This window comes from Homo sapiens, chromosome 18 (assembly GCF_000001405.40).
Source record: "Homo sapiens chromosome 18, GRCh38.p14 Primary Assembly".
Lineage (NCBI taxonomy): Eukaryota > Metazoa > Chordata > Mammalia > Primates > Hominidae > Homo > Homo sapiens.
The window spans coordinates 70,747,070-70,819,158 of NC_000018.10; the positions used below are offsets into that span (position 1 = coordinate 70,747,070).

The window sequence follows — 72,089 nt, forward strand, 5'->3', positions numbered from 1 at the left end:
ATGGGATGGCTGGGTCAAATGGTATTTCTAGTTCTAGATCCCTGAGGAATCGCCACACTGACTTCCACAATGGTTGAACTAGTTTACAGTCCCACCAACAGTGTAAAAGTGTTCCTATTTCTCCACATCCTCTCCAGCACCTGTTGTTTCCTGACTTTTTAATGATTGCCATTCTAACTGGTGTGAGATGATATCTCATAGTGGTTTTGATTTGCATTTCTCTGATGGCCAGTGATGATGAGCATTTCTTCATGTGTTTTTTGGCTGCATAAATGTCTTCTTTTGAGAAGTGTCTGTTCATGTCCTTCGCCCACTTTTTGATGGGGTTGTTTGTTTTTTTCTTGTAAATTTGTTTGAGTTCATTGTAGATTCTGGATATTAGCCCTTTGTCAGATGAGTAGGTTGCGAAAATTTTCTCCCATGTTGTAGGTTGCCTGTTCACTCTGATGGTAGTTTCTTTTGCTGTGCAGAAGCTCTTTAGTTTAATTAGATCCCATTTGTCAATTTTGGCTTTGGTTGCCATTGCTTTTGGTGTTTTGGACATGAAGTCCTTGCCCATGCCTATGTCCTGAATGGTAATGCCTAGGTTTTCTTCTAGGGTTTTTATGGTTTTAGGTCTAACGTTTAAATCTTTAATCCATCTTGAATTGATTTTTGTATAAGGTGTAAGGAAGGGATCCAGTTTCAGCTTTCTACATATGGCTAGCCAGTTTTCCCAGCACCATTTATTAAATAGGGAATCCTTTCCCCATTGCTTGTTTTTCTCAGGTTTGTCAAAGATCAGATAGTTGTAGATATGCGGCATTATTTCTGAGGGCTCTGTTCTGTTCCATTGATCTATATCTCTGTTTTGGTACCAGTACCATGCTGTTTTGGTTACTGTAGCCTTGTAGTATAGTTTGAAGTCAGGTAGTGTGATGCCTCCAGCTTTGTTCTTTTGGCTTAGGATTGACTTGGCGATGCGGGCTCTTTTTTGGTTCCATATGAACTTTAAAGTAGTTTTTTCCAATTCTGTGAAGAAAGTCATTGGTAGCTTGATGGGGATGGCATTGAATCTGTAAATTACCTTGGGCAGTATGGCCATTTTCACGATATTGATTCTTCCTACCCATGAGCATGGAATGTTCTTCCATTTGTTTGTGTCCTCTTTTATTTCCTTGAGCAGTGGTTTGTAGTTCTCCTTGAAGAGGTCCTTCACATCCCTTGTAAGTTGGATTCCTAGGTATTTTATTCTCTTTGAAGCAATTGTGAATGGGAGTTCACCCATGATTTGGCTCTCTGTTTGTCTGTTGTTGGTGTATAAGAATGCTTGTGATTTTTGTACATTGATTTTGTATCCTGAGACTTTGCTGAAGTTGCTTATCTGCTTAAGGAGATTTTGGGCTGAGACGATGGGGTTTTCTAGATAAACAATCATGTCGTCTGCAAACAGGGACAATTTGACTTCCTCTTTTCCTAATTGAATACCCTTTATTTCCTTCTCCTGCCTGATTGCCCTGGCCAGAACTTCCAACACTATGTTGAATAGGAGCGGTGAGAGAGGGCATCCCTGTCTTGTGCCAGTTTTCAAAGGGAATGCTTCCAGTTTTTGCCCATTCAGTATGATATTGGCTGTGGGTTTGTCATAGATAGCTCTTATTATTTTGAGATAAGTCCCATCAATACCTAATTTATTGAGAGTTTTTAGCATGAAGGGTTGTTGAATTTTGTCAAAGGCTTTTTCTGCATCTATTGAGATAATCATGTGGTTTTTGTCTTTGGCTCTGTTTATATGCTGGATTACATTTATTGATTTGCGTATATTGAACCAGCCTTGCATCCCAGGGATGAAGCCCACTTGATCATGGTGGATAAGCTTTTTGATGTGCTGCTGGATTCGGTTTGCCAGTATTTTATTGAGGATTTTTGCATCAATGTTCATCAAGGATATTGGTCTAAAATTCTCTTTTTTGGTTGTGTCTCTGCCCGGCTTTGGTATCAGAATGATGCTGGCCTCATAAAATGAGTTAGGGAGGATTCCCTCTTTTTCTATTGATTGGAATAGTTTCAGAAGGAATGGTACCAGTTCCTCCTTGTACCTCTGGTAGAATTCGGCTGTGAATCCATCTGGTCCTGGACTCTTTTTGGTTGGTAAACTATTGATTATTGCCACAATTTCAGAGCCTGTTATTGGTCTATTCAGAGATTCAACTTCTTCCTGGTTTAGTCTTGGGAGAGTGTATGTGTCGAGGAATGTATCCATTTCTTCTAGATTTTCTAGTTTATTTGCGTAGAGGTGTTTGTAGTATTCTCTGATGGTAGTTTGTATTTCTGTGGGATCGGTGGTGATATCCCCTTTATCATTTTTTATTGTGTCTATTTGATTCTTCTCTCTTTTTTTCTTTATTAGTCTTGCTAGCGGTCTATCAATTTTGTTGATCCTTTCAAAAAACCAGCTCCTGGATTCATTGATTTTTTGAAGGGTTTTTTGTGTCTCTATTTCCTTCAGTTCTGCTCTGATTTTAGTTATTTCTTGCCTTCTGCTAGCTTTTGAATGTGTTTGCTCTTGCTTTTCTAGTTCTTTTAATTGTGATGTTAGGGTGTCAATTTTGGATCTTTCCTGCTTTCTCTTGTAGGCATTTAGTGCTATAAATTTCCCTCTACACACTGCTTTGAATGCGTCCCAGAGATTCTGGTATGTGGTGTCTTTGTTCTCGTTGGTTTCAAAGAACATCTTTATTTCTGCCTTCATTTCGTTATGTACCCAGTAGTCATTCAGGAGCAGGTTGTTCAGTTTCCATGTAGTTGAGCGGCTTTGAGTGAGATTCTTAATCCTGAGTTCTAGTTTGATTGCACTGTGGTCTGAGAGATAGTTTGTTATAATTTCTGTTCTTTTACATTTGCTGAGGAGAGCTTTACTTCCAACTATGTGGTCAATTTTGGAATAGGTGTGGTGTGGTGCTGAAAAAAATGTATATTCTGTTGATTTGGGGTGGAGAGTTCTGTAGATGTCTATTAGGTCTGCTTGGGGCAGAGCTGAGTTCAATTCCTGGGTATCCTTGTTGACTTTCTGTCTCGTTGATCTGTCTAATGTTGACAGTGGGGTGTTAAAGTCTCCCATTATTAATGTGTGGGAGTCTAAGTCTCTTTGTAGGTCACTGAGGACTTGCTTTATGAATCTGGGTGCTCCTGTATTGGGTGCATAAATATTTAGGATAGTTAGCTCCTCTTGTTGAATTGATCCCTTTACCATTATGTAATGGCCTTCTTTGTCTCTTTTGATCTTTGTTGGTTTAAAGTCTGTTTTATCAGAGACTAGGATTGCAACCCCTGCCTTTTTTTGTTTTCCATTGGCTTGGTAGATCTTCCTCCATCCTTTTATTTTGAGCCTATGTGTATCTCTGCACGTGAGATGGGTTTCCTGAATACAGCACACTGATGGGTCTTGACTCTTTATCCAACTTGCCAGTCTGTGTCTTTTAATTGCAGAATTTAGTCCATTTATATTTAAAGTTAATATTGTTATGTGTGAATTTGATCCTGTCATTATGATGTTAGCTGGTGATTTTGCTCATTAGTTGATGCAGTTTCTTCCTAGTCTCGATGGTCTTTACATTTTGGCATGATTTTGCAGCAGCTGGTACCGGTTGTTCCTTTCCATGTTTAGCGCTTCCTTCAGGAGCTCTTTTAGGGCAGGCCTGGTGGTGACAAAATCTCTCAGCATTTGCTTGTCTATAAAGTATTTTATTTCTCCTTCACTTATGAAGCTTAGTTTGGCTGGATATGAAATTCTGGGTTGAAAATTCTTTTCTTTAAGAATGTTGAATATTGGCCCCCACTCTCTTCTGGCTTGTAGGGTTTCTGCCGAGAGATCCGCTGTTAGTCTGATGGGCTTTCCTTTGAGGGTAACCCGACCTTTCTCTCTGGCTTCCCTTAACATTTTTTCCTTCATTTCAACTTTGGTGAATCTGACAATTATGTGTCTTGGAGTTGCTCTTCTCGAGGAGTATCTTTGTGGCGTTCTCTGTATTTCCTGAATCTGAACGTTGGCCTGCCTTGCTAGATTGGGGAAGTTCTCCTGAATAATATCCTGCAGAGTGTTTTCCAACTTGGTTCCATTCTCCACATCACTTTCAGGTACACCAATCAGACGTAGATTTGGTCTTTTCACATAGTCCCATATTTCTTGGAGGCTTTGCTCATTTCTTTTTATTCTTTTTTCTCTAAACTTCCCTTCTCGCTTCATTTCATTCATTTCATCTTCCATTGCTGATACCCTTTCTTCCAGTTGATCGCATCGGCTCCTGAGGGTTCTGCATTCTTCACGTAGTTCTCGAGCCTTGGTTTTCAGCTCCATCAGCTCCTTTAAGCACTTCTCTGTATTGGTTATTCTAGTTATACATTCTTCTAAATTTTTTTCAAAGTTTTCAACTTCTTTGCCTTTGGTTTGAATGTCCTCCCGTAGCTCAGAGTAATTTGATCGTCTGAAGCCTTCTTCTCTCAGCTCGTCAAAATCATTCTCCATCCAGCTTTGTTCTGTTGCTGGTGAGGAACTGCGTTCCTTTGGAGGAGGAGAGGCGCTCTGCGTTTTAGAGTTTCCAGTTTTTCTGTTCTGTTTTTTCCCCATCTTTGTGGTTTTATCTACTTTTGGTCTTTGATGATGGTGATGTACAGATGGGTTTTCGGTGTAGATGTCCTTTCTGGTTGTTAGTTTTCCTTCTAACAGACAGGACCCTCAGCCGCAGGTCTGTTGGAATACCCTGCCGTGTGAGGTGTCAGTGTGCCCCTGCTGGGGGGTGCCTCCCAGTTAGGCTGCTCGGGGGTCAGGGGTCAGGGACCCACTTGAGGAGGCAGTCTGCCCGTTCTCAGATCTCCAGCTGCGTGCTGGGAGAACCACTGCTCTCTTCAAAGCTGTCAGACAGGGACACTTAAGTCTGCAGAGGTTACTGCTGTCTTTTTGTTTGTCTGTGCCCTGCCCCCAGAGGTGGAGCCTACAGAGGCAGGCAGGCCTCCTTGAGCTGTGGTGGGCTCCACCCAGTTCGAGCTTCCCGGCTGCTTTGTTTACCTAAGCAAGCCTGGGCAATGGCGGGCGCCCCTCCCCCAGCCTGGTTGCCGCCTTGCAGTTTGATCTCAGACTGCTGTGCTAGCAATCAGCGAGATTCCGTGGGCGTAGGACCCTCTGAGCCAGGTGTGGGATATAGTCTCGTGGTGCGCCGTTTCTTAAGCTGGTCTGAAAAGCACAATATTCGGGTGGGAGTGACCCGATTTTCCAGGTGCGTCCGTCACCCCTTTCTTTGACTCGGAAAGGGAACTCCCTGACCCCTTGCGCTTCCCAGGTGAGGCAATGCCTCGCCCTGCTTCGGCTCACGCACGGTGCGCACACACACTGGCCTGCGCCCACTGTCTGGCACTCCCTAGTGAGATGAACCCGGTACCTCAGATGGAAATGCAGAAATCACCCGTCTTCTGCGTCGCTCACGCTGGGAGCTGTAGACCGGAGCTGTTCCTATTCGGCCATCTTGGCTCCTCCCCCGGTGCTATTATTAAATGTGGTCCAGATAGAGTATTGCTGAAATTCTCAGAAAGGAAGTATGTTTGGCTTACAACCTAATAACGCCACAGCTTGATTACAACTCCCTGATGCCTTCTTTATGGACATCCCAGGCTTTGGGTATGTCCATAATAGCCTCTTGACCAAAGATGGTTCAAATATCGGGCATATACAAGAGGCTAAACCCTTAAATGTTTGAATAAATCTAGCTATGTTCTTCCTGAAACTGCCCAATCCCCACTGAAAAATGGAGTCCGTTGAAAGACTGTGGTCCATTATCTCTACATACCTCCAGAAAAGAGTTATTATCCCTATACTAGCCCTTGTGATCCTTTTGTTCTGTCTGTTACAAACACAAATTAGTATGACTGCCACTTTGTACAAGATTTAAGGGCCATTAACACAATTTTACTTTCCTGCTTTCCTATTATCTCAAACTCAAATACTGTCCTATCTACAATCTCTAGAACTGCTGCTTACTTTACAGTGGTAGATCCATGCTTAGCATTCTTTAGTAATTCTTTTCTTCCAGACTCACTGTATCTATTTACACTCACTTGGAAACAATACTCATGAACAATTGTGACCAAGAATTTACAGAAACACCCTCTTACTTCTTGGAAATACTCAATGACACCTGAATGACTGGAGACATTCTATTTCCCAAGGACTCCACTCTTATATAATATATAGATGATCTTGTTTGCTCTCTAGATTGAGAGTCCTGCAGAATTGATTTATTCCACTTGCTAATAGTGTAAGTGTACAGGCACACAAAGTCTCTAGGGGTAAACTCCAATTTTGTCAGCCCCACGTGTATTTTCTTGGCCATGATATCAAACAAAAATTAAGGGTCTTTTCCCTCAAAGACTGCAGGTTATTCCCGACTTTCCTGGCCAATTACTGAAAGACATCTTAGAAAATGTCTTATTCCCATACAATATTGTAGACATGGATTTCTAACTTTTCTCGACTAACTGCCCCCTCCTGTAAGCTAATGAAAACTGACAATCCTGCATTATAGACTCACTAGAGAATGTATTTTACCACTTAAATAACTCTCCAATGATCATACATCTTTCTTTCTGTTAGTACATTGAGACAAGTTTGGAGGATTCTAACTTAACAAGAAAATGGGCATCAGAGACTCACTGCTTATTATATCTTCACATTGATTTCATGACAAAAAGCCTGCCCTCCTTGTTTGCACACAGTGGCAGCAGTGCAAGCTCAGCTGAGGCAACTGATGACTTAGTCTTAAGATTTTTGCTTAACCCTGTGGTTCCTCATATCATTGAGACCTTCCTTTGGACTGAAAACTCCTTCAATTCTTCTGTTACTAGACTGGCTTCCTTTGAAATCCTTTATTCTTGGTGGATATGTTTATTGCTTTGATTGTAGTGTTGATATCACAGATGTATACATACGTCTGAACTTATCAAATTGTGTACACTAAATGAGCAGGGTTTTTTTGTATATCAATTATACTTCAATAAAGCTGTAAAAAATCCCTTTACCTATAGACATTTCTATCCATTGTTGCAAAATCCTAAAATCTGCTATTCCTCTTCCTCTCCCACATGACTGCTATATACTTATTTGGGAGTTTTTCTTGCTACGACCTGGACACTTTGAAACTCTTTTAGACTACCTAAATTGTGAAGTATTGTGGATAAAACCTGTTTGAGAACTGAGCAAGGACACTATTAAGCTGGGTATGCAATCAGAACACACTAACATTTATTCAAATTCAACTCTCTTCGAGATACTAAATCTGCACAAGTTGCCAAAGTTATAGCTCTTACTAAGTCCTGCCAGTTAGCTACAGATAAGAGAGAAATGCCTATATAGAAACATTTTTGTAGTGGTGCAAGATTTTGGTATGCTTTGGAAGAAACATCACTTCTTAATTACAGATGGTATATTCCAATTAAAGCAAAAACATAAAAGCAATTTTAGGAAGCAAAGGTTCATGTTGCAACAGATTAATATACTAAACAATCTGTGTTAACACATCCAAGCTGCCAAGCAAGTCCAAAATTCAAAGCTAAAATGAATTCCTGACTATTGGCATTAGGCCTTGAGTCAATTTCAGAATCAAACACCTGATTCTGAAATAACACACTGGAAAAATAAGATTGTTTGCTTCACCCAGAAGGCAGCTGGTGGTGCCAAGACAGCTATTTAGTCTTCATTGAGATGCTGAAATAGAATCTCTCAAAAAAAAAAAAAAGCTGGTTGTAACCGTACATGGAAAGGATAATTTAAAATATATCCTGAAGAAGTATCGATGGGGAAACCCCAACAAGATTGAAGAGCACGTCTTTGGTGTATCTTCCATCAAACCCCCAAATCCTGTGCAAACCTTGTCCCAAATGTGGGACAAGGACATGAGCGAAAACTTTTAGGCTATTGAGTATATCTGCAAATAGATTTCATTCAGTTGTTCCCTTGTGTGGTCATGAATATGTTCTTAATCATAGAATAGTGTGTGTTTTCTGGTTGGCTGGGATTGTTTCCTTTTCATAAAGTAACTCTTCTGACAGTAGCAAAGCAACTTTCCGACTCTGTGTTTCTCACTTGAGTAATATTCGTCTATTTATCTTGTTTTGGGGTACCCATGTCACAAGACCATTAATTAAGGCATTCTATGAAGCTTTGCCTGTCAACCAAAGCCTCACTGTTCCTACCACCCCCAGTCCTTAGAGAAATCAAGACCCATTAAAACGGAAACTTGTGAAACTCTCTGAGCAACTTCAGATGCTACAGCGAAAGGTTTACTCTCAGCATTCTGGCTGTTAGGCCCCTTTTAACAGGAACTCACAGATTATCCCCAAATGAGCTAGTCGCTGGATGCTCATCCATATGGGGATATCACCCTCAATTTTTGACTCTGCTCATTCACAGGCCAATATAGCCAAATGCTGTAGAACTTTAAGGCCAACTCATTTTCAATGAGACCTTGTGGCTTTTCCCACAGATAAGTCACAGAAAGCACTGCATGACTTTCAGCCAGGAGACCTACTGTACTGAAAATGAGAGCAATGTAAGACTATTCTTGAACTTTATTAGACGGGATTTGGAACCACAAATTGTGCAATGAAACTCCTGGGAACTACCTCTTGGATTCACATCTCTTAGTTAAAAAGACAGCATATACCCATCTCCCAGATATCCATGCCCGTGTAAAATCTAGCACTGGGAATCTCTTGGGATTCTCCAGAAGCTGATGCCATCATAAAGTAGATCTCTTTCTCAAGAACATCAGATCAAAGCCTATTAATACCAGAAACAATTAATTGCCACCTCTGTCTTTACCTGTTTCATTTTTCTTTTCATGACTATCATTTTCTCTCTGTGTTGGTTTAGGAATTTTGATTGTAAAAATGAGATTCTTTAAGGTTTTTCCTCTAATCATGCCATTTTGGGTAAATCAGTATTACACAAGCCTATTAATATCAAACCTCCCCTTCCATAGACTTGGATGGGGAGGAGATCTGTTCTGTGCACCGCAGGTCAGCCTGGGTGTTCGTTAACAGACATTACTGGTTATTCTCATGTTTATGCTTGTCTCCCTAGTCATTTGCTCTGTTTTCTCCAGGGGTTTAAATGCTGCTATGCAGCCACTCACTCGACAAATGATTGAAATATATATAACTACAAAGAAAACCATCACAAGACGCTTTGATGGCAGTCATCAACAGCCAGGCTGAGGCTGTTCTTGGAGTGGTGTAGATCAGGAGTTCTGAAAACAACAACAACAACAACAACAACAATAACAACAACAACAACAACGTATGGTCAACTGATGAGACTCAGAATCTCTGTGGGCCAAGAAGTGAGACTGTGAGTGTCCTTGAATACCTAAATGTTTTCTGCTTTGACACTGGTGTGACTTTAGCCCCACGACCATTCCTTCTCTCTTTTCTTGGCAATCCTCCCGTGAACTTAGTGCTCACCCATGTTGATAAATCTAAATTGCTCAACCAAAGGCTTCCAAATCACAAGAATAATTCCCCCCTATTCTGAGACCCATCTTTGATGAACCGTTCCTGAAACTAATGGAGATTTAGTGGTTCACTCTTTCTCAAGCATTATAATGTCATTTTATTTCTTCACCCTCTCACACACGTGTCCTTCCTGCCTCAGTGTCAACCTAGAGTGCTCTCTCGCCTGCCTCCACTCTCCATTGTCTTTAACTCCTCCTCATTCTTCAGTCTGAAGATCTAAAAGTTCTCATCCTTAGAACAGCCACCCTGAACCCCTTTGTATGCTCTTTTCCTTATAACACATATACTAATTTGCAATGATCTTTCAGTGTGATTATTTGATGACTGTCTTTCCTCCGTAATAAACTCTACACTTCACAAGGGTGAGGACTGAATCTGGTTTGCTCCTATTTTATCCCCACAATGCTTGCATGTAGCAGCTTCTTGTAAAGTGATTGTTGAAAGGTTAAAGAATGAAATGAACAAAATGATGTGAATTAATTCATTCATAACAGTAGTCAGGAATGATTTCATCAATGGAACCGGAAGATTTCAATGACATAAACTACAAATGTCTGCTTGTCTCTGCAGCAGGGGTGCTTTGACTCTGGGTTTCATTTACAGCTAGTGAAACTTAGTGGACATTTAATTCCTCTCTGAAACATTCTTTTTTAAAAGATATGTTAATATATATAATTAGATATCCATCAGATCTCATTGATCTGAGATTACACTATCTTGTTCATGACGAAGAAGGAAGAGAAAGGAGAGGGAAGCAAGGAAGAAGTGACTTTCATAATGAGAAATATAGATAGTAGAACAAAATATACTGACTTACTTGTATTATTTTGGAAGTAATTTGACTTAGTTCACTTATGCATCCAGAGTTACCATACCACAGAATGGCCAAGAGGATCTGAATTTTGCCTGATTATGCATGGCCTCGATTAGTGTGTGATGTGTTTTTAATACCCTTTTAGAAAGAAAATTGTAAGCTGTCATAACATGACTCTAACTGGAAAGATAATGTCAAACCTTCTTAGAAAACACTGTAGGATATTTCAATTCTCTTAGCAAGAAAGAGCACAAATTTAATTATGGATCAAAATGCCTTCTGCATCAAGTGGAGAGAGGTGGTTATTGGAAGTCCTGTGGTGCTTCTTATTTTTCAATATGACAGGAAACTAGAAACCCAAATATCCAAGTGATCCAATTTATATTTGTTCCCATGGTTTCTAATATGTAGTAGTACCTCATGCAGTTCTATTTGAAAACAAAAAAGGTTAATGAATTTCTTGACAATATGCAAATATATTTACGCCTAAGTTTATGGTCTCAGACAACACCCACAAACACACATATACATGACCCATGGGGTACTAGTAGTTTATTGCCAATACCACTCTTACTAACAGTGTGGTAACACATTGTAACATATTATTTGATTGTATTGTTCCTGGAGTTTCAAAGGCCTAGAAATAGAACCTTCCATGATATCATCACATGCTAAACCTGGAGAGGAAAGCAAATATCAGGACAGTGAATCTTCTTTCCCTCCTCTTTCTGAACTCTAGCCCTGTAGACTGAAGCCTATTCTCAGCATTGCCACCATCCACTGTTTTCCTGTGTATAACCTTTAATTAATGGAAGCGATTTTCACCACATTGAAGGTTTTCTATCCTGGATTACCAAGAAAAATAATGCAAGCCCACTTTCCCGTTAATCACATAGCCAAAACATGGAGGCCATTGATAAGTGATAGCTCTTCAGTCACTCAACCACTATCTGCTTCAGAAATAAGGCTAATGATATAGTCTACATTCTTCATTAGACTGAAATAACTGATATAAAATAGTTATTGGGTAATTTTTTGAGTTCAGTGAGTAAAAATTCAATCCAAAAGTAACATTGTTAGCTTTACTTAGGGTTTTTTTTCTCATGACTCGGAATACTTAAGAATATATATCTGAACAATATTGCATTATGAAAATATTTTTATACCTAAGTTTTTAAGTTTGAAAGGAAGTTACTTATCAACTTGCTCTGATGACTATCTTTAGAGTAGGCAGAATAGCCTCCCAAAGATGTCCACTTAATGTCCAGAACCTGTGAATGTTACCTTGCATGGAAAAAAGACTTGCAGATGCAATTAAGTTTTTAGACTTTACAATAGGGACACTATCTCGGATTATTTGAGTGGGCCTAGTGTAATCACATGAACCTGTAAAAACAGAGAAGTTGGCCTGAAGGCAGAAGGCAACTGAGGCACAAGGGAAAGAGAAGAGTTATGAGAGAGATACCTAAAGTAGAGCAGGATGTGGTCCCTCCTGCTGGTTTGAAAATGGAGCGGGCAATCTGATGGAGAACGCAGGACGCCCTGAGGCGCCAGCAGCTAAACATGCCTTGTAGTTCCTAGAAGCTGAATTCGGCCAACAACCTCAATGCGCCTCCAGAGAGAAACACAGCCCTGCCAACACCTTGATTTTGGCCTTGGGAGACTCCAGACAGAGGACTGAGCTGAGCTCCACTGTACCTGATGTTTTCTGCTTAACAGAAACTGAGAGGGAAAACCAAATATTGTGTTAAGTCACTGCATTTGTGGTTATTAGTTAGGGCAGCAGGAGAGAAGCCACACAATATTTCTGCCATGTTAAGATTTAATGGATTCAGTGTCTGATGAAATGTATTGATGTATAAAATATTTTATGGAAAACATCTATCCATCTATCTTCCCACTTTCTGGGGTTCATTTTCTATAAAAATGTTCCAATTTCTCAATATAAAAAATCCTTGGAACAGAAAGCTTTGAACTCTGTTGAAAATCTTGAAGAAATATATTCTGAGACAGCTTTAAACTCAGCAAAACATGTCGTTCCATCCCTTGCCTTTTCTTTCATGCCTAACCAGCTAGAAAAACCCACCCTGGAAAATCAGAAGCCATAGGTAACGCTGTCATGCTTCCATTCATTTAACACCTGCTGCAGAGTCCTTCATTCTTATTATCTCAGCTACAGATTTTGCCCTTGGACAGTTTGTTCGGTGGAAACATAAAAAGAGGCAGGCTGTTGACACAGAAGGATGATTGTTTTTCTGAGTCGGTCCTTTTAATTTAAAATGGAGCTTCAGAGAACAGGGGGATTTCTTTGCCAGATTCCCTTTCAATCCTGTAGGGCTGAGCAATACCATGGCTAGGATCGGGGTGCCTCACCCATTCATTCCATCATCTCGTGTTGTGGTACTTGTCATCTTCAGTGCTCAATAAAGGCTTGTCAAATGAATGAATGACCCAAATAGCCATTTTATTGTAAGTTTTTGGGGCTATGTAACTGAGTGCTGAGGCTCAGTCTTCATTCAGTTTTTTTAAAAAACTTGTGGTAGCCTTGCCTCGTGCAAGGCTCACTGTATAGTATATCTCATATAAGTTGGGCTACCATGTCTGTGCATCACAGGAGGGAAGGTGGTCCCTATTTCTTATCTCTAGAAGCCCGCTTCTGCATTTGCTTTGCAAAAAATACAAAGGCTTCTCAAGTGTAGGATTTACCCTAAAGCTGAAGGAGCTGTGACTCTCTGGGCAGTTATCAGGCTGATTCAGTTATTCACTAACTCCGAGGGACTTGCAGTCGAGTTGTGCTTGGGACACCTACCTCCGAGGATGCGTCCCGAGATAAACGGTCTGATATCCATGAAACCCAGGACTTCTACCAGCCCCAAAGCCAAGCAAGGACATGCAATGCATTTCTTTGTGTAGGAATAATTTAATTTTGAAATATACATATCATGTTAAAGTGTCTATTAAGGAAATTGATTTTTTTTTTTTTGAAAAATTTGAGGCCAGAGTTCTAATAATCAAGGAATCATTAACTGTGAAATTTGACTTTTCAATTTCACCAGAGCAACTGTTCTCAGGGAGTGAAATGGTAGCTCCCTTAAATGGTTTCATGAAACTGATCAGATATATATATATATATATATATATATATATATGTATAATATATATGGATATATCCATCACATATATGGATATATCCATCACCACATACATATTCCTCTATTCTTTATTGATGGTTCTTTCTCATGGCCCAGAATTCTCGAGAGTATGTGTCAGAAAAGAATAACATTATCAAACTATTTTATGCCTAATGTTTTAAATTTGAAAGAAATATCACTTATCAGTTTGTTATAGATTGATAATGTCCCCCTCAAAATTCATACATTGAATTTTTAACCCTCCCCACCCCATACCTCATAGTATGACCTTATTTTGGAAATAGGGTAATTTCAAATATAATTAGTTAGTTACATTAGTTAGTTAAGATGAAGTCATATTGGAGTGGGGTGGGCCCTTAATCCACCCTTAATCCTTATAAGGGTACCCTTCTAAAAGGGGACTATTTGGCCCCAGGCACACATGCAGGGAGAATGGGATGTGAGCATGAAGATGATAATCTACAAGCCAAGGAGAGAGGCTTGGAGTAGATTCTTCTCACATAGCTCTCAGAAGGAACCAACCCTGCCAACACCATTTCAGACTTCTGGCCTCCAGAACTATGCAATAATACATTTCTGTTGTTCAAGCTGCCCTGTTTGTTGCACTTTATTGTGGCAACCCTAGAAAATTAATACACTTAAAAAATCACTTATCATCTTGCCCCAATAACTATATTTGTGGTAGGCAGAATGACCTCCTAATAACCTCCATACCCTAACACCCAGACCTGTGAATATACTGTCACATGGCAAAAGGGACTTCGCAGGGACAATTATAGTTATGCACCAAGTAAAGATCTTATTTGGATGATTTGGGATATTTGTGTTTATGCCATGAAAACAAAACCACAAAGTAAGCTTCCAGTTGTCACGTAGGAGAACTGTATTCCTTATGGTCATGTGAGGTGGTGATTCCGAAAAGGTCTGGGGAACTGATTAGTAGCACGTGCTTTGAAGGAAAAACTCAGTGTCTCCAAAGGCCCAAATGAGAATTTTTTATCTTATGTTACTATCATTATAAATGGATTAAATAGCAACATTATTTTTATTTGAAATTTCAAAGCATACTGAAGACAGTGAAAGATTTTTACGCTGATCAACTATGGGTCAAAACAAATGAGGACCTCCTCGTAGGGTTAGTTTTTTATGTTTTCAAAAGAGCCACATATGAATAGGAAAATGAGTCCACTGTTGTACCCAGCATTTGCTTCTTTATAGGAAATCAAATTACACTTAAGTGGATACCTTCATTTTTTACAAAAATAAATACTACTTTTGTTGTTTTTGTTTTTATGTATTTACAGGCTTGTCAAAGTGGTTGCCTTTTCTTAATTCCTGCATGTTGTTTATTATTCTGCATTGATTTTTAAATGCTTTTAACATTTTATATTTTTTTGCCTTGTATTCTAAGAAGCCTAGTCATTGCCTGTTGTTTTTCTTCACTCTCTTTGTTGAAATGACTGTTATTTTCAATTCACTCACCCCCACACTTACATATGACCTTTTTACATTTTCCCAGTGTCTTGATGTACTTCTCCTCAACCTTAAATCTGAGACACATTTTTCAAAGCATATAGAACATCTTTATGTTTCCTAAGGAAAACTCTCTTATAGTATTGGGCTGCATGCACACACACACACACACACACACATGCTTACACGCACATCTAGAGATCTGTTGGCATTCTATCAGTGCCAACGATATGGACATCAAGTGAAGTTTCTGACATAAAGATGTTCTATATGCTTTGAAAAATGTGTCTTAGATTTAGGGTTGAGGAGAAGTACATCAAGACATTGGGAAAATATAAAAAGGTCATCTGTAAGTGTGGGGGTGAGTGATTTGAAAACAGTCAATTCGACAAATACACAATCTTTTTTAACTTACTGATTTCTGACTGATTTTTTTGAAAATCTCAAGTTGTATCTACATAAGTTCAGAGAAACTGCATTATTTTTCTAAAAACAGTTAATTCCTGTATAATTGCGTTTAACTAACTCAACTGAAAGCACACGTAGTTGATGGTAGGTAAACATTGGGTTGCCATTACTTTCAATGGCAAAAACTGCAATTACTTTTGCACCAACTTAATACACAATATTCTTAGTTTGCAAGTTATGAATTTATCTTTTTCTTCAAGCTAAAGATTGGTCTTTGAAAGCTGTGGCGACATGCCCTAAGGCCCCAGCCTCCGGGTTTAGAGGCTCCTGTAAAATGAGCCACCCACGCTGAGCGCAATCTCCTCCCTGCAGCTCCCTGCCATGTTTCATGGAGGGCCCCAAAGGTCAAGTGAGGAGGCCGCTTGCACAGGAGAGGAGGGAGCTCCCTTTGCCTCGCCCTGTGGCGGGAAATTAATATTTTTGGAGTTATATAAAGGAGGTTTTGTGGATATCCCACTGACATGAGAATTAATTCATTACTTGTGGATTATTAACGCATGCTCAGCAAATATGTTTTTTAGATTGTTAAGAAGAGGAAAAGACATTGGCTAATTAAACTTCTCATTTACCTTTTAGATTTCAGTGTGTAACTTTCAAAAATGTGTGCTTTGGCTGAAAAGGCCTTTCTTTTAAACAAAGATTTAAAATGTAGTTTTGTGGTTAAAAAAAAATCACTCTAAAAGCCTCATCATTTAGTACTAAAGAAGAGAATAAAGAGTAGATTTTAGTATTCCTGGGACTCTCACAAACCAAGGAGGTCTAGGAAAAGAACTGCTACAATTCCTCAGGTTTTGCTAAAAGTCTCATTTTAAATTCTAAGGTCTCATTTTACATGGGAAAGAAAAGAATATTATTCATAAGCAAAATAAAGAGAAATACTTGATATAAATTTTTAAAATCTTATTGGGGAACCACTTTATCTTTTAGCCACATCTGGGATTTGTGGCTTGAACCATCATCTCTGTCATGTATTCCACCGACACTAGCAAGCCTCAGGCCCACAGCTAGTCTATCGATGGGAGGTCTTTGAATAAGTTAGAAAAGGCTCTCCCGCTGGGTGGATGCAACTCACAGGTACACAGCCTGCTGCTTTTGTGAGAAGAAAGCACTCCCAGAACAGCATCCCCCAGAGGGAGCAGCTTTGCTGGCAGAAGGTCCCAGGGTACAGCCCTGCTTACCCCTTGGTGTGGTCCTTTTGTACATTGGTGCCTTTTGGGCCGTGCTTGGCTGGCCAATCATACCGTGAATTTGCATGTTGATTGTACTATTTGTAGGACTGTTTTCCTATGTTGCCGTTAATCTCCTTATTTTTAAGAACAAGTATGTCATATCTGCCGCCTGAGAGCCAGCAGTCTATGCTCTTACACAGCACTCCCAGCAGAATCCTCTCTCAGGAGAAAAAGCTCAAGTGGAAACAGACCTATTTACTGATCAGCAGAGGAAATCCATGCCAGCTCTCAAGGGTCACTGGGGATATGAGGGGGACCAAGAGCATGGAAGAGAGAAATGAAGACAAATGAGCGATGGAGCTGATGGCGAGAAGACAGAAATACTACAGAGAACGAAATGGAGCTCAGATACATCAGACCCACGTGAAAATCCCACTGTTCACATATTCTCAGATTTAAGAAGATACTGCAATCAATGTAAAAAGAACAGAATGGCACAGGAAAATGAATAATTCAAGAAAAAGAAAGAATTCATAGAAATCAAGAAATAAATTTGAACAACTCCCCAGAACATGGAGCAACAAATTAAAAAATGAAAACATGAGACTGTTCTGAGTGCTGATGTAGAATGGATTGCTGTGTGGGGTGGGGGGAGTTTCACCACGAGAGAAGTAGTAGAGAGTGTGCATTCCTCACCCTCTCAGTGCCCCTCACCCAGGCCAGTATGAGGATGGTCAGTGCTGCAGGTGAGAGAGGCTGCCCCCTAACATTCATGGGCAGCATTTATGTGTGTCTCAAAGGAACATCTGTGTGACTTTGTAACAGTGGAACCTCCCTGGTCCCATAAGTGGTCTTGCTGAGAAGCGGGGTGTCGAGGATGGGGAGTCCTCAGTACCCACTGGCTGGTGTTGGTCTGTTTGTTTTCCTGTTGAGCTAACTTTCACATCCTGACCCTGCTCTCTGCTAAGCTATCAAGGCAGAGAGCAAGTCAGCCTCCAGGGTCCTCTAGATAGAATTGCCCCAGAAACATTGATGATTTGGTGATGCAGCATCTGACTCACAAAAAGGTCAGAGTGAAAGCAAAAAGATCATGGACAAAAAGGACATTCTCAAAGAAATTCTAAAAATAATAATAATTTTTTAGTGCTGGAGAAAGACCCAAATCTTCATACTGAAAGACCCTAAATAATAAAAATAAGAGTAAAAATAAACCCTTCTAACATATTGCAAAGGAAAAAGCCAATCAGATTATCTACAAAGAAATGAGAATCAGGCTGATATCAGATATTTTTAATCATCAAAATTCAATGCTAGAAGATAACAGAGGAATGCCTTCAAAATTCTGAAATCATTTGGAACCCAGAATTCCAACAGAGCTAAGCTGTCAATGAAGTGTGAAGTCAGAGAAAACATAATTTTGGACATTGAGTACTCAAAATATTTATTCTCCCCATGGCTTTTCTTAGAAAGTTACTTAAATATTATAGCAAATGAGAAGTCTTGCCTGACTTCCAGGACCTAGGAAACAATGGCTCTAACCCACATGAGCTAGTGAGGGAGTTTCCAGAATGGTAGCTCATAGCAGTACCAGAGTTCAGATGAGAGCATGAAGATAGAGACCTCCAGGGAGGAAGGAGAGAATTCTCCACTTAATAGGTGATATAACTGAGAGGACAGAGAAATTAAAGCAAAATCCAGGAAAAACAGTGGTAAAACCAAAGCTATAGCCCAAATACAAAGCAAACTAAGATGTGTCACAGTAAGTAATCACTGATGGAGAATACTACAGCGATAGTTCATTTTACATTTGTACTAGGAGCTACATGGGTCCCAGGGTCATGTCATTGAAATGTAGAAAGGGAAGTTCAAACCTCATACACTAAGTGACTTAGGAAGTGAATATTTAGGGAAGGAGTCTTTCCTTTTCAATTGTTTGGAATAGTTTCAGAAGAAATAGTACCAGCTCCTTTTTGTACTTCTGGTAGAATTCAGCCATAAATACATCTGGTCCTGGGCTTTTTTTGGTTGGTAGGCTATTTGTTACTGCCTCAGTTTCAGAACTTGTTATTGGTCTATTCAGGGATTCAGCTTCTTCCTGGTTCAGTCTTGAGAGGGTGTATGTGTCCAGGAATTGATCCATTTCTTCTAGATTTTCCAGTTTATTCACGCAGAGGTGTTTATAGTATTCTCTGATGGTCGTTTGTATTTCTGTGGGGTCAGTGGTGGTATCCTCATCATTTCTCATTGTATTTATTTGAATCTTCTCTCTTTTCTTCTTTATTAGTCTAGCTAGCGCTCTATTTATTTTATTGTTTTTTTTTTTTTCCAAAAAGCCAGCTCCTGGATTCGTTGATTTTTTGCAGGGTTTTTCGTGTCTCTGCCTCCTTCAGTTCTGCTCTGAGCTAGATTATTTCTTGTCTCCTGCTAGCTCTGGGGCTTGTTGGCTCTTGGTTCTCTGATTCTTTTAGTTCTGATATTAGGGTGTCAATTTGGGATCTTTCTAGCTTTTTGATGTGGGCATTTAGTGCGATAAATTTTCCTCTTAACACTGCTTTAGCTGTGTCCCGGAGATTCTGGTGCATTGTTCCTGGTACATTGTCCCTAACTCATTTTATGAGGCCAGCATCATCCTGATACCAAAACCTGGCAGAGACACAACAACAACAACAAAAAAAGAAAATTTCATGCCAGTATCTCTGAAGAACATCGATGCAAAAATCCTCAATAAAATACCGGCAAACAAAATCCAGTGGCACATCAAAAAGCTTATTCAGCACAATCTAGTCAGTTTCACCCCTGGGATGCAAGGCTGTTTCAACATACACAAATCAATAAACATAATTCATCACATACACAGAACTAAAGACAAAAACCACACGATTATCTCAATAGATGCAGAAATGGCCTTCTATAAAATTCAACATCCTTTATGTTAAAAACTCTCAATAAACAAGGTATTGAAGGAACAGATCTCAAAATAATAAGAGCCATATATGACAAACCCAAAGCCAATATCATACTGAATGGAGACAAATGAATTCATACTGAATGGGCAAAAGCTAGAAGCATTCGTCTTGAAAACTGGCACAAGACATGTATGCCCTCTCTCACCACTCTTATTCAACATAGTATTGGAAGTTCTGGCCAGGGCAATCAGGCAAGAGAAGGAAATGAAGGGTATTCAAATAGGAAGAGAGGAAGTCAAATTGTCTTTGTTTGCAGATGACATGATCCTGTATCTAGAAAACCCCAAAGTCTCAGTCCAAAAGCTTCTTAAACTGATAAGCAACTTCAGCAAAATCTCAGGATACAAAATCAACGTGCAGAAATCACAAACATTCCTTTATACCAACAACAGAGAAGCAAAGAGCCAAATCATGAACTCCCATTCACAACTGCCACAAAGAGAATAAAATACCTAGGAATACAGCTAACAGGGGAAGTGAAGGACCTCTTCAAGGAGAACTACAAACCACTGTTCAAGGAAATCAGAGAGGGCACAAGCAGATGAAAAAACATTCCATCCTCATGGATAGGAAAAATTAATATCGTGAAAATGGCCGTACTGCCCAAATCAATTTATAGATTCAATACTATCTCCATTAAACCACCACTGTCTTATATATATATGTAATTATTTTATTATTATTATTTTTTGAGATGGAATCTCACTCTCTTGCCCAGGCTGGGGTGCAGTGGCACAATCTCAGCTCACTGCAACCTCTGCCTCCTGGGTTCGAGTACTTTTCATGCCTTAGTCTCCTGAGTGCCTGGGATTACAGGCGTGCACCACCACACGTGGCCAATTTTTGTATTTTTAGTAGAGACAGGGCTTTACCATGTTGTCCAGGCTGGTCTCAAATGCCTGACCTCAAGTGATCCACCCACCCCTGCCTCCCAAAGTGCTGGGACTACAGGCATGTGCTACTATGCCCCATTCACATTCTTCACAGAATGAGAAAAAAGAAAACTATTTTAAATTTCATATTAAACTAACAAAGAGCTCGTATAGCCAGGACAATCCTAAGCAAAAAAGAATAAATCTGGAGGGATCAGGCTACCTGACTTCAAAGTATACCACAAGGCTATAGTAACCAAAACAGCATGGTACTGGTTGGTATAAAAACAGGCACATAGACCAATGGAACAGAATGGAGAACTCAGAGATAAAACCACACATCTACAACCATCTGATCTTTGACAAACCTGACAAAAACAACCAATGGGGAAAGGAATCCCTACTTAACAAATGGTGCTGAGAGAACTGACTAGCCATATGCAGAAAATAGAAACTGGACCCCTTTTGTTCACCTTATACAAAAATTAACTCAAGGTGGATTAAAGACTTAAATGTAAAATCTAAAACTATAAAAACTCTAGAAAAAAATCTATGCAATACCATTCAGGACATAGGTATGGGCAAAGATTTTATGATGAAATCACCTAAAGCAACGGCAACAAAAGCTACAATTGACAAATGGGATCTAATTAAACTAAAGAGCTTATGCACAGCAAAAGAAACTCATCAAAATAAACGGACAACCTACAGAATGGGAGAAAATTTTTGCAATGTATCCATCTGACAAAGTTCTTATATCCAGAATCTACAAGGAACTTAAGCAAATTTACAAGAAAAAAAACAAGCCCTTTAAAAAGTGGGCAGAGGCCGGACGTGGTGGCTCACGCCTGTAATCCCAGCACTTTGGGAGGGCGAGGTGAGCGATCACAAGGTCAGGAGATCGAGACCATTCTGGCTAACATGGTGAAACCCGTCTCTACTAAAAGTACAAAAAATTAGCTGGGCGTGGTTGCGGGTGCCTGTAGTCCCAGCTACTCGGGAGGCTGAGGCAGGAGAATGGTGTGAACCCGGGAGGCGGAGCTTGCAGTGAGCCGAGATTGTGCCACTGCACTCCAGCCTGGGTGACAGAGCGAGACTCTGTCTCAAAAAAAAAAAAAAAAAAAAAAAAAAGTGGGCAAAGGACACGAACAGACAATTTTTAAAAGAAGACATACATGCAGCCAACAAACATGAAAAAAACTCATCATCACTGATCATTAGAGAAATCCAAGTCAAAACCACAATGAGATACCATCTCACACCAGTCAGAATGATGATAATTAAAAAGTCAAGAAACAACAGATACTGGTGAGGTTGCAGAGAAATAGGAACACTTTTACACTGTTGGTGGTAATGTAAATTAGTTCAACCATTGTGGAAGACAGTGTGGTGACTCCTCAAAGATTTAGAGCCGGAAATACCATTTGACCCAGCAATCCCATTACTGGGTATATACCCAAAGGAATATAAATAATACTGCTATAAACATACATGCACATGCATGTTTATTGCAGCACTATTCACAATAGCAAAGACGTGGAATCAACGCAAATGCCCATCAACGATAGATTGGAAAAAGAAAATGTGGTACATATATACCATGGAATACTATGCAGCCATAAAAACGAATGAGATTATGTCCTTTGCGGGGGCATGGATGAAGCTGGAAGCCATTATTCTCAGCAAACTAATTCAGGAACAGAAAACAAAACACTGCATGTTCTCACTTATAAGTGGGAGCTGAACAATGAACACATGGACACGGGGAGGGGAACAACACACACTGGGGGCTTTTGGGGGAGGGTGGATGGTAGGGGGAGAGGATTAGGAAAAAGAGCTAATTAATGCTGTGCTTTATATGCAGGCAATGGGTTGATAGGTACAGCAAACCACCATGGCACACGTTTACCTATGTAACAAACCTGCACATCCTGTACATGTATCCTGGAACTTTTAAATTAAATAAAAAAAAAAACAGTAAAAGAAAAAAATAAAGAAAAGTGAATATTTGTGAAGTCCTGATAATGAAATCCTGGCTATTGGTCTTTCAACTTTTAGGATCAACCTATAAAATGCATAGAAGATTTGGTTGTTATTACAGAACAAACTATGCATGTTTTCAACTTTGAAAGTATTGAAGTTCAGTTGGGCAGACAGCATGTGTTGGGGGAGAAGCATGGAGGGTGGATAGGGTGGTAAATGTGCTGATTTTCTCACCTTATAAAGTGAGTGTTACTGATATTGTTGATAATTGATGGTATGGGAAATATTTAGATATATTATTTGAAGCTACTCAGGCAATTAATAGAAAATGTTTATGTAATTATACAACTTTACAAAAATAGATGGTATGAATCAATATTATGAATCTTTTATAGTAGGATGTAAAAAATACTGTTAAAGTTGAGAAATGAAGATACAAATATATTTCTTAGTGTTTTGTAGCTCACCGTGAGAAGATTTGAAATGAAGAGTTCAAAGAACTGGTCTCTGATGAATGGCATTGGGATGGTGAGGTCTGGAAAAAGATGGGAAAAAGGACTTCAGCTTTCATCAAGAGCCCTTCTCTAACAAACACTAGATGTATTATTTCGTGTATTCATTATTCTGATAAAACGTGAAAAATCATATGAAAATAGAGTATAAATAATTCTATTAATCTGAAACAATTTAGTTCTTTAGAATGTGTCTTAATATATTATTCTTCAGTATAGTATTGTTTTACATATACAAAAACTACTGAATTATCATAGTAAAACATACAAACAATTTTGATACAGTAAATGTTTCTCTTAACTTTGATCAAACTTTATTTGCCACTCTGGTAATATTCTCTAGTTGGTCCTATGAGACCATTATCTATACTCTTAAATTATACATATAGGTACCTAGAGCAGCTTGTTTGATTTTATTTGTGTATATAACTTTAACATAAATAGACCCCTCTAAATATCAATATGGAATTCTTTTTTAACTTGTTGATATATTTCAGTGAGAGTTTAATTTCAGTATGCATAGATTTGCCTTATGGTACATTTCTTTTTGTGCTCTTTATTTTTTTCATATTTAGGAGAAGAATTTCTAGACAATAGGATATAGGCACTTTGAACTTTATACTCTTTCACAGACTATATGAAAATGCATGTTTTCCCAAATCTTCACCTATAAAGGGTGAAATACAATGTATCACAATACTATGTCAATATATTATTGCTCTATTGTGGTTTGATTTTAAATTCCTTGATTCATATTCTGTTACATTATTTGATTTACTTTTCATTTTGCTGGAGTACTTAAGTTACTTTTAAGCAAATGCATGGTGATGGAATAAATGTTTTGACTACTTAAATGTCTGAAGTCTATGATAACAAATTTTTAATTTTAGATGAAATGAAGAAATTTCAAGAAAACTGCAACTTACTAAAACTGACACAAGAAGAAAGTCTAAAATTTTTCATATTTATGTAATTGAATCTGTTACAAATGAAAGGAAGGATTTCTTTATATATTCTGGATAGTAATCACTTTTTATAATACATGTTTGAAATACCTTTCACCCACTTGTCACTTGACTTTTAATACCCTCTATGGTGCTCTCTGACACATAGAAGTTTTAAAAATGTAAGTAGAATGTCCAAGATATTACTAGTGTTTCCTGATGTGCCTTGTTCATCTTACCTTTTGGGAAAACAGAAGGTTGCTTGGTCTGTTTCCTGTTAATTTAGGCATGGCCATGTGACTGTCTTTGCCCAGTGACATGTCACTTCCAGGGGAAATCATTTGAGTCAGTTTACAATTCTCCATGTCGTTCTTTCCCTAGAGCATTGACCAAGGTGGTGTATATTCTAAATGGTACAGCTATTCAATAGCGGAGGAATAGAAAAAAATAGCAAACAAATGATAAGAATGTAGATTTAAACCCTGTTATTGATGAAATACTTAAACACATTAAAAAACAGTGCCACTGGATAAAAAAGAAAGTCTTACTATTATAATATATGCTGCTTCCTAGAGATATGTCTTAAATATAAGAAACCAGAAGGTTAAAAATAAAAGTATGGAAAAGCATGTTCAGAAAAACCTAATAAAACAAATCTACCTTGAATATGCCAATATTAGATTAAGTCTATTTTAAGGAAAGAAGCATTACTAGAGATAAAAAATTCATCATAATTAAAGGGTCAAACAACTAGGGAGACTTAACAATTCTTAATTAAAATGAAAACCTAATTGCATAGCTCAAATAATATACATATATAAAGAAAAGCACATAAAGCCAAAATTGATACAAATAAAAATATACAGATCTACACTTGTCTCAGAAAGTGATACAACAAACAGATGCAATATTGGTAAGGACATAGAAGAGCTCAACGCTTTGTTCCACAGCATGATTGATATGTATAAAATACTGCACCCATCAATTCAGTGATGTACTCCTTTTAAGTACTCACAGATTATTTAACTAAATTGCTCATGTTTAGGGCTACAAAGCAAGTCAACAGATTGCAAGCAATTAAAAGCTTGCAGAGTATGTCTATTGACCATAGCTCAAATAAACTAGACATAAAAACAAAATGCTAGATAGACAGTACCCAAATGTTTTAAAATTAAACAACTTACCCTTAAATAACCCAAGAAATGGAATCTGTTATAAATGAAAAGAGAAGGAGTGTCTAGAAGTCAGTAGATTTTAATAGTTAAGGAAGCTTGAGACCTAAAAGAACAAGTGTTTCTTTCACAAATGGATGTGAATTGCACTACGGAGTAGGAGAGACTCCAGTACCACCTCTGGAACTTGAGGGCTCCGAGGTGTAAAAATGAATATTCTTTACTACAGAGAGCAGCAGAGAACCTGTACTATCAGAGGAGAGTTCTATTTCAATTGGGAGAGAAAATTAGAGGCACATATTGGTGAAGAAGCTTAGGATTTTTTGAAATACCTGAAATTCAGAAACATAATTATGAATACACATATTACTAGAAAATTTCAATGCAGGTTAAAGGTAGTGACAGGCAAATGCTGTGTTTAAATAAAAAATTGATCTTACTCTTTTGGTATTTATTTTGATGACTTTAAAATTGCCAGAGGGTTCAACAGACATCCCTAATCATTTCCATCCAACTTCTAGCTATTCCCAAAGCCTTATCCACCCAGAAATACAATCATTAAGGTTTACTGGGCTGAAGTGTGGGAGGGAATGTAAGTGTCTGCTGTATACATTTATGAGGTAATGAATTTTTTTAAAAGATTAAAAGTTTAAGGTTTTTTTGTTTAGATTGTTTGAAAACATCCACTCTCCTAATGTAAGTACCTCTGTGGATATAGCCATATCAAAATAGTTATGACAAAATTTCAGGTATTTCTATTGGAATATAGGACAGTGGACAGGGAAGAGTTAAATCAGCTGGCCTACTCTATTTATTCACACTATTCATGTCCTATCGTGGGGATGGTGTTGGGGTATAGACCTGGGGGAACTAAAAGCAGACAGGCAACCCGGGTAACTTTGTCAGTATGCTAACCAGACTTTCTAGTAAATAGATTAATAATATTTGCTAGAACATCCTTATCTATGGGATCTTCTTAACAAGATATCTCTGTTTAAGGATTGCCAGTATGTCACATAAACTGGGATATAAAATGGACGTGTTTCATAAATGGAACATCCTCACCGTGAGGAATAATCTTTAAATAACTTTATTACTGTGGGCCGCAGAGCACTTGTCTGATGTCAAAAAGGAAGATGTGGGAACCATTCTCAAAACTCCAGGCCTCTATTTATTTCCATTTGAGCCTCTTGATTGCCTATATCTTTAACTTGATTAGTAAAATCTGTTAATGGGCAAGATCCTTGATTCATTTGAGTTTGAAATGATAATGTGTTCCTTTATGTTTTCTCAGGCATCTCTGTGAGTCTGTGGTTTCAGAAAAGACTTTTTGTAAGAGCTAAGTCTGAAAGCCTTAGCTCAGTTTGCTTAGTCAAGAAGGGTGCAGCTGGATAAAAAGAACATGAACAAAATTTTTAAAAAAGCCCAAATAATGGAACAACAAAAAAACTGTGAAGGATAGTGTCATTGGGAGTGACAAGAGGTAAGTTTACAAAACAGGACAGGGCCAGATCATGCTTAGGCCAACTTGTGAGAGGTGGCCTTCCTTGGCATTCACAGCAGACACACCCAGAACTGCAGAGAGAGCAGGTGGAACCTCTGCAGATGCTATTTTGAAGGTAAGCAGAGAGACTGGCGAGGCAGCCGTTCCAGCAGCTCAGTTGAGAAATGACCTGGGCTGAACCAGGATAGGGATGCAGCAGAAGGAATGCTTTTGTAAACCATTTGGGAGGGAAAACTTTTAGGTCTTGCCTGTTGATTGGGCATGAGGCTTGAGGCAGAGAACAGAGTCGAACTGAGAACAAACTTTCTAGCTGGAATGGCGGATGAGATGGTGAGGCTGTGGCCTGAAAGAGTTCATGCAGGAGGAGAAAGGAATTCAGGAGGTGTATGATAAAAGTTCTGTTTCAAACACCTAAAGCTTGAGGTGCCTGTGGGGTATGGAGGTGGATATTTCCAAGATGTGTCTGAGCCATGAGAACCCAGAGAAGCTCACATGTAAGGTCTAGAGCAAATGTGGGCATCATATGTATATAGTTTGCAGTTCAAACTCTGGGAGAGGACGAGATTGCCGGTGAACAAAGAATACAATAAAAAGGCCAGAGCACTCACGGGCTAGTTTGTAATTTTTATTGAGCACGAATGTGTTTATCACTGGATTCTTCAGGACTCTGTAGTTAAATAAGGTAACTGTATTGTGAGCCTTGTATTTAGAGAATATATAGGATTGATCTTCCTGGTTTACTCTGAGGATCTGTATATTGATAAAATGTGATTATATTATATAGTTTCCAGAAGAGATAATTTATATCATGTACAATGATGATATAGCTTGTTTGATGTCATTATTCTAATAAATAGGAAATCCAGCTTATCTGCAAATCATACTTATGCTTCTCTCTTTATCAGCATGTACTCAATAAGCACTTGGTAATTGTATGTTATATAAATGAAGCTATGCATATGTAATGTCCGTCATGTTATTTGGAAGGGGGCATCTGTGCTAAACAAGCTAAACACTTTTATTACCAAAAACATCAAGGAATGCAAATACCATAACTTCCTGCAAGTTGTTTATTGCCTATGAAAAGTAGCTAAAAAGTATTATATATTGCCATTTCATCATTCCATGAGATTACTTTATTGTTAAGTTGAAGTGACTGCTGGCTTTATTAAACTCAGTGCAATATTGGATTTCATTACAAATTTTCATTTTCATAGTGATAATGTCTTCCGCAATACAACACTCTTCATTTATTACTTCATTTTCACTTCTTTTTAGCTTTTGTTTTCATACAAACTCTAAAATGAATAAGCTCAGGGAAAGCCTCTTGTGACTAAAGATTTCTTATACTTCAACCTTTGGAAAATTTACATAAACATTACTTGTCATCCCATTGTGATATGGGCATATGAGATTTGATTCTCATTTTGGGAAATATTTTGTCACAACAAGAAAGGGCTTTGCTTTCTCTTCAATTTTTGTTAGAGATGGTGAAAATTTGACCTCCAAACTATTATTCATAGTATGGAGAGAAATGAATATCAGAATTAACAAGCTCAGAATGCTGGAATCAAGCTGTTAAACACGACAGATCATTTTAGTTTTAATAGCCTTTTATTGTAAATTATTTTACAATACAAATTGCTTTCTTAACTTTTGTATTTCTGATAATCTTGATATTTCCTTGGCTGATATTTAATGTTTTATGTTGTATCCTTCCTTTTTCTAGAGCTATTTGTGGTAGGTCTCAATTGCTCTCCATTATTGAGACCTTTCTCCTTGGGAATAAAATTTCTCTTCATTTAAAAATCCAGTCATTTTAATGTAGTGTTACAATGACTTCTCACTCAACAACAGCGTTTTGGATAAAATGTTAATTACACCATGAAACTTCAATCATCATCATGATGGCAACACTTGCATTTTCATTTTTAATTCCTTCAGTGAGTTAACTCTTTCTATTATGACAGGGTGATGTAATGTGATGGGAATTTCAAAACAGCCCTGCCTTTGGCATAAAATAGCCCAGTGACTTTAGATCGGTCTTGCAAACAGTCTGGACCTCAGTGTACTCAACGGTATAATTAAGGAGTTTAACTTCCTTCCAGGTGTAAGTTTCTTATACTAATTTTTGTGTTTGCCTTTTTTTTTTTTCTTGGTCTATTCTGCCCTCATTTCCTCCTTCTTCCCTTCATCGTTTTCCATGGTCAAGTCTTAGAACTCACCCTAAGGCCCGCATGTTTACTGCAGACATTAAGAATTAACAGCCATGGTGCAGTTTGACATAAGCGTCTCAGTGGCCCCTGTGGGAATTTACAGACAGCACCGTGTGGCATGAGCTGTAAAAAGAAGCGTTAAACTAGTACCTATAAAAATGTGTGCTTAAAGCCTAGAATGAAAATATTGTTTGGAACTTTCAATATTAAAATGGCTCTGGATTTATTGTGCCTTTGAGGCTGACTGAGTTTTGCGCAGCCCGGTTTTATATGTGATAGTGCTATTTTTGTTGGTCGACACAACATGATAACATCTTTTGATGAAGGTCCATGAAACTGTGGGTTGGAAGCCTTTAGGGGGGTCACCAAAAGAAATGCAGTCCTTTAAATGTCAGCAAAATGAAAGGACACAGTCACTTTCTGTTGGTTTTTATATATCTATGTGCACTTGGGGGAGATTTTCTTTTCTAAGCCCTCTCATTCTTCCTCAAGATATTTCTGTAACAATAGGCAAATAATCTTGGGGTATGAGGAGTATGTTTGTAAATCTATTTGTATAATGTTGATGTAAATACCAGAAATAGAAGCAAATATCAGAAAAACAAAAGCATTTAAAATATGTGCAGAGAAAAGCTAGCTGTTAATATCAGGAAAGAAATACAAAGAAGAAAATCTATACTGATAGGTCAATGTTGGCAGGAGATAGCTGCCTGCTTATTACTTCATATTAGAAAGAAAAATTGAAATATGAAATGATTTTGGAAAACTACATTCAACTTGTAGTTTAAGAGCAGACATTTTAACCTCTTCAGCTTGTGAGGATTAAACAACACCAGATGCAGGGTGAAGAACTTGGTATGAATATCTTAGTGAGAAATTTAGCACACACTAGCTACAGTGATGGATAAGAAGGTAATTCAAGTCTGAACTCAGGTTTAACTTAGGTGATCTTAATTGTTTTGTGTAACTCAAGGATTAAGAGGAGCATCAGAATGTGATCATAAGTTAAAAGTATATAAATGGGTCAAGAACTATGCAGTATAATAATTTATCAGAATTTTGTAAGCAAATCACATTTGTAATTCCAACCTTTTAAATTTCTGTACCTATTTATCTTTATACATCACTTTACATAATAGATTCACGATAGTTTAGAAAAAGTGGTAAAATATAAATCTGAATAAAATTAGGATTCAGAAAAATGTGAATTAAAATAGGAAGTAGAGTTGGAGGGAAATTGGAACTGAACTGTGCAAACAATGTGCTTCTCATATTTGTTATAGTTGAGGCACAGATTTGGCTTTGAGTTAAATTATAGATGTAACAAAAAAAGAGAGTCATTCATTTACACAGCTCTCATTATTTGAGAAGGCATACTGTGCTTGTTTGAATATGAGGTATGAGTCAATTTTCTAGCATCTCCAAAACAAAAAAAAAATTCACTTGAGACGTCATAGAAGAGGTACTAAGCCATTTAAAGACAATGACCTCAAAAAAAAAAAAAAAAGAAGAAAAAGAAAAAACTCCATAAAATAAAAACAAACACAAAACCTCTGATTAGAAAGGGGACAGGCATCATAAGACTCTTTCTTTTATTGCTCCTCCATAAAACCAAGGAATATAATAGTAAATTGCCATTCAAGGACAGCAAGAAAATACTGTCTAAGAACCTTTCTGATGACTTTGGTGGATACAGTGATTTAACCTAGATGATAAAAAAAAAATTAGATTACATTCGAGCAACATTTCATGAAAAAAAATTCATTTCCTAGCCTAATAAATATTTATTGGGCAACTACAATGGACAGAATGTCACAGCAGCACTGGCAGGAAATGTCCGTTTACCAAGAATGTTTACTTGCTTTCTCTCTTGAGGGCCTCTTTTATAACTCCCCTCTGCTCAAACCTGCATCTGCACCGCACTCATCCTTACTCTAAGGTGATGACCTTGTTTCTTTCTTTCCAGAGAAAATAGAAGCAGTCAAAAGGCATTTTCCCATTTCTTTACCCCAGCATCCACGCATGCACACCATATACATTGCCACGCTTCCTCCTATGTTGTGCTATTGCTGAGCCAGCCTCGGCCACATACACCACTCAAGAACAGTGTTTCAACGACTCTCTCCTTAGTCTTCTGCATTATTATTATTTTTCTCTTTTCTGGATCATTCTTGTAAGAATACAGGCTTGTGGTCATTTACCCCTTAAAAATATCTTTCCCTTGATATGAAATCTGCCTTTTATTGCCATCCTATTCTCTGCTCTATTTATAACAAGAATCCTTGAAAGACTTTTTAATATTCATTTCCTCCCATTTTTGCTTATACAGGCTACAATCAAATTTTGTCTCCATCAGTCTAGCAAAACTGCTTTTGTCGAGGTTACCTTCATCCTCTATTTTGCTAAATTTAATGGTCAATTTTCAATCCCTGGATTTCCTGACCTATCTTTTGTCATGCGTAATAAGGAGAAAAACTCTATTTCTGTTCTCTCTACTCTCTACATTCTCACATTTCTGACACCAAATGGGTGAGTCTCTTGCACACCAAGCGATTCTCTGATTTTTCGAACATCAACTGGATGTCCTAAAATTTAACTCAGTTCTGACACTAACTACTCAGAGCTAACAAAAACTCCAGAGGTTAGAATCTCAGTCCTCTTGCACATCAAACCAACCTGCTATCAATTGGGAAGTTCCTACCACCTCCTTCTTGTGTTCAAGAATTTTCTAGAATGACCCACAGAACTCATGGAAGCACATTACTTACATTTAACAGTTTATTATAAGGATGCTACTCAGGAAGAGCCAAATGGATCAGGTGCCTAGAGTAAGGTATGTGGAAGGGTGGGGAGCTTCTATGCCCTCTTTGGGTGCACCATCTTTTCAGCACCTCAATGTGTTCACCAACGTGGAAGCTCCCTGAACTTCATTGTTTAGACTTTATATGGAGGTTCCATTACATGGGCATAGTTGGTTAAGTTATTGTTCACTGGTTAAGCCAGTTTCCAACCCCTTTCTCCTCCCCAGAGATCTGAGTTGGGGTGGTCTGAAGATTCCAACCCTATAATCCGTATGGTTGGTTTTCTATGACAAGCAGCTCCCCACTCTTAGGGGCTTTCCAAAAGTCACCTCATTAACATAAACGTGAGGTTGAAAGGGGCTTGGTATGAGTCACAAAACACACTCCTTTCTCCTTTATTGCTCTGGAGATATTTCAGAAGCTGGGGACAAAACCAAACATTATGCTGAAGATGCCATAGGAGCATCATAGGTTCCAGAGCTCTGGCCAGGAGCTAGGGATGAAGACCAAAATATGTATTTCTTTCTTTTTTTTTTGAGACGCAGTCTCGCTCTATCACCCAGGCTGGAGTGCAGTGGCCCAATCTCGGCTCACTGCAAGCTCCGCCTCCCGGGTTCAGGCCATTCTCCTGCCTCAGCCTCCCGAGTAGCTGGGACCACAGGCGCCTGCCACCACGCCCGGCTAATTTTTTGTATTTTTAGTAGAGACGGGGTTTCACCATGTTAGCCAGGATGGTCTCGACCTCCTGACCTCGTGATCCGCCCGCCTCGGCCTCCCAAAGTGCTGGGACTACAGGCGTGAGCCACTGCGAATATGTATTTCTTACATCACAACATCACAAGCAGTCATTCCTTCCTCCTGGTAATACGTTTGTATGACTCCTAGGACCCCATCCTCTCTCAGTTTTCCTAAAACCCCCTTGTGGCTCCTTCTCAATATCCTTTAATATCCTTTATTGTTTCCTTATCTCTCTAACCTTCCTAAAAGGTGAAATAATCCTGAGATCATCCTTTATTTCTGTTCTGTTCTCCATCTCAATCGCTTGATGTTCTCATTTAGTCTCATGGTTTAAACACCATTTAGACCAGTGGTTATCAATTCTCACTATGTGTTCATTACTGCATGTTAACCCTCATTACATCTTAACTTGGGAGCTTCCATAAAGACTATCAAGGACCCCAAATATTCTGATTTTATTGGTTTGTCATGGGTCCCAAGAAAAAATACATTTTAGAAGCTTTCCAGTTGATTCTGATGTACAGACAGACTTGAGAAAGAAGCTGACATTTTAGGGGGGAGGCTAGAACTCAGTTCTGTACAAAACAAAGTCCTGTCTCTAACCTGCACATGCAACTGGTCACTTACAGGTCCTAAATATCTTTCAAATAAGTTTTAAATAAATTTATTCACTTCTATTTATGCCAATTATACCTTATTGTGCTAACTAAATAAGATTTATAAATGTAACTAAGAGATTGAATAAAATGATGAATAAGGCAATCAGCATTTTCTAGTTTTTTTAATCATCCCTTGCTTTAAATTTGTTGGCCTTAAGATTATTATTATTTTCTAATTACTGCTCATATTTTAGGGTAATCATACATTAAAAAATAGATTTTTAGAAGAACAAAGTAGGTTATAACCATGTATGTGCAATATGACTCAATGATGAGCTCTCTCTGTGTGGGGATTACCTCTAGGTACAAGGTCTGTGGGTGGTTTATTATCTTTGTACTAGTTCTGTATTTTTTTAATTAAATAGGCCTTATAATAATACAATATAATAAATGACAATTTAGGGATATATCGTTCTTTAAAAATAAAACCTCACATTTTGGGAGGCTGAGGCGGGCGGATCACGAGGTCAGGACCATCCTGGCTAACACGGTGAAACCGCGTCTCTACTAAAAATACAAAAAAAATTAGCTGGGTGTGGTGGCGGGCGCCTGTAGTCCGAGCTACTTGGGAGGCTGAGGCAGGAGAATGGCGTGAACCCAGGAGGCAGAGCTTGCAGTTAGCCGAGATCGCGCCACTGCACTCCAGCCTGGGCGACAGAGCGAGAGTCCGTCTCAAAAATAAATAAATAAATAAATTAATTAAAAAATGAAACCTCACAACATATTGCTATGTATGTGTTTACACATTTGTTCAAATACGTTGCTTGTTGTTTGGTGCTTAGTGATAATAGTATTTGCTTAAGTGCTCTATGTGTTGCAAAATGAGACAAAATATACGAAAATCCCATGGATTAAAACTCCAATTGAGTAACACAAATTAGAAGATACCAAGTTGTCTATGTAAAGTAGTAACATCATTTGCCTTTTTACATAGTCAGACTTTCTCTGGTATAAGCATCAAGCAACTCTATGTTAGTTTTCACTGGCTATCATTACATATATAATAAAAGACATCTTTTCTATATAGATTAAAATCAAATCACTGATGTAATTAAACCTGAAGATTCTTTCAAAAATGCAGATGGGCTGCACTTTTCGATAGCAATCTTGACCTTATGTTAGTAACATATTCCACCTGCTAGGCTAAACATTTTACCCAATAGTAGGGCAATTTAAGAATTAATTGATTCAGGAATCAAGATTAGGCAAGTTGTTTATTGTAATGAATCAAAGAGCATCCTTTTACGCCTGTAATCCCAGCACTTTGGGAGGCCGAAGCGGGTGGATCACGTGAGGTCAGGAGTTCGAGACCAGCCTGACCAACATACATGGCGAAACCCCGTCTCTACTAAAAAAAAAAAAAAAAAAAAAGGCCAGGTATAGTGGTGGACACCTGTAATCCCAACTACTCGGGAGGCTGAGACATAAGAATCGCTTGAGCCCGGGAGGTGGAGGTTGCAGTGAGCCGAGATCGCATCATTGCACTCCAGCCTAGCGACAGAGTGAGATTCCGTCTCAAAAAAAAAAAAAAAAAAAAAAAAGCATCCTTTTAGTGGCTCTGTCAGCACATCAATCACTATTGCTTAGAATTATGGAGTTTGTAGCACTTCGTTTGAACAAAAGAAGAAAGAATGAATAAGTCTTGTCCTTTTAATTCCAATAATACCTCTCTCCTCATAAAAATAATCTTATTTGTGTCTCTAGAATGTCCTAGTAACTAGTGTATTGCTATGACACAAAGTGCTTGAGTTAGAGGCTATTATTGTATGGGCTATAGTTCAAAACCATCGTTGTCAAGTGATTCACACAGAGCTTGTCACAGTACTTAAGACAGCTTCCATAAGTAGGCTGTTACCTTAGTTGGGCGATAAAAATGCAAAACAAAAAAACGAAAAACAAAACGTGGACAATGCAGGAGATACTGTGCACCTCTTACTAATTTAGGCTAATTTCCATATCCTCTGGGTGGCTTTGCCTGTTGTTTGGGATTTTCGACTCTAGATGGCGGTAAAGGGTGCACAATCACGAGCTGAGGTCAGGTTGGTTTTGAGCCAGGGCTCTCTAAGGCTGATTAGTGACAGCCTCAATTTCAGGGCTGTTTTCAATTTCATGTGTTACATAAAACAAAGGTTAATTAGTCATACTGCTCATTTTGAGAAGTAGAAATTTGCCTATAAATAGTATGCTATTCCGTGCACTAAGTCGTGTGATGCCTGTTGCTTTTAGTGTTTGACAAATTAAGGAAATATCTTGAAATGCCTGGATAAGGTGGACTTGGACATAGAACCCAGGCAAGACTGCTTTTATTGTTCCCATGGCAACATCTTCAAGCCTTTTATGCTTAATATTTTCACTAATGTCTGCTTTTTGGTAGACTCTGAAGATAGTGAAGGTGTTGCTCATAAAATAGGAAGATAGCTAGTATTTTTCCTGATTATATCTTTTGATACACCCTCCATCCATATGCACTGTCAAGACCTCTTTTCCTAGGCAATATCATTTGAAAGCAGGATGATGCGAACTTAGCTTGATTATCTCTAACATTTTCTATCTTTTATATTTTTATTTCCCAGTATTAAAGTGGGAATGGGAGCTTCTTTTTTCCCTTCAGATTTATGCACCATCTGTATTTTAAAATAATTATGGCTGTCCCTAAAGTAGCAAGTGTTTCCTAGCTGCCCTGCTACATCCTGTCTTCTAGCAGTTTATGACTGCTAACGTTAATCTTTTTCCTTGCCACCTCTCTCTCCTTTCCCTTTCTCCCTCCTTCCTTCGCTTCCTTTTCCCTTCTCTCCCTTCTTAGGTCTTTCTTTCCCTCTCTGCCTTCCTTCCTTCCCTTCTCTTTTTCTTTTTTCCTTCCTCTTTTTCTTCCTCTCTTCCTTTTTTCTTTTGGCCTTCCTAACCTCTCTGTGTCTCTTTCTTTTTCTTCTCTTTCTTTCATCTCCTGCCCTCTCTCCCCTCCTTTCTTGCCTCCTTCCTTCTTTCCTTCTTTCTCACTTTCTTCCTTCACTCCTTTGTTCCAGTGTCTTGAAAAGAGTGTAGACTTGGAGATTGGTCTTGAGCTGAATTCTACTGAAGCCTCATATATGTTGAGTATCCTTGGAAAAGTAACCTAACTTCTTTAAATATTATTTTTCTCTTCTAAAAATGGGCTAATAACACTTTCTCCATATTATAGTTGATGGGAGACAAAAGAGTTAATGTGTGCTAATCACCTGGCAGATAGTATCATTAACACCTGAGGGAAGTTAATTTATCTTTACAGTAGGAGCTGAATAAATGGTATAAAACAGTATAAACTATTTTAGTATAGTTTTCTTTTCATAGAACCTATGTATGCAATTTAAATGAAATTTTACTTACAGTTCCTCAGTGAAATGAAGTTATTTCACTCTCAAATTAATTCCTGAATAATAGCACCTTGGGTCAGAAGTTTATTGTACTCCGTTGCCACAGTGGTGGGGACAGGGCTGAATTAGGCATTAGGAGACCCACTTCTAGTTCTGCCATGAACCAGCTCTCCCTTTATTGAATCTTTTCTTAAGGGGAGGACCTTCACTTTCCGATGAGATTTTAAAAGTTAATTATATTATCTATCTTTCTTTACAGGACAACTTCTAGAATTATTGCTGCAAAGATCCGGTTATCCTCACAGGGAGTGAGTGAAAAAAAGTGGGAAGAAACTAACTTAATTCTAAGAAATGAGAGGATTACAGATCCCAGAAGATAATCAAGTGCTTCAAGACAGTTGATTAAGCCAAATTATATGTGGTAGAGAAAGATTTGTGGAGCAGTTTCAGAATATATACACATGTCTGTCTGTTGAATGTATTCCTTCCTCTTACAGGAAGGAATTCCTTCCAGGGTCATTGTATGTGATAAAGATCACTTGTAAATGAAAACTTTGGAGGTTACAGAAGAAGTAAATGTCAGAAATGAAGGAAAATAATAGCAGGTAAAGGAAAGAAAGGGAGGAATCGCAGAAATGAGAAAAACTGAAAAGGGAAGAAAGCAGAGACCACTAATTAGAAGTCGAGCATCTTGGAGGATGAAATTATGCCATAATTTTCTTCCCTTGTAAGTGATATATATATATATATGTTGGATTGAATTTTGTCTATTTTATCTTCCTTAAGGTTTGTATGACAAGTGAGGGATCAAAAGAAGGGAGAAAGGAAGGACAGGCAGTTTGAAAGATGAATAAGATTTGAAAACTCAAGAGGAAATTGAGGGGAGTTTTTTTGTGATGACAGGATACTATTCTAGTAAGGTTTATATGGCAAAGGAAGTTGATTAGTAGTTCCATGGTGATGAATATTGCAGTGAACATTTGCAACTGGACTGCTTGACACTCAGTCTAGAAGGGAGAAGTGGAGACCATCTTTCTTTCCAGCCCCTGGCGGCACATGGCCCATGGACAGTGAATGAGATGCTCTGAAAGTGCAGAGGTCCCTTTAGGGTTATTAGAAACAAGTATGTTGGAGAAGCAAGTCCAGTGGCTTGGAGGTGAGTGTTCAGGCAGAGCAGCTGCAGTCGGATGCTGAACAGACCATTCCTCTGTCAGGAAAAGTAGCTAAGCATCTTCTCCCTCAATTATTATTGAGCCTATTCTGCTAGGTTTTCAATTAGTTTTGGGAGGTGACCCTTTACAATAAACTCCTTTACTGCTTAAGTTAATCTGAGTCAGTATATAACCAACAAATACTCCTGGTGACTATAAATCAAATAAAATTAATTTTTCCAAAATACTTAATTTTATAACCTCAAATTTTAACATCCCTTTCTTAATTTGTCAAGTCTGGGAAACATTTGACATGAGAGCAAGTGAAAATATCTCAGGTTTTATAGTCAGGACACTTAGCTCTTTAGCCACTATCTTTGTCATCTTGGGCAAATTACTTAGCCTCCGCCCTTAATGAGTTTCCGCTTCTCTCATGTGTCATATAGCATCTTGGCTGCAGCTGAGATGTTTCTGGAGCATACGTTTTCCTTGGGGGGTCCTTTTCCGTTCATTCATATGCCGGAGGGCATTTGAAGAGAACATTTCCTTGGTGTGTTAGGAATGCAGGCAAGGAAAATAAGAGGGAGAGACAGCAGAGTGTCTGTCTTCTTTGGGATCTCTTCAACTGGGCTAAGCTTCTGTTTTCACAGGAACAACTAAAAAAGAGTTCAGGGACTAATTCTCATGGAAAGTCTTGAGACTGAACCAGTATAGTGTTTCTAAAAGACCCCAGAAATAAAGTGGAGTGAGAGCTAAAGAAAGAGTCTTATCTTCTATTTCTACATGTTGTCCAGGGTCGTTTTTGATGTCTTGAGGGGATCCTATCAGCAGGAGATACAGAGAGACTCCTACTGACATCAGCCTTCATGCACACATATGAAAGGAGAAACCATGTAGCTGATCCAGCCTGGAGACCATCGATGACAGCCTGGATGATGGACACAGGTGAGGGGACTCCATCAAAGAACAGACAAGACTTTGTTGTAGAAAAACAACAACAACAAAAAAAGAGGCTGACATCCTATAATAAATTTGTGTTTGGCAGAATCCTAAGGTGGCCCCAAGATTCCCACCTCTAGGTGTACATATTTTGTATACTCGCTCACCCTCTGTCTTGAGTGTAGGCAGAACTTGTGAATATGAAGGAATGTCACTCCGTGACATCTTAGGTTAGATGACAAAGGTTATCCCCTCAGGGGATCTTGATTATAGCTGCAAAATCCCCTTTGTCATCCCCTTTAAATTAATCAAAAGGGAATATGAGAGTGGTCTGCAGATAACAAGTAGCAAGAAAATGAAGACTTCGGTCCTGCAGCTGCAAGGAAACAAATTCTGCCGACAAACGCGAGAAACTTTGCAGTGAATCTTTTCCTGGTCAAGCATCCAGGTTGAGAACTCAGCTCAGCCAAGACCTTGATTTCAGACTTGTGAGAGCTTGCATGGAGAACTCAGTGACTGTCTGTAGTTTAGGAGTTAATTTTCTCACTCTGTGTATTAACTGAGTCTGCTTGTAATTTATTGTTTCTGACTTTTTTAAAAAACTGTAAATATTCATTGACTTTCTAACGGATTGCCTTTGATTGATCGATTGGTGATGGATGCTAATGGAATCTGTGACCCATTCTTTACAAATTACAGATTTCAGAAAAGGAGAGAAGCCAAAAACGTTCACTTGAGAGTGTCATTTGAAGAGGTAAGCCTCCTCAATTGACATATGTGCCCAAACATTTAGCTGCATTATTTTCTGAAGAGCCAGCAGACCATTCTGGTGACACACTCTTTGCCTTATTGTTTGCTACATAAAAACCTGAATGGAACTAAATTATAAACTAGGGCTATAGAATAAATGCAGCAATGATGGCTTGAATGGCTAAAACCTGAGATGTCACTCTCAATGAAAGGCAGTGTTTATTCCACAGCTCAGAGTCACCAATAGCATGAGATACTAAGAAAATGAAATAAACCCTAAGTTAGTAAATTACAAGAAGTCATTCTCAAAGTCCATGTCTTGTCTGTCCTTTTGATCATAAGGTCATTATGAGATACAAATACTAACATATTTAAAATTTAATAAAAAAGATTTTAAAATGTAGTTCTCAAGAGTGGTCAGCAACCTTAAAATTGGGGGCTGCAAACACATTCCACTGGCAAAGGATTATGCAAGATAAATTGTTGAACTTTAAAAGACTAATAAATTATATTGCAGTTAATTTTATTATCTTTTAATCAACAATGAAGTGGATGCACTATGTTTAAGTTTTTCAAGGATTTTGAATAGAAAATTGTGTTTTCTGGTCAACTCCCATCACCAATATTCTGGACACGAAATTTGTTCCATATAAGAAAGTAGAAGAGATGGTTCTGCTGTGCAGACACCTTAAAAAATCCAGAAATGTGGCAGAGGTGGTGGCCACCACTTGCTCCTCTTTTCTCGATTTTCTGAGCTGGACTTTTATTGAAGGATATAGGGAAATTTGAAAAGAAAATACTGCTTCTAATCCTGCAGTCATCTTCTGCTTTGGCTCTTGAGGGTTCGTTATTCTGGAAGCTGGAATGACATTCAGTAGTGTACTCTGAAAAATGGGAGGAGTTAATGCGGTTTTTTAAGGTATGATTATGGTCTCCACTTTCCTGTCTAATTTTCTGTAGGGTAATTCAACCTGTATTTCCCCATCTCTTAATGAGAATGAATAGCTACACAGTCTGTTTCAGGGGCTTTAATTGTTTCCTAGACATTGCGGATCTTTTCTAATAGTGCTTGTGATGCTTGAGACAAAGTCCCCATTCTTGAATGGTTTCTGCCAATCCGACTTTGTGAATAAACTCTAATGACAATATTTTTGAGAAAACCATCGTAAGAATGCCATCAATGTCTTGGAAGTGAATTATAGGCTATAGGAGAGCCCTGCGGGGAGGGAGGGAGCAGGGAGCCTGCAGCAGTACTGACCAAATCTTTCATGTTCCTAACTATGATGAAACAAAGTTGTTGCTTTTTTTTCAAATTGCCCTAGTTAAAAGCAGTGAACAAACTACTCAATCTTCACCCCATGACAATTTTCTTGTCTCTGTATGGAACCAGCGTTCATTTCCATCATCTGGCCTAATAGTTTGAGGCATTTTCCTTAGTAACATGTCTATTCTCTCCTTTATCATTTGCCTTATGGTGACCAGAGCCTTCTACTCCAGGTAAGTGTATCTCAAGTCTTTCTGTTTTTCTTTGTATTTTCTATCTCTCTCATTCCATCCTGCAAGTTTCTATGAGCTAACAGGAATATGATTAGTGCTAATTATGAGGCATGCTGAGGGAAAAGTGGGAATAATTTAAGAGGGAGGAGTAGTTAATTAATGTAGAGAGATGTGGATAAGAGCGGAGAGAGAGAGAGAGCCATGTCAAACAGGAATATAAAAAAATCTGAGATCAGAGATTAAGACCAAACAAGAGAAAAAAAGTCTCAACTGCATATTTCCCTGGTGCCCATGACTTTAATCAGGGGGAGAAGCTTTGGAAAACTGATGATGAAGATGTCAGGTTGCTACTTCTTGGGTTCCAGGAGCCACGCAAGTCTTAAAAATAGCTGAACGATGATCAGGAAAGGGCAGAACTTCATTCAACCCAATTTAATAATAAGGCTGAATTTTCTCTGTATATTCTCTATGGAATTAAAAAATAAGGCAACAAGAAAAGCTCATTTTGACTTTTTGGCAGCAGGGAAAGTTAAGTTCCCTGCCTTTCTTCCTGAAGAATGAGTAAAATCAAGAACAAGATTAGTTATGGGGCCACCGTTAGGTGAAAGGGTTTTTGGTGTGCTGATTAAAGGTGTTTGTGCTGTCATTGTACTGTCTTTCTTCTTGGTTTGACTTTTGGGATTACCTTCTGTACTAGTTTTCTAGGATTGCCATAACAAAATTTCAGGTGGTTTAAACAACAGAAAGTCAATTTCTTACAGACTGGGGTCTTATGAGGCTTCTCTCCTTGGCTTCTAGATGACCAGGTTCTCATGGTGTCCTCACATGGTAATCCCTAGATCTGCCTGTGGCCTCTATGTTCGAATCTCCTCTTCTCAGAAGGACACCAGGCATATTGGATTAGGGCTCACCTAGATGATCTCATTAATTACCTGTTGAAAGTCCCTCTCTGTAAATATGTTCACATTCTGATATACAAGGCACTGAGACTTCAATGCACTGATGTTTGCAGGGCACTATTCACCTCATAATACCCTGTAACCACTGATATCCAGTTCTAACCCCTAATATCCAACTATGGACCTCTACCCCTTCCATTGGTGTAGTAACACATCTGGGTTTACCTACAAGCTAGCAAGGTCTCTAAGTGTCGATCCCAGGAAAACCTGTAATGGGGTGCTGTGACCATTTTAGTTCAAAGTATTGCAGCAAAATTCTATTCCTTTTGTTTGTTTGTTTGTTTGTCATTTGACTGGTGTATTCATTAAGGTTCAACTAAATTAACAGAACTAGTAATAGTGTGTGTGTGTCTGTGTGCACGTCCACATGCACACACACCTGCGCCTGTATCTATAGAATTGGTTCACAGAGTGTTAGGAATTGGTTAATTAGTTCTTCAGAATCTATCTCCACATCTGATGCTAAAGCCTTGAGTCCACAGGGAAGGAAGTCAGGAAGAGATGAGAATGAGGAGGGTGGAATCCGTGAGCACAAACTTAAATGCCCCAACAATGGACTAAAACCCATGTCCATTCCTGCTGCTTCTGACCTTGGTGAGAACAGTACTGTATAAGTGTATCTTCATGCTGGTAATAAAGATAAACCCGAGACTGAGTAATTTATAAAGAGGAAGAGGTTTAATGGACTCACAGTTCCATGTGGTTGGGAAGGTCCCACAATCATGGTGGAAGGCGAAGGAGGAGCAAATCCACATCTTACCTGGTGGCAGGCAAGAGAGTGTGTGCAGGCGAACTGCCCTTTATAAAACCATCAGATCTTGTGAGACTTATTCACTATCACAAGAACAGCAGGGGAAAAACCTGCTCCCATGATTCACTTACCTCCCATTGGGTCCCTCCCACAACATGTGGGGATTATTACAATTCAAGGTGAGATTTGGGTGGGGACACAGAGCCAAACCATATCATTCTGCCCCTAGCCCCTCCCAAATCTCATATCCTCACATTTCAAAACCAATCAACTCAAAAGTCCACAGTCCAAAGTTTCATCTGAGAGAAGGCAAGTCCCTTCTGTCTCATATCCAGGTCGTGCTGATGCAAGAAGTGGGTTTCCATGGTCTTGGGCAGCTCCACCCCTGTGGCTTTGCAGTGTACAGCGTCCCTCCCAGCTGCTCTCATGGGCTGGCATTGAGTGTCTGCGGCTTTTCCAGGTGCACAGTGCAAGCTCTTGGTGGGTCTGCCATTCTGGGGTATGAAAGATGGTGGCCCTCTTTTCACAGCTCCACTAGGCACTAGTCCCCAGTGGTGACTCTGTGTGGGGGCTCCAATAAGTCTCATAAGATCACTATCATGAGAACAGCATGGGAAAAACGCACCCCCATGATTCAATTACCTTCCACCAGCTCCCTCTCATGACATGTGGGGATTATTACAATTCGAGGTGAGATTTGGGTGGGGACACAGAGCCAAACCATATCAGGTACCCTGTGGAAGCTGGAGCCCTTTGTCATGGAGCCGAGACACACATGGCCCAGCTATTGTTTTTGGACAGGTGGGATGAGTCAGCAGTTGAGCAGCAGTGCACACGTGCTACACGGTGGCTGCTGCCTCCTGGCCAAACTCACAAGCTCTCAGAATCTCTCCAGTAGCCCACACTCACCAGAAATACACAAGAAAAAAAGTCTGCAGAATGTAGTTCCACCTAGGTAAGTGGGCACTCACAGGGCAGCCACAGCTTGTCAAACTTGGTAAGGTGCTGGTGGTGGTAGCAGTGATATTGGTAGTCATGGTGATATAGGTGGTAGCTAACATTTATTGAATGAATGCTTACAATGTGTTAGGCACTGGGCTAAGGTTTTTATGTGATTACTGTACTGTAGTTGATCAGATCCTGCCTACAATCCCGTGACAGAGGTTTTATTATCTCCCTCACAAATAAAGACTCGGGGGCACAAAGATGTTATAGAACTTGCCAAAATACAATGCAGCCAATAAGTGGCAAAGCCATGATTGGAAACCAGGTGGTTTCCAAACAACTCTTTTCAAAATGTCAACCCTATGGCATAAGTTTCTTTAGACAAATGGTCAACTTTCTTCCTCGTTAAAATATCACATTTGCGTTGAAGGGAAGAGTGTGTATGTATATTTGTGTGTGTGTTTAAACATCAGCTAGGGTCAGACACAGAGCCCAGGAGTTTGAGACCAGCCTGGGCAACATAGCAAGATCCCCATCTCTATAAAAGTAAGTAAATAAATAAATTTAAAAAATAAAGTAAATATCAGCTGGGAAGAATATCCATATAGCCATTTGTCTTCACAAAAAAAAGATCAGTAAATTTGGAATATTAGAATTAGACAACCAAATTAATATATCCCAAGATAACTAGTGAGCCTCTGGTGGTATAAAAGAGTTTTGTGGTCATTTGCCATTTCATTACAAACATTGTAATGATTTTAATACACTTCAAATGTGCCATTTGGAGAAAATAAACCACATCCGTGATGTCCTGCAACACATTTTGCATTTGTGCATTTCCCTGCTTTTGTCTGCTTATGAATAATGCAGTGAAGAAAATTCACTTGTGTTGTTAGCTCATAGACTCGGTCTGGAATTCTCTATTTCAGCCAGAGCAGCTCTTCTATCAATGATTGTTTGCCTAATTTTCCCACAAAACATTATTTTCTATATAAGCAATAATTTAGCATTGAGACTGTATCTTCTCTGGTATTTCTTTCTTCTGTTGGCTCATAAGAATGTAGCTTTTCAATGTGCTTCATTATTAAAGGGGCATCTATAATATACCAAAATACCATAAACCTGATGCATTAACCACATCTGTATTTTCATCTGACTGTATAACAGTTTTCCCACATCGCATATTTCTTCTAACGTTGTTTTTTCAATTTTTAGGAATGCTTTCCATGTATTCTAGCAGCATTTGCTGACAAAGGAATGCATTTTATTTTGCCATTATACTGTCTTTTATGTATCATTTCAGTCATTTTTACTGCACACAAAAGAACAAGTGTTTTCCAAAATTGTGAGGTTTTCTCTTTATTTTTAAGGGAGAAACCTCTGAAGAGGCTTCTAAGCATTTACCACTAGGCTCAGTGAAATTTTGTAAAGTATTACATTATTATTTGCTAAAAATTGAGAAGAGAGGTTTTATGTTTTTGGTACTGAATTTTAAAATTAATTACTGATTATCATCTAATATCTAAAAATAAACAGTAGCATATTGCAAATGATAAATGGATTTTTGATAAATATTTTTGATCCAATTTTTATCAGAGCACATTATTTCACTATTACATTTAGGCTTATAAAAAGAAAGAGCTTTTGCTAGGACAGTGCAACTATCACATCTAATATTTTTTGCTGTTAAGTTATCCTTGCATATTAATATTATTTTCAACTTTGATTTCTTTACAGACATTTTTTAAGGATCGACTATCCATTTTGTGGTTTAATTAAAAACTAGGAAATATTATAGTATATAACTGCGAAGTTAGGCTCATGCAAACTGTCATAGATTGTAGCTTACTGAAAGTGATCACATGGGAGAGGGTTCCACTGTAAACCACCTTGCTGGGGAATGAACACACTATTCTCACGATTCTGCATTCTCTGCATGGCATGCAAACTGAAGGAGGGTCCTCCATTTTCAATCCATATACTAAACATTGGTAACATTTATTTTTTTCCTATAAATTTTGGATAAAAGAACTCCAACCAGAAGGTCTAGCATGCCCTTTTGGAGGATATTTTCAATATTAAAGCAAGACTGGAGATTAGAGTATTGGCCTAGGAGAAGGGGACAGAGGAAGATGCTGAGCTCACCTTAGTCCTTGCCCTTTAGCCTTGCAGATGTTATTCAGTGATGCTCAGAGGATCATACAAAAGCTCTATAATAATAAACTGGAATGTGCTTTTCCCCAGCCTCCCTGTACATATATATCTCTATGAATTCATATGGAAGGAGATGGAGCTAAGTAGCTCAGGTGGGACAAGACATGATTCAGAAATCCAAGCACAGGCACATTTGCTACTATAACTTTAATCATTTTGATTTTTGAATAAGGCGATCACTGCAAACTGCACATTTTCCTGGCAGTAAAGTAAGTTTCAATGAACTCCTTATGTAGAAACACATGGCTCTGGTATATTTTCATCAACATATATAGCTCCTGCAGTTTGACGTTATTCAGTAGTATTCCTTCATTTGTTCTATATTTCTGTAAAGAGGATAATAAAATACCAGCTTCAAATCATTTTAGTCACAGCTGATAGGATTATAATATCAAAATTCCATTTCTTTTATATATTGTATTGATTATTGACACTGAATTGGAGTGACTTACTATTACATGCTAAATAGAGTTTCTGGAAGAAAATTAGAGATTTAATATCTGTTTTGGAACATATTTACAGTAAAAAAAAAAAACACAAGAGTCACTCTTCAGTGTTCCTGCTGGTTTTGGTTGTAGTCTTACTTCATTTTGATATCCTATATAAAATATATTTTATTACACAATTACAACATGTAAAATGTAAGTTGAAAAAAGACCTTAACATTTTGACCCAGGATAGCAGATATTTAACTAACATCCAAGATTCTGTGGAATGGGATTCGGAGTTAAATATGGTGATTCAGTCATTCAACTTATTGAACAACTATTTCCCAGGGTTTATCCTAAATCTCTGAGATTCATCCACAATGAAACTGTACATACTGTACAAAGAACTGTTAAGGAGAAGGCAGAGTGATCTTATATGTCAAAAATGTCTACACAGAACAGGAAATTGCAGATATCAGTGAACACATGAGGAGTAAAAATAAAGCCATTAGTAAACGTTATAGAAGAATAACTGAGCTACGTGGTCAGATGGAAAAGAGATAACATTAATAACAGCTGCAGAAGAGACTCAAGGCAAGCTTTCAGAGTGTCCACTCTCCAGCCATTAGTCACATCACTTATTTGGCTAAGTGTAGAGAATGTGGGAGAATCATGATGCACCTTGCTGAAAATGTTGCTTCCTAAAAGGTAGAACATTGTTTTTCAAAATACAAATATGCAATACCCAGACCAAATTCTTACAGCATATACTTTATAGTTCAGATTCTTGGGTATTGCACAGATTCAATAATTTCTATAAATGACACCAAAGTTTCTGATTTTCTTAAATCAGACACCTTGGTGGTACTTCAGTGATAGTTATATACACTAAAGTTTGAAAACTGAAAGGACATGGGAGACCACTGACTACACCGTCTCCCTGAATGCAATCTAACAGAAGTGGTGAAGGAACTTTAGGAAATGTGACCATATTACCCAAGGGTGCGCTATGGGTAAGGAAGGAAAAAATTGAGAATCACCAGTCAGCTTTGCTCTTCTATATGATGTCGTATTTCAAAAGCTGAAGTGAAATTTCATCGCCTTTTCAAAGAACAAGTCTTTGGAAAGGAAATAGCTTGAGAGGGTTGAGTTTCTCTTGAAAGGCAATTCAACGTGCAATTATTTAACTTCCATGTGATGAGAGGTATCTAAAGATGCCAATGTGCTTGCTTGTGCAGAGAGTTCTCTGAGGTGAGATTTCTGAAATAATGTGCACCAGATTGAGAAGAGGTTATGGACTCTCTATTCAAGGATGAATAGAAGATGCTGACACAGAAAAAGGACCACTTTTTCCTGAACAGAAATGGGTTGAAACCTGGCACTAGTCACACTAGTTCTGTGACTGTAGGTCATTCCTTACTTCTGTGAGCATCCTTCTTCTTATCTTGAAAATGGAGGTGAAATACCTGACCCATAGTTTGTTGTAGGTAATAAAGAAATAATAAGTGTACAACTCTTGTGCAGATGCACAGAATTTTTTTTTTTTACATCAAGTTTCTGTCTCAAATTTCTTCCCATCAAAAACTTTGGCAAAGGGAACTGGAAATTGCTGAATGAGCTGGGTCATTTTTGAAACGTGGAAAATGGAAGACATGGCAAGAAAATACCATTCTGATTTTTAACGTTGGGGCAATATTCAATTCAGAAAAGCACACATTAGTTTGCTTAACAGTGATCTTTGGCAGGATTTTTATGTGTATTATTTAAAGCATGGAATGTTTGCATGTGTGCAAGACATACATTGATAATAACTAGGTCCAATGTCACAACAGGTGACTTGCATGTCTTTTCTTGACAAGGTTATTAGATGTTTAGATCAGGAAATCTTATAGGGCAGAGGTATATGACTTATAGCAAGACATCTGATGAACTCTACATGTCATAGTTTCTTTGTGCTAAAAAATTTAAAATGTCCTCTGAGACGAAGCTTCCAGAGGAACGATCAGGCAGCGACATTTGCTGTTCAGCAATATTCGCTGTTCTGCAGCCTCTGCTGCTGATACCCAGGCAAACAGGGTCTGGAGTGGACCTCCAGCAAACTCCAACAGACTTGTAGCTGAGGGTCCTGACTGTTAGAAGGAAAACTAACAAACAGAAACAACATCCACACCAAAACCCCATCTGTACGTCACCATCATCAAAGACCAAAGATAGATAAAACCACAAAGATGGGGAAAAAACAGAGCAGACAAGCTGAAAATTCTAAAACTCAGAGCACCTCTCCCCCTCCAAAGGAACACAGTTCCTCGCCAGCAATGGAACAAAGGTGGATGGAGAATGACTTTGACAAGTTGAAAGAAGGCTTCAGACGATCAAACTTCTCTGAGCTAAAGGAGGAAGTTCGAAGCCAACACAAAGAAACTAAAAACCTTGAAAAAAAGATTAGACGAATGGCTAACTAGAATAACCAGTGTAGAGAAGTCCTTAAATGACCTGATGGAGCTGAAAACCATGGCACAAGAACTATGTGATGAATGCACAAGCTTCAGAGCTGATTCGATCAAGTGGAAGAAAGGGTATCAGGGATTGAAAATCAAATGAATGAAATGAAGCGAGAAGAGAAGTTTAGAGAAAAAAGAGTAAAAAGAAATGAACAAAGCCTCCAAGATATATGGGACTATGTGAAAAGACCAAATCTACGTCTGATTGGTGTACCTGAAAGTGACAGGGAGAGTGGAACCAAGTTGGAAAATACTCTGCAGGATATTGTCCAGGAGAATGTCCCCAACCTAGCAAGGCAGGCCAACATTCAAATTCAGGAAATACAGAGAATGCCACAAAGATACTCCTCGAGAAGAGCAACTCCAAGACACATAATTGTCAGATTCACCAAAGTTGAAATGAAGGAAAAAATGTTAAGGGCAGCCAGAGAGAAAGGTCGGGTTACCCACAAAGGGAAGCCCATCAGATTAACAGCAGATCTCTCTGCAGAAACTCTACAAGCCAGAAGAGAGTGGGGGCCAATATTCCACATTCTTAAAGAAAAGAATTTTCAACCCAGAATTTCATATCCAGCCAAACTAAGCTTCAAAAGCAAAGGAGAAATAAAATCCTTTACAGACAAACAAATGCTGAGAGATTTTGTAAACACCCAGCCTGCCCTACGAGAAAGAGCTCCTGAAGGAAGCACTAAACATGGAAAGGAACAACTGGTACCAGCCACCGCAAAAACATGCCAAATTGTAAAGACCATCGATGCTAGGAAGAAACTGCATCAACTAACAAGCAAAATAACCAGCTAACATCATAATGACAGAATCAAATTCACACATAACAATATTAACCTTAAATGTAAATGGGCTAAATGCTCCAATTAAAAGACACAAACTGGCAAATTGGATAAAGAGTCAAGACCCATCAGTGTGCTGTATTCAGGAGACCTATCTCGTGTGCAGAGAGACACATAGGCTCAAAACAAAGGGATGGAGGAAGATCTACCAAGCAAATGGAAAACAAAAAAAGGCAGGGTTTGCAATCCTAGTCTCTGATAAAACAGACTTTAAACCAACAAAGATCAAAAGAGACAAAGAAGACCATTACATAATGGTAAAGGGATCAATTCAACAAGAAGAGCTAACTATCTTAAATATATATGCACCCAATACAGGAGCACCCAGATTCATAAAGCAAGTCCTTAGAGATCTACAAAGAGACTTAGACTCCCACACAATAATAATGGGAGACTTTAACATCCCACTGTCAAGATCAGACAGATCAATGAGACAGAAAGTTAACAAGGATATCCAGGAATTGAACTCAGCTCTGCACCAAGTGGACCTAATAGACATCTACAGAACTCTCCACCCTAAATCAACAGAATATACATTCTTCTCAGCACCACATTGCACTTAATCCAAAATTGACCACATAGTTGGAAGTAAAGCACTCCTCAGCAAATGAAAAAGAACAGAAATTATAACAAACTGTCTCTCAGACCACCATGCAATCAAACTAGAACTCAGGATTAAGAAACTCACTCAAAACCGTTCAACTACATGGAAACTGAACAACCTGCTCCTGAATGACTACTGGGTACATAACAAAAGGAAGGCAGAAATAAAGATGTTCTTTGAAACCAATGAGAAAAAAGACACAACATACCAGAATCTCTGGGACACATTTGAGCAGTTTGTAGAGGGAAATGTATAGCACTAAATGCCCACAAGAGAAAGCAGGAAAGATCTAAAATTGACACCCTAACATCACAATTCAAAGAACTAGAGAAGCAAGAGCAAACACATTCAAAAGCTAGCAGAAGGCAAGAAGTAACTAAGATCAGAGCAGAACTGAAGGAGATAGAGACACAAAAAACCCTTCAAAAAAATCAATGAACCCAGGAGATGGTTTTTTGAAACGATCAACAAAATTGATAGACTGCTAGCAAGACTAATAAAGAAGAAAAGAGAGAAGAATCAAATAGATGCAATAAAAAATGATAAAGGGGATATCACCATCGATCCTACAGAAATACAAACTACCATCAGAGAATACTATAAACACCTCTATGCAAATAAACTAGAAAATCTAGAAGAAATGGATAAATTCCTGGACACATACACCCTCCCAAGACTAAACCAGGAAGAAGTTGAATCCCTGAATAGACCAATAACAGGCTCTGAAACTGAGGCAATAATTAATAGCCTACCAACAAAAAAAGTCCAGGACCAGATGGATTCACAGCCAAATTCTACCAGAGGTACAAGGAGGAGCTGGTACCATTCCTTCTGAAACTATTCCAGTCAATAGAAAAAGAGGGAATCCTCCCTAACTCATTTTATGAGGCCAGCATCATCCTGATACCAAAACCTGACAGAGACACAACAAAAAAAGAGAATTTTAGACCAATATCCCTGATGAACATTGATGCAAAAATCCTCAATAAAATACTGGCAAACTGAATCCAGCAGCACATCAAAAAGCTTATCCACCATGATCAACTGGGCTTCATCCCTGGGATGCAAGACTGGTTCAACATACGCAAATCAGTAAATGTAATCCAGCATATAAACAGAACCAAAGACAAAAAACACATGACTATCTCAATAGATGCAGAAAAGGCCTTTGACAAAATTCAACAGCCCTTCATGCTACCTTTGTAGGGACATGGATGAACCTGGAAACCATCATTCTCAGCAAACTATCACAAGGACAAAAAACCAAACACTGCATGTTCTCACTCATAGGTAGGAATTGAACAATGAGAACACATGGACACAGGAAGGGGAACATCACACACCAGGGCCTGTCGTGGGGTGGGGGACGGATAGCATTAGGAGATACACCTAATGTAAATGACGAGTTAATGGGTGCAGCACACCAACATGGCACATGTATACATATGTAATAAACCTGAACGCTGTGCACATGTACCCTAAAACTTAAAGCATAAAAAAAACTCTCAATAAATTAGGTATTGATGGGACTTATCTCAAAATTATAACAGCTATTTATGACAAACCCACAGCCAATATCATACTGAATGGGCAAAAACTGGAAGCATTCCATTTGAAAACTGGCACAAGACAGGGATGCCCTCTCTCACCACTCCTATTCAACATAGTGTTGGAAGTTCTGGCCAGGGCAATCAGGCAGGAGAAAGAAATAAAGGGTATTCAATTAGGAAAAGAGGAAGTCAAATTGTCCCTGTTTGCAGGTGACATGATTGTATATTTAGAAAACCCCATTGTCTCAGCCCAAAATCTCCTTAAACTGTTAAGCAACTTCAGCAAAGTCTCATGATACAAAATCAACATGCAAAAATCACAAGCTTCTTATACACCAATAACGGACAGCCAAATCATGAGTGAACTCCCATTCACAATTGCTTCAAAGAGAATAAAATACCTAGGTATCCAACTTACAAGGGATGTGAAGGACCTCTTCAAGGAGAACTACAAACCACTGCTCAACGAAATAAAAGAGGATACAAACAAATGGAAGAACACTCCATGATCATGGATAGGAAGAATCAATATCGTGAAAATGGCCATACTGCCCAAGGTAATTTATAGATTCAATGCCATCCCCATCAAGCTACCAATGACTTTCTTCACAGAATTGGAAAAACCTACTTTAAAGTTCATATGGAACCAAAAAAGAGCCTGCATTGCCAAGACAATCCTCAGCCAAAAGAACAAAGCTGGCGGCATCACGCTACCTGACTTCAAACTATACTACAAGGCTACAGTAACCAAAACAGCATGGTACTGGTACCAAAACAGAGATATAGACCAATGGAACAGAACAGAGCCCTCAGAAATAATACCACACATCTACAACCACCTGATCTTTGACAAACCTGACAAAAACAAGAAATGGGGAAATGATTCCATAATAAATGGTGCTGGGAAAACTGGCTGGCCATATGTAGAAAGCTGAAACTGGATCCCTTCCTTACACCTTATACAAAAGTTAATTCAAGATGGATTAAAGACTTAAAGTTAGACCTAAAACCATAAAAACCCTAGAAGAAAACCTAGGCAATACCATTGAGGACATAGGCATGGGCAAGGACTTCATGTCTAAAACACCAAAAGCAATGGCAACAAAAGCCAAAATTGAAAAATGGGATCTAATTAAACTAAAGGGCTTCTGCACAGCAAAAGAAACTACCATCAGAGTGAACAGGCAACCTACAGAATAGGAGAAAATTTTTGCAATCTACTCATCTGACAAAGGGCTAATATCCAGAATCTACAAAGAACTCAAAGTTACAAGAAAAAAACAACCCCATCAAAAAGTGGGTGAAGGATATGAACAGACACTTCTCAAAAGAAGACATTTATGCAGCCAAAAAACACATGAAAAAATGCTCACCATCACTGGCCATCAGAGAAATGCAAATCAAAACCACAATGAGATACCATCTCACACCAGTTAGAATGGCAATCATTAAAGAGTCAGGAAACAATAGGTGCTGGAGAGGATGTGGAGAAATAGGAACACTTTTACACTGTTGGTGGGACTGTAAACTAATTCAACCATTGTGGAAGTCAGTGCGGTGATTCCTCAGGGATCTAGAGCTAGAAATACCATTTGACCCAGCCATCCCATTACTGGGTATCTACCCAAAGGATTATAAATCATGCTGCTATAAAGGCACATGCACACATATGTTTATTGCAGCACTATTCACAATAGCAAAGACTTGGAACCAACCCAAATGTCCATCAATGATAGACTGGATTAAGCAAATGTGGCACATCTACACCATGGAATACTATGCAGCCATAAAAAATCATGAGTTCATGTCCTTTGTAGGGACATGGATGAAGCTGGAAACCATCATTCTCAGCAAACTATTGCAAGGACACGAAACCAAACAGCGCATATTCTCACTCATAGGTGGGAATTGAACAATGAGAACACGTGGACACAGGAAGGGGAACGTCACAGACCAGGGCCCGTTGTGGGGTGGGGGGAGGGGGGAGGGAAAGCATTAGGAGATATACCTAATGTGAATGATGAGTTACTGGATGCAGCACACCAACATGGCACATGTATACATATGTAACAAACCTGCACGTTGTGCACATGTACCCTAGAACTGAAAGTATAATAAAAAAAAATTTTAAATGCTATAGCTATGACTGTTGTATTAGGAACTGATTGAATAATTTTTTTTCATGCTATTACTTTTCCTCAGAAACCTGGTTATCACCCCTTGAAAGTTGTTGATATGAAATATTAGGTTCATGAGTTCAGGTGGCTTTGATGACTTTCATTTGCAGCTGTATAGATCTGTTTTCCTGACAGTCTATTTCTTTCAATAGAAGGATCAAATGGATGTTTTTAAAAAGCGTTCATGCGTCTGGGCTTGGAGCACAGTGAGAGTCAGTCAGGCTGTGGATCCCCAGATAAGGGAGTTTTTTTTTTTTTTTTTTGAGACAGGATCTCACTCTGTCCCTGAGGTTGGAGTGCAGTGGCGGGATCAGGGCTCACTGCAACCTCCTCCTTCCAGGCTCAAGCCATCTTCCCACCTCGGCATAACCTTTGGGGAGAAGATTTGTTTACATTTTACTCTATCTGATACTTTGGTGTCTGTGTACTTAATATATTTAGTATACTGTACTTTAGCACAGTGTTTCCTCAAACTTTGTTTTTTGTTCTTGAGCTTCAAGAACTCAAGAAACAACTGGCAGTAAGTTACTACCTGTACAAACCAGTTTTGGAAAGAGGTCATCAGGTTTTATTCAAGAAGTTAAAGCCATGATATGGGAATGGGGAGAGGCCACTGTGGCCGGGGCAGCTGCGCTCGATAAAGGTCTTTGGTAATTACCCTTTGTTGTTCCCGTGGTCCACAGCTGTTACTCCTGTTTGTTGATCCTGTGCCTGAAGATTGCTCAGAGCTCTTTCCGGAAGAACATTCGTTCCTCTGCTGTCTTAGGTGAGTGTTGAGTGTTTCTCCTGTTCTGTTTTTGTTTGTTTGTTTATTTTCCCATCAGCTTGTTTTTTATTGTCCTGGTCTGCTGTTTTTCCACTTTGTGTTTTTTAGCCTTGTTATGATTCTTCTGCTTTCCTTTACATTTTCTTTTTGCTCTTTGAATGGGAACTTTAGAGGGATGGAAAGTAAATAGACACAGCAGTTGTCTTATTTGGATGGCATATTTATATAGTAATATCTTTAGGAAAAAACAAAACCAAAATAAGACAAAAAGTCTCATTAGTCATGCTGATACAGGTTTGGGAAATGCTGATATAGTGTTTTAGAATTTAGAGAAAGAAACAAACACATTTAGCTACTGTAACATTGTCAAATAATTTGTCATTATCTCAACTTTAGAGACAAGGAAACTAAGCTTAAAATAGTTTAGTTACTTGGCTCAACTAGTAAATAGAAGAGCTGGGATTTGACCCAATTCTAATGATTTCCAAAGGCAACAATTTATAATAATACATGTAATAAAAATATTATAAGATATTGAATGAATTGAATATTATTTTTAAAAATGAACTAAAAATCTAAAATAACCAGAATAGCCATTTGTTGTCATTGTTTTCCCATCCAGAATTTAACATCTGCTACACAGTTGTAATTATAGTAGATGCCCATTTAAAAAAAATGTAGATTTTTTTTTTTGAGACTGAGTTTTGCTCCTGTCCCCCAGGCTGGAGTGCAATGGCGCAATCTTGGCTCACTGCTACCTCTGCCTCCCAGGTTCAAGGGATTGTCCTGCCACAGCCCCCTGAGTAGCTGTGATTACAGGTACACACCACCACGCCCAGCTAATTATTTTATTTTTAGTAGAGATGGAGTTTCACCATGTTGGCCAGGCTGGTATTGAACTCCTGACTTCAGATGATGCACCTGCTTTGGCCTCCCAAAGTGCCGGGATTACAGGTGTGAGCCATCGGGCCTAGCAAACAAAAAATGTAGATTTTAAACAAAAATCTAATATTAAAAATTTACTGTTCCATCTTTATGCATTTACTTTCAGTATTACCTCAGGACGGATTCCCCACAATGAAAGTTTCAGTTCAAGAGATATTAAACACTTTTATGTTTCCCATACATACATATTGACAAATTGACTTTCAAATATTTGTTCCAATTTACCTCAACCTCATTGCAAACGCTATTTCTTTGTTGCTGTCCCATCATTATTTACCTTCACAAATTTTTTTAATGAGCTGCCTTTTTCTACTATTAGTTCATCTTAAATTACAGAATATGAGAGATGAGGCTTAAAAATAGACAAAAAGTCTTTATTGTTGTCTCTGAGTCTAACCTGAGGAAGAATGTAAAAGAGCTAGCAGAAAGATAATGTGATTTTGAGCTTCTCACAAAATTATAAGCTAATTCCAGTAGGCTGAGTCCTTAATGTGTTAAATAATACCAAGAACACCAAGCTAGGAACATGGTTCACAACATCATGGTTACTCATATGTAAAGGGAAAAATCAAGTGTTGCTGTCAGTTTTTCATGGCATTATTTTAAAAATATGGTTTCTGCATGCTCTCACTGATAAGCGGGAGCTAAATGATGAGAACACATGGACATGTAGGGAGAACAACACACACTGGGGCCTATTGGAGGGTGGAGGGTTGGAGAGGGGAGAGGATCAGGACAAATACCCAATGAGCACTAGCTTAATACCTGGGTGATGAAATAATCTATACAACAAGCCCCCATGACACGACTTTACCTGTATAACAAACCTGCACATGCACCCCTGACATACAAGTTAAATTAAAAAAATAATAATATGTTTTCTTTTTAAGTGAATGACAAGGATATGAAATGGCCTAAGACTTTGGTATATTAAGAACAATTTTTTAAAAAAAGATCCTTAGTTGGTAAAGAAGAAAATAAGAGGACATGATACTCTTAAAAAATTAAAAATATGTTATTCAGCTCCGAGTGATAGAACTAGAAACAACACAGTTGAAATTTAATTAATTTGAGGTCAGTATGATGAAGAACTTTCTAACAAGTCAAACCAAATAGAAGAGCGGTGAGAGCTCATGGATTTTTGGTCATTTTATTAAAAATTCTGTGGAGTTCCTGATGAAAGGTTAAATTTGGTAAACATAGTTTTCATAACCATGCTGCTCTGTGCTTTTATAACTTTTCTTAATAATATATGCAATAATGTCTCAAAAGTTAGTCTACATTAGAATCCTATGTCTGCATGCAACATAAATAATACCTGATTTAATAAAGGTGATAATAATACTGTTCTGCAAAATTGTATTTCAAGAATGTTATTGCCATTTATTTGCCTCTGACTTTAAAACTTTCATTGTATTATTAAAAGCAAAGTAATATAAGAGATATTGGCATTAGTTTTGGATTTTCTGTAATAAAAAATGGTAAATAACATTTTTTGGAGAGGTTTATTGTATTTCTTGACTTTTTTTTGAAACAGAGTCTCACTCTGTCACCAGGCTGGAGTGAAATGGCTCAATCTTCACTCATTGCAACTTCTGTCTCCTGGGCTCAAGTGATCCTCCTGCCTCAGCCTCCCAAGTAGCTGGGATTACAGGTGTGCATCACCACCCCTGGCTAATTTTTATATTTTTAGTAGAGACGGGGTTTCACCATGTTGGCCAGGCTGGTCTAGAACTCCTGACCTCAGGTGATCCACCTGCCTCAGCCTCCCAAAGTGCTGGGATTACAGGCATGAGCCACCACACATGAACCAACTTTTTCTAAAGAGCAGATATGTTTACATAATTGTTTAATTGTCTCTCAATAAATGTAATATGATTTAAAGTTCTTTTTACACATTGCTTTTTTTTTTTTTGAAACATCCTAGTAATGGATTTTTTATTCCAGGTTGCAAGAAAGTGTTCTAAAATCCGTATTTTCTCCAGAGCAAAATCATTTATTTGCTTTCTTATTAGATATCACATCTATTTCATGGTTGACTAAAAAGTAGTAATTATTATAGATCACTCACATCATTTATTTTGATAAATTATTTTGTTATTCACATGGCAAATTAATTGTTAAAGTAAAAATAAAAACCCAGTTAAGTGGGCATATAGTTATTTGAAACACTGGATAGGAAAGGAGAAAGTGGGATTGATGTTTCTTTAGCAGGTAGGCCAGAGGCAAGGGGGCTGAATATTATTAATGTATGTTCTAAAGTTTACTGCACTTTGAATAACTGACTTTGAAAAATGACTCTTGAGACTTAGAGCATATTGTGTTTTAGGCAAAAGCACCTTTGAAGGCACAGGTGGGAAGTTCATGGTACTTATCAGTGAGAAAGCAAATTCTGTTCTAGTGGCCCCATAAATCATATAAAACAAAGTGATGAACTTATTTTTACTATGGATCACTTTTTGGTAAGTACATGCTTCAGTTTCCTCATAATCCTTTAGGCATGCAAACTGAAAATGGCTGAACAAACGGAGTGGCCCATATAGGGAAGCAACCTACCTAATTACATAGCCATCTAACTCTGAGGGTCTCCAGTAGGTTCCTAACACACTGGCTAAACAAGAATAGCACAGATGGGAACTGATTTTTGATCATGATAACAATAGTTTCCTCAAAATTTAGCCGACATATCTTTTTCCTAGAGGAAGTGTCTAATTCCCCTACACATGCCTTACAATTACCAACAGCAGGATGGTGATATTTTATAATTGTCAATTCTATCCTTAGTACAATCATAATTTTATTATTTCCATGTCTCCATATTATTCAATCATGAATCCATTTTAAAGTGATTTTACTCATAGTCTGATTTATTTTGATTTAATTATGGTAGATTGAGTTCTTAATTTGTTAAAGAATATACAGAACAACAAGCTCTGAACATGGTTCATAGTAGTTACTTATTACATAAAGAGTAACTTAGCTGCCTTTTGTTGTTTTTGAAAATTAATTGTTGAAGTCTCCAAGTTCCTAAATCTTCAGTCAGCTGGAGCAAAACAAAAGCTCTTCTTTCAAAAGACTAGAGGAAAAAATGTGAGTGACATAAATGTCCCTTTACTCCCAAACCCAATCCTGATCTCATTCATGGACCAGTTAGGTTTCCTGGGACTTTCAAAGGGGATGGATTCTTTCTAAAATTGATGTAGACTAGACATCCAGTTTTAAAATGGGGAGTTAAAAAAGAAAAAGAAATGAAAGGCAACTGATTTGGTTTGGCTGTGTCCCCACCCAAATCTCATCTCAAATTGTAGCTCCCATAATCCCCATGTGTTGAGGGAGGGACCCAGTGGGAGGTAACTGAATTATGGGGGTGGGTTTTCCCATGCTGTTCTGGTGATAGGGAATAATTCTCATGAGATCTGATGGTTTTATAAAAGGGTGTTCCCCTGCACAGGCACTCTTGCCTACCACCAAGTGAGACATGGCTTTGCTCCTCCTTTGCCTTCCACCATGATTGTGAGGCCTCCCCAGTCAAGTGGAACTGTGAGTCCATTAAACCTCTTTTTCTTTATAAATTACCCAGTTTCTGGTATGTCTTTATTAGCAAAGTGAGAAAGGACTAACACAATAACAAAGCAACTGCTTTTTTCTTGATTCCCAGAGGTGTTATTTCCTGGTTTCATTGGTGTATATGTTGTCTGGGTTCCTATCAGAGCATTTCTTGTGAATGAAAGGTATACCTCTGTATGTTTGTGGCTGAGGCAGGAATGCCGTCAGGTGTTAGTTATGGCCAAAAGTCTCTTGCTATATTTTGGTAACAGCAAGAGAGACAGCTGTTTTAGAAGTTAGAGATGTAAATAATGGATCAATCCTGTAACCTTATATTTTTAAAGCATCTTGAAACAATCTTAGGACTCCATTTTGACTACTTAATTAAGGATTTTACTTGCTACGCCTATTATGTTTTTCCATTTCATTAGACCCTTCTGTGGCTTTCCATCCTCCAACAAATGATGTCCAAACACTTGAGAATGGCTTAGACCAGTGGTTCTCGAGATTTAGCATGCAATGGAATCACTGGAGAACTTTGAAAATAGACTGTTTGGCTCCATGCTCGGTTTCTGATTCAGTAGGTTTGAGATGAGGCCTGAGAATTTGCACATCTGAAAAGTTCCCAGATGGTGTCAATGCTGCTGGTCCAGGGACCACACTTGGAGAACCACTGGCATCAAACAGTTTCCATGATCAGGCCAAGGTTAGCTCAATCTGCAGCCACTTCCTTATGCTCAAGTGTGTTTAACACACTATCTGCAGTTCCCGAAATGTGAGTATTCTTTCATGCCCCTCTGGTCCACCTCCTGCCTTTAAGGAACTTTTGGCTGAAATCTTCTCTATGAAGTCTTCTCTGACCTCCCAAGGTCTCTTTTGGGCCTCTCTCTTGCTGTTTCCCCAGGCTTTTATCACAGGGTTTATCGTTAGTTGATAGTGAGTTCCTCGAAGGTCCTAATCTTATTCTGTTCATTTTTACTTAGTTCTTGCAACTGAGTTTGGGGCTTCCTTGGAAGAATAGAAGTGACTTGTTAGATTCATAAGTTTTTCCTTGATTTTATCTGCTGTGATGTAGTGGTTACAAACTAATACTTTGGAACCAAAAGGCCTTAATTTAAATCTATTTTGCAGTTTTCTAAGTATAAGCAAGTTACTTAGCTTTTTTGAGCCTGAGTTTTCATGTCTGTATAAGTATTATACCAATAATCTATTCCTTGTAGTTTTGTTGTGAGTATTAAATGAGTTAAAACACACAAAGATCTTAGAACTGTGGGTATCTGGCAAGAATGTCAGCAATACATAAATATGTGAAACTTCTATCTCTAAACTATAATGTCCACAAGGGCAGTGATTTATGCTTAAATAATATTTGTTAATCAGTGAATGACAAGTGGTTGAGAAGGCTTGGAGATGGCCTCACTAACTTGGATCAAACTGTGAGGAAACTTTCAGTTGAAATATTGTCAGCAAAATCTCTATCAATATAATGATCTTTTTCTTGTTGACTATACAGTGCTTACATTTGTTAAAATGGCCTTTATTTTATAGAAGTTTTATGTTTATAGAAAAATTAAGCAGAAAGTACAGTTTCCTTGTTTTCCTTCCCCAGCATGTACTTTCTCCTCTTATTGACCTCTTCCATTAGTATGGTATATTTGCTATGACTGATGAACTAATACTAACACATATTATCTAAAGTCTATAGGTTAGATTAAGGTTCACTCTTTGTGTTGCACAGTTCTGTGAGTATTGACAAGTGTATAATATCACGTATGCACCATTCATTTTATATGGAATGCTTTCACCACCTTAAAAATGCCTTTTGCTCCAGTCTTCCCTTCTCACCAACCGTGCCCCCCCACCGAAACTCCGACAACCACTGATATTTTTAACCGTCTCTATAATTTTGTCTTTTCTAGAATGCCATACCCTTGGAATCATACAGTAGATAGCCTTTTTGAACCGGCTGCTTTTACTTAGTGATGTGTACCTCAGGTTCTTCCACATAGTTTCATGGCTTCTTAGCTCATTTCCTTTTATCACTGAATAATATTCCATTGCATAGATCATATCATGATTTGCTTATTCACCTATTGAGACTCATCTTGGTTGCTTCCAATTTTGACAATTATGAATAAAGCTGTTTTAAAAATCTGTCTGAAGGCTTTTGTGTGGCTAACTCATTTGGGTAAATACTTAGGAGCACAATTACTGGATCATATGGTAAACCTAAGTAGCTTTGTAAGGACCTGCCAAACTGTCTTCTAAAGAGGCCGTATTATTTTGGGGTCTCACGAGCAATGAGAGTTCCTGTTGCTCCACATTCTTACCAGCATTTGGTATCAATATTTTGGATATTAGATATTCTAATAGGCACATAGATTTACATTTTAAAACATCTCCTTCCTGTAAATTTTCTCTTGATGCATTACTAGCCATGTGCTTATAAAGTGGTGGCATGCTAGATGACACACCAGAATGTCTGGGGCTGAGACTTTCCTAGGTTTCCAGCTGGAAACTAAATTCAAGAGAAACATGACAATCTAACTGCATAAAGTGAGCTGTGTGGCATCGCTGACACAAAAACTACATAAAGAACACCCTGATTAATCTTGGGAATAGGGCAGCTCAGGCAGAGAACTGATCTTCGACCTAATCTCTTTTAAACTGTGTGGGGTTTCGTACTATCAATCTTCATAGCACAGCACAGGGAAAAGAGTGAGGCAGGAGACGAAGAACCTTGGGTTAATGTATCTGATTTGCCACTACTTAATCTGGTGACCTCAAGTGAGTCACTTAACCTCTAGACCCCAGAGAGAGTTGTACTATATGATTTATAAGATCCCTTTAAGCTTCACAATCCTATCATTCTAAAATCGATCCTGCTACTGTGAAATTAGCACAGAACAAGGGAAAGAGAGTCCACGTGTCCCATGCTTTGAGGCAGACATTACGTTTCATCAAGCAGGAAACCCTCTTGAGTAAGTTGTCAGTCTTTGAAGAGGCTGAGATATGTGACGGGGTGGCCTAAGGTAAAGTTCTTTGGGGGAGATGTTAAAATTTTCAAAAAGGGGGATTGTGTGTTTTGACGACCCAAACATGGGGATCATAGGAAGCAGGGCATCTTTGACTGGGTTAGGCAATTTTTGATTAGCGGCAGCCATAGCAGCAGGGATTTTGGCAGAGGAGTGAAATACACCCATGTTAAGAGCCCCAGTTTATAGCAATGCTCTGTCACACTGAGACGTTTTTCAATTTTTTTTTCATTTATAGATGAGGTTAGAGGGACTGCATCACAAGCAAATTTTAAACCAAATGGGGTGAGAAGGAATGCAGGAAAGAACAGGAAAAAGGAAAAATGACAGAAAAAAGGCATTATCAGACAGTGTGATTATACACGCTGTGGCTGCAGCTAAGTGCTTTTTTTAGGGGCCAGTGAAACCGCCTCTCTCCCTTTGAGACCAAAATGGCTGGCATGATATTGCTGGGACCAAAAAGGGATGTTTAACTTTAAGAAAATGAAAGGTATCTCTCGAACGTTTCTGTCATGCTTATATCTCCAGTTACATTCCCACAGGGCTAACTGGTCATTCTGCAAAGTCACTGGAAAGCAGGAAACCAAATAGTTGTAAGTGAAGCCAGATGATTTTTACCAACTCCCCTGGGTTGGAGAGTTGTCCTTAATGATAATCATTGGTTTTAATAACTCTAGTTTATGGGAGTCGAGGAACAGAACACCTGCCCATCCTGTAGGCTATTTTAATCTTTCTAAAATGACCCCCCTGAGCCTTTCTCAATGTCTTCAATGCAATATCATCTCTAACTACCTGTGCTGGTGACAGAACAAGTGAGGCCCCATCACAACGGAAACAAAGCCGGGATTGGCAATCTTCCCACTGACGATCAAGACACAGAGGCAGTTGTACACCGTGTCATGACATTAAGGTGTCATGTTGCTGTATGTGTTTCTATCAGTTCAGGGCCTAAATCCATTAAGAAATTGACCCCCTGGTCATGAATGACTCAGATACAAGAGAAGTTAATTTACTGTACACTTAAAATACTGGGAGGGTTGACTAGGTCAGCAAGGTATCCCTCTTCACACAGACTTTCTGGCTTTGGTGTTGGCGGGGGTGGGAGTAGAGGATGCTACCAATTTCAGAAATGGCTTCTAAGGTCACCCTGGGGGAACAGAGAGAGAAAACAGCTGGGGCAGAGGCACGTGGGGCATTTTATGAGGCAGAGCAAAAAGTGGCTTGCATCAGTTTTGTTCAGTCACATGCTCATAACCTAGAGACAAAATCTAGCCTCTACACTCGATTCAGAGCAACACTACATTATAGAAGAGAGGATATACACTTTTGCTGGACATTAACTGACCATAACAGTGCTGTGTAGGTCAGGGTAATTATAGATTGATGACGGATGGGACATCTCTAAGACTTTTGTTCCAGAAAGAAGGTAAACCTGGAACCATGTAAAATAGTCCTGGCAAGGTGGCTGATGCCTGTAATCCTAGTACTTTGGGAAGCCAAGGCAGGAGGATTACTTGAGCCCAGGGGTTTGAAACCAGCCTTAGAAACACAGTGAGACCCTGTCTCTACTAAAAAATAAAAGAAATTTTTAAAAATAAATAGGCAAAATAGCATGGCAAAACTTTCCTTATAAGGTTTTAGAGAAGATGCTTTATTGATATGTTTCCTTCCATGGCTGATGATATGAAACGCAGGAAGCCCAGCTCTGTTCTCCCCTCATCAGGTTCTTCCCATGGAGGACTGCATTTTACAATGAAATTGACTAGCCTCCCTGAGGCATTAGGGAGACACAGCCCAGCTGCGTCCTCTCACCCGTCCTCATCTTGGGCTTATCTTTTGCTCTGATTATTTACTGACAAAAGGAGTAGCCCATTGTGCTCAGATCTGGCTCAAAGGTGTTTCCTATTTTAGACATTTCTCTTTTTCTTCTTAGCCAAATTTTGATTTAGAAATTTGTACCAACTTTAACCCTTCTTACTTGTAGGAACTAATTTTCCCAATGATTTTTATCTTCAGTGAGACGCGAGACATTGATGGTCACAGTTGGCTGATGAAAATCTCTGGCTCAGTGTTAGTGTGACTCCACATGACATTGATTAGTCTTCCAAAATGAAACCTTCACTTTCTTCTTCAGAACTCTCACTGCTTCCTTTGAAGGAGGTCATTTTTGTTAAAACAATAGCCAACAACAAGGTGTTAGGAACCAATAATACTTCCATGTTATCCTGCCCTGTTTTATAAGTTGTCCATAGACTAACTCAAAGGATCACATCCTTATACTGTTAACCAAGTGATTATCTCTGGGATTCTCTTTCTAGTTGCGGCCTCCATGGTGTGGCTAATGAATCGCATACCTTAGTATTTGCTTCTGCAAGTTTGTGCAGCAGTCCACAGTTGTCGAGGAAGGAGGAAGGTGCAGCATTAAGGTCAGTCCCGTTAAAAAGTGTCTGTGTCCTTGTCATGCAGCCCAGTTTTCTGGATCCTTGGTTTGCATCTATGGATAATAATCCCAGCTGCTGTGTGTTTGCATTTCACGTTTTCTCAGAAACTGGAGAACAAGTGTTGGTCTTTCCTCTCCAATTTCCCCAGGGAAAATTTTCATTTCCCCTCCGCCCCCCCACTTTTCTTCTTTGTTATTTTCCTTAGTTTTCCTTCCAAGTACATATTCACTCTGCCCTTTCTCTGAATACCTGCATCTCCATTCCTTCAACATTTACACACCGTTTGTTATGTGTGATATATTCTAATCTACAAAGATGAGTGCATTACTCGGGAATTTCAAAAGTTTTGGTAAGTAGTTTGAAAGATGTATTTTGTAGCCAGGGAAAATTTTGGTTACTGTTCAGATTTTAGCATCTAAAATGATTATATTTTTTATGAGGGTATCAAGGACTGTGATCCAATTTACTTTATCTCAGAAATGTGGAATATATGTTTCACCTTTGTAGAAAATTCAACTGTGTTCCTAATGATAATAAAATTTTTTTCCAATGAATAGAAATTTTATGGGTGCCATACAAGTTATTCTGTCAACTGATTCATGATTTTCGCATACATTCCAAAACAGTTATTTTTTTATTTTGAAATACACATTCATATGGATGACAATATATATTTTGGGTTCTGGAGTCAGAAGCATTTATTCGGTGATTTTTTTTCAACTGTTACTAGTTGTGAATTAGAGAAAGTTTATTTAACCCGTCCCTTATTTTGCTAATCTATGCTTTGAGATGGTATCTTCCTGGAGATGTAACAAGAAGTATATGAGATAATACGTATAAATATTTACAACAGTTTCTTAGTACATAGAATTTATGCTTAACATAGTATTTTATTGTTAATAATATTGTTGTATAGTATTTGATTTCAATTTCATAAGAAAACATAAAAATTTAGTCAATATATTTTAAGAAAATCTGTACTATGTCTCATAATATTCCCTGAAGAATAAGTTTGAATTTTGTGTGGAATCACTGAAACTTATAAAATGGCTTACTTGAAAGGACAAAAGAAAAAATTACTGTTAGAAACAAAATTCTTGACATTGCCTTCAGCTCTTGAAAGGCTATTAGGGTTGGAGTATTCAGTGGTAAAATACATTGCTTAAAAATTGGAAAAGAACTTGCAAATGTAGAAAGATAAAATCAAAAGGTCAGGAGTATATGTGGGAAATAAGACACAGCAAGGCAAAAACAAAAGCAACACAGGCTGGGGGTGGTGGCTCACACCTGTAACTTCAACAGTTTGGGAGGCTGAGGTGGTAGGATTGCTTGCACCCAGGGATTCAAGACGAGCCTGGGCAGCAGAGAGAGACCCCATCTCTACCAAAAAAAAAAAAAGAAAAGAAAAAGTAATGCGGAAAAGTACAAGAAGGGGCCCAGAGTTACATGGCAGTTATCAAGTCTAAAATATTGAGCACGTTGTATGTGTTTTGCATTATGCTGATACCCAAGGGAAATACAGAGTATAAGCCTCTTTTTTTTTTTCTATTTAAGATCCATGCAATCCAGTTGAGAAGAAAAGTAATACACCTAAAATCACAAACAAGACATTTTAGCACCCATTTTGGGGACTGCTCTTCCTTAACTCTTGGTGTTTTCAGTTTCTTCCTTACTTAAACCCTTTGCTGAAACTGACACTGCTCACCATTCTGTCTTTAAATCCTGTATCTCTGGCTTCTGGATGCCATTTTGTTCCTGCCTCTTTTCTTAGCCCTTAGAATATTTATTTTCCAACTTGCCCTTTTATTCTGTATACAACACTCTAATAGATATTGACACCTGAACATCCCATAGTATCAGACAATGTGTTCAAATAGGGACCTGTCTCTCTCTGTAAACTGTCCACCTCTCTCACAGTATGACTCCTTAAGTGCCACCACCATCCATCCATCCATCTCAGCCAGCCATGCCCAATTCTTCCATCTCCTTTAGACCTCCAGAGTCCCAACGAGTCAGCAATTAGCTTATTTTTATTTCACTTCCTAAATTTTGCTGGAATCTTTTTTTCATACTTAATTACTTGTATCACTCAGGATCCAATCAGAGAGTAGAACCAGTGGGAGATATATTCCCTCTCCCTCCCCACTACTCTTTCTCACTGTCCCCCACACCTGCTTCTCCACCTCCCATTTATTAAGAAAGAGATTTGTCACAGGGATCTGCTCTTCTGTGATTGTGGGAGCTGGTTGAACAGTCTCTGTAAGGCTGTTTGTTGTCTTTGCTTCTGATGCTAGAGATGGAATCCACTGTTGAGACCTCCAGTGCCACTGCCAGCTCCAAATCTCCATCACCTCTTGCTTGCAACATTGTTTGCTTGGTCTCTTTGCTTCTGCCTTTGCCCCAGTACCGCTATTCTCACAGAGCATCCAATGATCCTTTTCTAATTGCAGTCTGATCACTTCATTTCTCTGCTCCTCAGATGTGTCCTCTTTCACTCACATTAAAAATCAAAGTACGTGCATCTAGGAGGCTCTATGGGGTGTTCTTAATCACTACATTAGGCTGCCAATATATTATGACAGCTGTGATATATTTTATGGAGAAAATTAAAGCATGGTAGTGAAAACGGGGAATATGTGAGATAGTGTAGGTTGCCATTTTGGTAGAATGGCTTTCTACACAATGGTTTTCCTGCAGATTCTGATGGTAAGCTTCAGAGCTCCATGAAGCCATTTCTCTCCTTTGCCTCTTTTTTTTTTTTTTTTAACATTTTAAAACATTCCACTATTATTTCATTTTGAAAACATAATTAACCTTGAGACAGATTTTCTTCTACTATTCAGATATCCATGGAGAAAGAAGTGATTTTTTTGTGAAGTCTCGTATTCACCTATTTTCTAAATGAAAATTATTATTAAAAATTATTTATGTAAATAGCAAGTTGTATTTGAGGTTATGTTTGGCTTGCATTAATCCATGCTTGTCAGATGGAAATAATTGCACACCATTACTTTTAAAATGCAGTAGGAATAAATGTAGTTTGTAAAGTTATAGGGATAAATTGTAATCACATTTTCCCTAAATGCTCATCTCAGGATTATTCGCACACTTCGTTTCTTTAAACACACATCCTAATTCCAAAATAATTGGTTACAATGATCTTTTCTCCCTCCATATGCCTGTTCATAACGAGGTCTTCAAAGGGAAATAACCATGTGCATAAAATGTTTATTGTCATTGTTTGCATTTTATTGTTCAATAAATATTTGTTGCCAAAAAAAAAAAAACTTATCTTTTCTATTTCTCTTCACCTTCTCCTCAAAAATACTTACTAATATTAGGCAAACTTTCAGAAACAGAAGATTAAAAAACACATAAATAAAATTGGGACAAATAAATGAATTGTCATTACACTGCATTTACTTTAAGAATTCTTAACCATTTATGATTTTTTAATATTTTATTTTCAATAATTTTAATATGCAGGATTTATTTCTATAATCCTCATAAATGACCTCTGAAGGATGAAGAAATTAGTAAAGAATTAAAAGTAATATATTGATAATAAAACATTTATAGTGTGAAATTGATAAGTACATCTAAAAACAGTTTTGAAATCTCATTTAAAACAGATTAAGTTTTTGAGAAGACTCATAAAATACCCTGAAGATATTCAAATTAGAGAATAAGATGCCAGGTGTGGTGGCTCATGCCTGTAATCCCAGCACTTTGGGAGGCTGAGGCAGGTGGATCACCTGATGTTGGGAGTTTGAGACCAGCCTGACCAACACAGAGAAACCCCATCTCTACTAAAAATACAAAATTAGCCAGGCATGGTGGTGCATGCCTGAAATTCCAGCTACTCAGGAGGCTGAGGCAGGAGAATTGCTTGAATTTGGGAGGCGGAGGTTGTGGTGAGCCAAGGTTGCACCACTGCACTCCAGCCTGGGCAACAAGAGCGCAACTCTGTCTCAAAAAAAAAAAAAAAAAAAAAAAAGGAATAAGGAAGAAAAGCTACATAAAAGAAAAAGCTAAAGGTATGTAAGATATACAATTTTATGCAAAATTTAAGGCAGATTTGAAATAAAATAGTAATAAAATACATAGTTGTGGGTCCAGATAAAAAGTAAACACCGAGCACTTTATGTATGGAAATAAATTAAAACAATGATATAAAATTATCTCCAGGAGTTTGAGACTAGCCTGGCCAACATGGTGAAACCCCATATCTACTAAATATACAAAATTAGCTGGGTATGGTGGTGTGCTCCTGTAGTTCAAACTACTTGGAAGGCCGAGGCAGGAGAATTGCTTGAACCTGGGAGGTGGAGGTTGAAGTGAGCTGAGATTGAGCCATTGTACTCCAGCCTGGGTGACAGAGCAAGACTCCATCTCAAAAATAAATAAATAAATAAATAAATAAATCTTGAAAAAAGGCAATTAACTCAATGTTTTTATTGTGTTAGATCTTTAAGTTTTCAAAGTAAACTTATTTGATTATATAATGTTCTACAGCAAACACATAATCAGGCAAACAAATATCTATTTGTTTAACCAAATGCATACACCAGAACGAAAACAAGTATCATACTCTAAAACACGTTCAATGTTTCTTATTGGAAATGTTGTTGTGAAAATATTTTTCACAATCTTTTTCTTCAAGTCTCTGAATAAATAGGATATGATAATAGAAATTTTTTAAAATACATTTTTCTATTTCAGGTAGGTTTTATTTTTAAAAGAAAAGATGGTTTATATTAAAAAAACTATCCCTAACATGAAATCATGTCAGAGATATGAAATGACTTCAATAAAATACAGTCAAAAAGGTAATCTTTTATGGTAAGACAAAATCTAGACTTTCAGTTTCCATTAGGAGATATAAAGCTAGAAAGAGAGTCATTTCCACCCATACTACACGGAAAAAACAGACAAACTGTATGCAAATTAATGACTTTTATTGAACTCCTGAAAAAATTGGGGTCACAAAACAAATGACTTGTTCAAACTCAGGAGAGAGAAGCACCTAAACTTCCACCTTAAGAAACTAGAGAAAGAGCAAATTAAAACAAGCAAAAGTAAGAAGTTAATAAGGATTTGAGAAGAAATCAATAAATTAAAAACAGAAGTAATAGAGAACATCAACAGAACCAAAAGCTGTTTCTTTGAAAAGATTAATAAATTTGATAAACCCCTTGCCAGGCTTCCAGGGGAGGGAAAAAACAAAAAGAAGACACAAGTTGAAAATACAAAAAAAAGAAGGAACATAACTACTGATCCAATAGATGTTAAAAGAATGTTAATGGTTCATGTCCTTTGTAGGGACATGGATGAAATTGGAAACCATCATTCTCAGTAAACTATCGCAAGAATAAAAAACCGAACACCGCATATTCTCACTCATAGGTGGGAATTGAACAATGAGATCACATGGTCACAGGAAGGGGAATATCACACTCTGGGGACTGTGGTGGGGTGGGGGGAGGGGGGAGGGGTAGCATTGGGAGATATACCTAATGCTAGATGACGAGTTAGTGGGTGCAGCACACCAGCATGGCACATGTATACATATGTAACTAACCTGCGCAATGTGCACATGTACCCTAAAACTTAAAGTATAATTAAAAAAAAAAAAAAAAAGAATGTTAATGGAATACTGTGAACAACTCTAGATCTCATGTTTGAAACTGAGATGAAATGGACCAATTCTCTGAAAGACAAACTGCCAAAATTCAAAAAGGATTGGATAAGGTGAATTATCATACATTAATCAAATAAATTATATTTGTTTGTACAAGCCCTCTAGAAAAGAAGACTCTAGGCTCAGATAATTTCACTGTGAGTTCTACCAAACGTTTCAAGAAATAAATCATACTAATTATACACACTTTTCAGAAAATAGAAGAATGTCTCTCAACTACTTCTATGATGCCAGGATTAACCTATGCCAAAACCAGATAAAGACGGTCCAAGAAAAGGAAACTATGTTTCAATCACCCTCACAAACCCTAGACATAAATATCGTAAACAAAATATTTGAAAGTCAAATATTAAACAGATTATGCATCACAACCATATGCAATTAATCCAAGGAATGCAAGGCTGGTTCAACATTTGGAAACAAATCAATGTCGTAGGCCATATGAACACTCTGAAGAGCTGATCATCACAATAGATGGAGAGAAAGAATTTGACAGTCGACATCCATTTATGATTAAAAAAAAAACAACTCTAAGCAAACTAGATGTAGAAAGGGACTTCCTTAATCTGATAAGGCATACTACAAAAAAATTTACAGATAACATCATATTAAATGGTGAGAGACTAAATACTCTTCCTTTAAGATCAGAAACTAGGTAACAATGTTCCCTCACCACTGCTATTAAACATAGCACTGGAAGTATCCATCCTTTCAGGTTAGTTATGACTGGATCTTATCTAGAATCACACCCTCAATTGGCTTCTGACCCTTTCCTATCCTGCTTTTTCCCATCTCTTAATGGTTTCTTCTGGAAGCACATCCTTGATCAATCACACTTGCACAAGGTTTCTTGTCTTAGAGTCTGCTTCAATATAATAGGACCTGAAACAATTTCCTTATAACAAGTTCTAATAACCATGTCCTTTTACTTACCTCTTTCCCATTGTTTTGATATGTTTTCTGTGTATTTTTAAATTATATATATTTTATGTAGATATTTTAATGAATTCTCATGTGCATCATTTGTATTATATATCTCATTCCCCTATCTTGCTTGTTACTAAGCAGGACATATTTAAAGTCTGTGTTTTTGGTTATTTGTACATGCTGTCTCTTCTTCCTGATACTCCATTGTGTGTTATTTGCCTTTAGTTGAATACTACAACAGATAATACTGTGGACAATTACTCATACACATCTCCTTTTGGCCCTATGTAGAATTTTCACTGTTTTATATATATACGGAATTACTTGGTCATGGTTTATTTGTACAATTAACTTGACTAAATAATGCTAGACAGTTTTCCAGAATGACTACACTGGTCTACTTTCCACAGTCAGTGCATGAGGGTTTCTATTGCCCATATCCACACACACATATATTTTGCACTGTGAAATTTTCTAATTTGTATCAGGCTTATGGACAATTCACAATGCTGTACTCCAGCAAATTGTCACTTAAATTGTATAAAAAATTGAAATGTGTATTGAATCTTAAATTTTACCTCCCATTTATACACTGCCTGAAAACAAAAGCAGGAACAAAAAAAAATCACAGAATGCAACCAAACATAAAAGGAGTGAAAGAAAAAGAATATCATGGAATACAGGAAGGGGTACATGGCAAAGAACACAGTGCATTGAGATTTAAAGTCTTTATACAAAGCAAGTAATTGTTGACACTGTGTGGTATGAAGTCTATTGCAGTTGTTAAGAAAGGATTTTTAAAATGGCCAAAGAATAATAGAAAAAAATTCTCCAATAAAAACTCCAAATAAGCTGGCTGTGGTGACTCATGCTTGTAATCCCTGCACTTCGGGAGGCCAAGGCGGGTGGATCACGAGGTCAGGAGTTCAAGACCAGCCAGCCTGGCCAAGATGGTGAAACCCTGTCTCTACTGAAAATAGAATAATTAGCCGGGTGTGGTGGTGGGTGCCTGTAATCCCAGCTACTCAGGAGGCTGAGGCAGAGAACTGCTTGAACCTGGGAGGTGGAGATTGTAGTGAGC

The 72,089-nt window shown here is 38.2% G+C and overlaps 1 long non-coding RNA gene across 2 annotated transcripts; it reads left to right on the top strand.

Moving 5' to 3' along the window:
* The first annotated feature begins 8,947 nt into the window (after positions 1 to 8,947).
* LOC105372185 (uncharacterized) lies at positions 8,948 to 39,462 on the top strand. 2 transcript variants are annotated; one of them, XR_007066413.1, is made up of 4 exons: positions 8,948 to 9,376; positions 26,360 to 26,548; positions 36,593 to 37,060; positions 38,279 to 39,462. It is a non-coding gene; the product is annotated as an uncharacterized LOC105372185 (long non-coding RNA). The 2 variants fall into 2 exon arrangements; XR_001753500.2 differs by lacking the exons at positions 26,360 to 26,548; positions 36,593 to 37,060; positions 38,279 to 39,462 and adding an exon at positions 22,890 to 23,803.
* The last annotated feature ends 32,627 nt before the right edge of the window (positions 39,463 to 72,089 follow it).